We start from the raw sequence: 72,089 nt of genomic DNA on the forward strand, positions 1-72,089 counted from the left end.
CTTGCAATTTATAGATCAAGTCCTTAATACCCTCTACGAAAAGAAGTTCTTTTCATTTTTGGATGGATTTAGTGGCTACAATCAAATACATACTATCCTGGAAGATCAAGATAAAATGACCTTTACTTTTCCTTGGGGAACCTACGCATACAGAGTACTTCCTTTTGGACTATGTAATGTGACATCAACCTTTCAAAGGACAATATTGGGAATCTTTTCTGATTTGTTGAATGACCGCTTGGAAATCTTCATGAAAGATTTTACACCTTATGGAGATGCTTTTGAAAGAGCATTAGTCGATCTGGAAAAAGTGTTGGAACGATGTGTACAGACTAATATTTCTTTGAGCACTGAAAAAAGTTAGATGATGATCACTGAAGGGATTGTGTTTGGACACTAAATTTTTGCTAAAGGAATCAAGGTAGACCCTGCAAAAATAGAGGTAATCTTGAAAATCTTAACCCCCAAAATGCAAAAGGAGGTACGTAGTTTTTTGGGGCATGGAGGGTATTACAGTATATTTATAGAAAACTTTTCAAAAATTTCATCGCCATTATTTTCCTTGCTCATGAAGGATGTTGATTTTTTGTGGACAGGGAAGTGTGAGCAGGCCTTTTTAAAGCTGAAATGTTGTGTATCAGTAGCTCCGATCTTGCGAGGGCATAATTGGGAACTGTCATTTCAGATAGCTACGTATGCATCTGATATTGTTGTAGGTGTTGTTTTGGGCCAACTAGAGGATAAGAAACCTTATGCTATTTACTACATAAGCAAAAATCTAACCCCGGTTGAGCTCAACTAAACAGTGACCGAGAAGGAGTTCTTAGCAATCATGCATAACATCAATAAATTTTGACATTATATAACCAGGTATCAAGTATTTGGACACACTGACCACTCTAACATTCATTTTCTAACGAATAAGCCAATTACTAATGGTAGGATTACACACTGGTTATTATTGTTACAAGAATTTGTTATCACAATTGTTGTTAAACCTGGAAAAGATAATGTAGTGGTTGATTTTCCTTCTAGGTTAACTATTGATGAAAATTGCATTCCTACTGAGGATTCTTTCCCAGTTGAATATCTTTTTTCTATTTCTACTTACTCACCTTGGAATGCAGATATAGCCAATTATCTTGTTGCAGCAAAGTTTCCACAGTATTTGTCCTCCAAGGAGTAAAGAAACACCATACAACAAAGTGCTACATATACCTAGATAGTTGGGAACCTCTATCACACTGGACCAGATTTCCAGATCAGACGTTGTGTTAGAGAAGATGAGGCCTTTGACATTCTTAAAGTCTGTCATGAAGAACCTTGTGGATGGCACTTCGTAGACAAACGAATAGGATACGAAGTCCTTTCAACAGGGTATTGTTCGCCAACAATATTTCAAGATGCCAAGAAGTTTGTGAAGGGGTGTGATAGTTGTCAAAGGATGGGCCAACCACTGCAATCAGATGAGATGTCGTTACAACCCCAAATATTCTTAGAACCTTTTGAGAAGTGGGCTCTAGATTTTGTGGGAACAATTAATCCCTCATCTAGGTAGAAATCTTACATCTTGGTATGCACTAACTATGTCACAAGATGGGTTGAGGCAAAGGCACTAACCAGAGCCATGGAGTAGGTGGTCTCAAACTTTCTGTTTGAAGACATCTTTGTCTGGTTTGGCATACCCAGGGAGATAGTCACAGATGGAGGGCCCCAGTTCACATCTCATAAGATCCAGGAGTTGGTTGAAAAATATAAAATCCATCATAGAATCACAACACCTTATCATCCACAAGAAAATGGCCAAGTGGAAATCACCAACAAAGTCATTAAGGGGATCCTTATGAAGATTGTGGCCGGTCAATGAAGAAATTGCACTGATAAACTTCCAGAATTGTTGTGGGCATACAAGACTACATGGAGGAATACCACTGGATTCTCACCATATGAACTTGTGTATGGTAAAAACCCTTTATTCCCCATTGAATTTAAAATCAAGACACTAAGAATATCATTGCAGGTCAATTTGGATTTGCCTACATCACAAAAGCAGAGATTGAACCAACTCAATGAATTGGAGGAGAAACAATTAGCTGTTATCCAACAAACAAAGATTATCTAGCAGTAGAGAGATAAGTGGCATGATAGAATCATCAAGAAAAAGAAGTTCGAGAAAGGAGATTGACCTCTCTTATACGACACAAGATTTAGGTACTTCAAGGCTAAGCTCTGCACCAAATGGATAGGTCCCTATGAGGTAGATGCAGTCTTTGACAATGGGACTTTAAATTTGGTGACCATTGACAATGTGAGGACACCATTGCTTGCAAATGGACACCTTCTTTGGTTATACCACAAACCTTCTTCAAGGGATTCATTAATCAACACTCTCACAAATTCGGATCTTCATATTACAAGAACAGGGGAAAGCCCCCCTGTGCTGCAAAAATTATGATTTTTCCAATATGTGTAACAGCTAAAAATCAACTACGGTTGGTGGTTGTTACACCTCAACCCTTCAAAGACATATATATATATATGTATATGTATATGTATATGTATATGTATATGTATATGTATATATACATATATACATATATACATATATATATATATATATATATATATATATATATATAAAATAGCAATATGGCTGTGAAAACCTTTTTCGGGCACAGGCAGACACTTTTTGTAGTAGTTGAAAACCACCTCGTGGCAGCTGTTGCACACTTTGTAACAGCATTTGTTATTTCAAAGCCTACCTTATGATAAGTGTTGTTACATGATCTTTTCCTCTTTATTTTCTAGTATAAATCAAAATAATATATATATTAGTCATCTTAGTTGTTACACCTGTAATAGCAAACGACTGTTAAGAAGTGAATGAGATATTTTATTTGAAATAAATAATAGGCATCACTGTGATCCTCATCATCAGAACTAGATTCGCACGTATTGTTGTCGGCGCTTGGTTCGTGCATCGCGCCACCCATGAATTCTCCCCACGTCACCTAGGTACGTCATCAAAAGGTAATACTGAATTTGCTTTATTTGGTAATTATGGCAACCCAACATGACTTTTGATGGCTAAGGACGGTTGTCACATTTAAGCCAAGGGGAGTGAATCATATTGCAACATCACGGTTGCATGATTTGTGATTATTCAAAAAATCTTACAATTAAGGCATGATGACCTGGTAGTTCTTGTTACTTAATTCCCGATCATACCAAAAAGGGGAAGTGTACCTTCGACAAGACATCCCATGACTCACCATTAATAAGGAAAATTTACTATGCAAGTAAGAATCATGAATGCAAAATCACAATTCAAAATCCTTACCTGCACTGCCGTATCACCCTACCATTTGCCCCTACTAGAAGCACTTAATCCCCATTTAGAGTGCTCGGAGAAGTGGAAGATAATTGTGCAGTCTGACACAGCTAGGTTGTGTGTCAACTACCCCAGAGTGTCTAAAGGAAGGGGGAAGGAGGTGAAACAACACTGAATTTACATAAGAAATGGGTGGAGCAGCAATACATCATGACCTAGGGTCCACAGAAGCCTTGGAGGATTGCCCCAATGCATGTCGGATTTTCAAGGATGCAGGCTAGTTCAAATTCTTCCAGAGGTTGGAGGAATTAGACGGCGGTGTTGCCATGGAATTTGCAAAAAATTTGGAGAGAAACTAGATGGAGGTCAAAGGGTTAAAGCTGGAAGTCACGGAAGAAGTGATTGCTAGAGTGACAGGATTACCAATGGAAGAAAAGAGGTAGTTCAACAGGAATGTCAATGACCCCTCCCTGAAAGGGGATTTCCTCCAAGAAGAAGAGTCGCTGGTAAAGAAAGGAAGGGGAATTGATAGATTGTCACTTCCCCAACCATGGGATGGTTTTGCCCTCTACCTCATCAAGTACATTACTTGTGAGGGAAGGGAAACAATTGGTGTCTTCAATTACCACTTTCCATTGTTGAACCACCTTCGGCATCAGCAGCTAATTAATATTCCTTATTTCTTGTTGGGAAACATTAGGCATATGGCCACAACTGTGAAAATAGATGCACATCCAGAAACATGTGTCACCAACCATGGCCTTATCAAGCTCATTATGTTGGATTCCTTGAGTCGCTAGGGCAGGAATTAGGAAGAAGTCATGAGGAAGAAGGCTAGGACCACCCATAGGAGGCAAACCAGGATGACTGACGAGGCTCCAATGGTGACAAAGCAGAAACGCGAGCCCTCAATAGTACGGGTTGGTAAGAGGCCAGTTGACAAACCAATTGGTGACAAGTGACCAAAGCAAAAGATAAGGGTTAGCGGGCACCAAGAGTCCCCATCCATGTCAAGGGAGAACAAAGTAGTAGAGCATAAGGACGAGGAGCAGGCTCAGCCAAAGAAACCTTCTTCACCTGGTAAGAGCTTGTTAAGAATTGAAAATTTAGAAAATTAAAAAAGAGAGCTAAGGGAACAACTATCAGAGGAAAAGGCAGAGCCAAGAGCCCAAGGGCTAGATACTTTGGCTGAGGTTGTGGACAGAGCCAGAAAGGGAGATGCTTCGGGCACTGTGTGTGTAACCTGTGCTGAGAAGCTAGTGGCAACATGATTTAAAGTTTGTGTAGTAGACACCACCTCGAGGGAAACACAAACTAAAATCTGGGAAGCTGATACGCAAGAACTAGTTGAGTATGCTTCTGTTATATAAGAACCAGCAACCGAGATGGAACAATCCACATAAAGTGATCGGGTAATGGATATACAAGAACCCTTGGCTGACACTGTTGTTTCACTAGAACCAGCAATGGAGACAGAAGCCTACCCGGGGAAAAATGATATACAAAAGTTTGCGAATAACACTGTTGTTACATAGGTACCAGCAGCGGATATGGAAGTTGACCATGAAGAGAAGGAAACTATGACAAAATCCACTAACAAAGATGTTTTTACACAAGACCCAGCAGTCAAAGTGGAACAGTTTCACCCTCATGAGGTTTTTATACCTTTAATTGATAGTGCATGTGGGAGAACACTGGGTCCTGATGAAGGATGGTGTTCTGAGAAGATGTTGTTGTTACCAGAGATGCAAAAATGGAAGCAACAAGACCTCTCTCTACAAGAGGGGGTGATCTCACTCCAAGCTCACAAGAAGATGATGGATTCCCTTAGAGAGAAATGGGTAAAGGAAGAATGAGAAAGAGAGTGGGTAACAAGGAGGCACAAAGAAGTTATAAAGAAGAAGTATGAATAGTTGTATTAGCTAAATCGATATGTCTCGGAACCCATGAATGATAAGACTAAGCTCCAAGACCTTACCCTAAACCTGCTAGCATGCAAGCAGACGTCCCCATCATATCCAGTGTTCCTTTGGAAATGTTATTATTTATTTCAATCAAAAGCGGTTTTTTAGAATAGGTCCTATTTGAGTTCTCCAACCTGTACTTTTCTGGAGATTTTTTGTTGCTGCAACTTTGATGACCAGAGCTTGCTATGCTAGCTATTTTTCCATAATATCATGTGTGAATATGTCAGCATGAATATGGTAGCAACTGCCTTCTCCTATATGGGAGATTTGCAATTGCAGACCTTCCTTTCATTTATGAGGAATCACATTGAGTGGCATCTGGCCATGAAATCAGCAGAAGTTAATGAGGAGAGAACAACATTGTGGGCCAATGCCAAACTAGGGATGTTTTATGAACTCAGGTGTGAGTTTAAGCTATTCTTGGGCACTCCAAAAATGAGAGAACAGTCAGCCGTCTATAGGAAAAGGATCGTGAGGATCTGCCTCAACCTATATGCAAATATGAAAAGTTAAGCGCTAGCAGGATGTCTTAAGCGCATTGAACCATATAGCGTTGAGTTACAAGAAGGGGATCCTTTTCAGTACATGAACTTTTTGTCTTCTGTTACACGGGTGCCTGAGTATGCTTAGATTGTGGAGACACTGGGGGCATTCTAGATTGGCCTCATATTCAAATTTCCTTTGATTTGGTTATCAGTAGAGGAGTATCAGCCAGACTACCACTGATGTGGCTACAAAGACGAATCTTGGCCATGACAGTTGATGGCCATTCAAGGGTATAGAGCTTTGGGTGAAGACACTGCTGGCACCTACAATTTCACAGACTTGCATTAGGGGTACAATAAGAGGAGTTGAGAATCTGCATGGGGACATGTTGTTGCTTCAATCGGGGGAAGATGTTGGGTGTGGTTTTTTACCTATTTTCTACACATTCTTTCCCTAGATTTTACCCTTTTGTCCTCCAGGCCTATGACTTTACATGATCAATTTCGCTATTTTCTCACCTTTATAACCTATTCTACTGTCATGTTACTTTTCCATATTTTACTAAATAATATGATGCTTTATTCCTTTTTGTGGCTAACTGGGAGAGTATTGAAGAATTATTTTGGGAAGCTCTTATTCTTTTTAGGAGATGGCTCACGAGAGAAAAGCTACGAAGAAGACATGTAGCATGAATTAACTATAGAGAAGGGTAGAACAGTTTGATGTTACACCTTGGATGCTGTCACGGATTGCTGTTAAACATTGGATGTTGTTACAGGATGCTGCTACACTACGTGCTGATACAAGAGTCCGTTGTTTGACCAAAAGTGTTGTCACCAAAGATTCCATGACATCCCAAAGCATTATTCACTTAATGTTGTTGTGCTGAAGCTGACAAATGTGTGTACTATTCCACATAACAGATGTCAGCAGTAGGGATTGTTAATTTTGGAAGCAACAAACCCAAGTGGTTGCAATCCTAACTACTATATATTTGTATTTAGAAATAGGTTGTAACTACTTTTATTTTTTATCAGCATGAGAATCATGAGATTCTCATGAATCATGTGTTTCTAATTTCATAATGTAATAACTATAAAGGAACTCGATTTTTCATGTATAAGGACACGACATATAGAAAAGTATTGTTACTCTGCTTCTGTAATTCTAAGTTTATTTTTAATATTAATCAGTATAGTGATGTTGTTACTGCTCTGCTACTGATTCGTTCATTACGTTTGTCTTACTCCTTCACCCTGCTGAGGAGAAAGGGCCCTCCTCTTTGGCGGGGATTGCAATGATAGAAGTAGTGTACATTCTAGTTTAGTTAACTGATTTATGGTTTCTCGTTGTTGTTGTACAAATCGTGAATTACATTCGCTGTTGTTTCCATTTATATTATGTTGTTACACTAAGTTACTCAATGGAGTGGTAGTAACCAGCTGGAGTAGATATTAGTTCCTATGTGGCATGTCCTTACTTTGATAGTTATGAAGTGTGATTAATTATGTAGAGTGTTTTCATGTCTACATGAATGGTTTGATTCAGCAAATTGGTTCAACGACACCTTTTACTATTTTCTGCATTTTCTTATTCTTGTTTGTGGTGTATCAGCACAGACAGTGTGAACTCCATTGAAATAGCAAGACCTACCCTAGGTTGACAATTAAATGTTGCAGTCTCAGTCAATAAGGATTGACTGAAACAACAATACAATAAGAAATCTACAACTTATACAAAGACTATGTAGAAGGTGTGGAAGGAGATGGTAATTTTATTACATATCAATATTTTATAAAGTTATGGAGGAGAAAATTCAACAATGTTCATATTCCTAGGAAGACAGGGATGTGGGTTTGTAGTACATTTTCTTCTCTTAAATAAAAAATGGATAAATGTGAAGGGACAGAAATAGGTATGCATTCATAACATTATTTTTAAAAATTGTATAGTTATCCACTATCAAAATGTATTTATTAATAGTTTTTGTTTATGTTATGTGTAGATTCCATTGTGAAAGCACTTAAAGAGCATCACAATTAGCAAATAAGTGAAAGGAAAAAAAATACAAGCGTCAAAAAAAGTGTTATGAAAATCCAAATAAATATTTGGGTTTGATAATTGATGGTATGGACTAGAAGAAAACACTTTTACTACATTTTTCCGCACACCAAAATTTATAGGAGGAAAATTTTATTCAGTTTCACTTGGTTAGTTGTATGCTCTTTAATGGAAAAATGTCGCCAAGTCATTACTTCACAACTTCAAATATTCATAATGATGCAAATCTGACAATAACCATAATTCATGATGTTCTTTCTCATTGGTCTGGTAATCTTCCAGAAGTTTTTTATCTGCAGTTGGACAACACTTGTCATCAAAGTAAAAATTATATTGTTTTTGGATATCTAAACATGCTTGCTAAATTGAGAATTTTTCAGAAGGTAAAGGTTGGTTCCATCTTGTTGGGGACACGAATGACCATATTCATCAGATGTTCAGTCGTTTTTCAGTAACATTAAGGAGGAAGGATGTTGGGAGTCTTCCATCATTAATTGAATGTATTAAGAAATCATACATTCCAAAGCCTATTTTTCATGTGCTGGAATAAAATATTGAAATGCGAAGGCTTATTTTTGGATCGCATGGTGAGGAGAAATGCATTGAACAACTTAATGACATTAGCTTGTCATATAAAAAGAAATGGTGCGAAAACACTTATATGGGGCAAGAAGTATTCAAATACTGCAAAATGGGGGCAGTCATCAGGTTTGGCATTTTTGAAGTTCATTCCAAGTCATCCAATATTTGCTTCAAAAATATTGGTATTACAATCAGTTGCTGAAATTCATAATGCACGAAGGCAGAAGAGAGATATAAATTATTCTGAATGCCTGGAAATTGAAGAAACTATTAGATATACATATTAGTACTTTGATGTTGTTGATTCTGTTTTGTGGGAGTATTTTTTCAATAATCAAGGTGATATCGTTTCAAAATCAACAAATGAAGATATACTTGTGAAGACTCCAATTATTTGGCCACAAAATGTGTTAAATGAATAAGAGGAGAGAAACATTGTTAAACAACAACAATCTCATGGTATTATCAATTCTTCATAGGCAGAGGAAAGATAAATGTATATTGGTTCTATAATATCTTGTGCACAACGTGAAGTCGTGGGAGACCTTTACAAGGGGTTATGTACAAGATGTTAAGGATGGTTTCATGATCACATTGTTTGCAGATGGAGATTCTTATGGCTATCTATTCTCGATTTCATAGGTTATAAATTCCATTAAAGAAAATAGAAATGTTTTAGGTGTTGAAGTACATTTTTATGCCAAAAATACACACCAACTCAATGGTGTGTACATGCCAGAGATGTCAGTTGATAAAAATATTGGAAAAAAGAGAAAATGAAAGGGTATAAATATATATCGTCACTGTATAGACCTCTTAAAATTTGAGGATGTTGACATACTTGTTTATGACTTCAATTTAACAAAGAGAGGAACTCTTCATTTCATGAAGATAGAGATTCTGAGTAGGTTGCTACCAGAAGAAACAATATTGAGATGGGAGCCTCTTGAACCCAGTCGTACATCTAGAAGAGTTTTGGAATCTGAAATGTTAGGCATTCATGTTGACTGAGATGGGGCACTAGTTGATGAAAGAGAAAAATATGGGTGAACTTCATTTGTATCCAGTCATTCATCTAAAGATTTTGTAAATTCTAATGGTGTGCGAGAACATATGAGTGATTTTGAATAATTTGCTAAGACATTTAATGATGTTTGCATGGTAACTTAAAATAAATGTTTCAACTTCTATATGATCTTACATGAAGTTATGAGTCATTTATATGTTTGTTGGATTATGTGTTTTAATTATGATGAATTCATTTGTTTAGAATATCCACAATGCAACAATAACTTAGAAAAATAATTTATGTTTGATTCAAACTACAAGTATTGATATTTTGATTAAAAGTAAACAAAATATTAGAAATTCATGTTGACTTTTTAAATTATATAGTGATATTGCCATGATATTATTTATTGTTATCATTTCATTAATACTAGACTTAAAAAAAATGTTGCAATTTCAATAACTCATTAAAAGGGGATACTTCATTTGGATGGTTGATTTTTATGTTTTTGTTGCAATCAGATAAGTCGTTTTCGGCTAATATTTGGAAAAAACTATACTTTTAGCCTTTAAAATAAAAATTACTCTTGCAATAATGACTCTTTCATTCAGGTGTTCATTTTTAAAGTTTTTTTTAGTCATTTAATTTGTTCAAAATGTCATGGTTGAAATATGTTGAAAACTTAAGGTTTTTTAATTCCATGGTTGAAATTTTTTCAAAATTTTAAGGTTTTTCTAAGTTATGATATTTTTTCTTTAATGTTATGATTGAAAAAGCCTTGAATTTTACAGTTTTTTAGAGTTGTTATATTTAATCTTTAACGACGTGGGTGAAAATCGTTGGAATTTTAAGCTTTTTCGGGTCCCGTTATTTTTACTTTAACATCATTGTTAAAAAATGTTGAAATTGTACTCCAAAAAAAAAATGTTAGTCTTGAATCAACACTTTTCGTTTTCAGTGTGTTTTCTTCATCTCCTTTGCACAAAAAAAGGGTTTTTACTACCATTTTTATTTTTTTTTGAAAATTTACCCTTAGAAAAAACTTCGTTTCTAAATACATAGTTTTCGTTTTTGAGTTGTTTTTTGATGTTAATTGGGGTTTTTTTGGCTAGAGTTCTCATTTTCAATTTACAATTCTCGTTTCAAAGTTTACATTGTTAAAGATTGCTTAATATGAAAATCACCCATGTTTATTTTTGGGTTTATAATATTTATCTTAGGCTCTATATACCTTGGGTTTATAATATTTATCCCTTGGGTTTATTATCTCTTAGGTTTTTAGTATTAATCCCTTAGGTTTATTAATATAAGGTTTCATATTCCGAGGGTATAATATTATTCACGGGATTTATAATATTAATCATTGGATTTAATATAAATACCTAGGGTTCACAATCATAGTCAACCATGGTCCAGCATCACATTCTAAAAATTATCTTTTCAATATGAAAATCAATCATGTTGCAAGGTTGTATTGTTACAAAAATTGTCTCCGTATGAAAATCAATCATGGTCAACCATGGTCCAATGTCATATTGTGACAAAGATTGTCTCAATATGAAAATCATTCTTGGTAAACCATGGTGAATGATGATTATTTTAGGGTTAGCAATATTTATCTTTGAGTTTATAATATTAATATTTTGGGTTTAATATTATTCCATTAGGTTTATAATCCCTTAGGTTTATTAATCTAAGTGTTCATATTCCTAGGGTAAAATATTATAGTTAAATATTATAATATAAATCCTTGAGTTTAATATAAATCATTTTGGCTTAACTAATCTAAATTATCATATATATATATATATATATATATATATATATATATATATAGATATTTAATAACAATAATTATTAATTAACATTAAAAAATGATCACGGGGTATAATATTATTCTTAAAGTTTATAATATAAATCTTTGAGTCTAACACAAATCCTTTGGGTTTAATATATATGTATATATATATTGAAAAGTAAGAATAGTAACTAATTAACAATAAAAGTAATGATATAAATTAATAAAAGTAGTAATATCAGTTATTAATAATAATAATAATTAATTAGTAATAACAATATTAATTTTAAAATGACTAAAATAATAATGAGTTAACAATAATTAATATAAATTTATAAACGTTATTAATTAAAATTAACCACCTTATCACTCTTAGGACCATTTCTGAGGATTGTTGTAACCATAAGACGGATCTCTTTTGTTGTTTTGTTGACTTTAGAAAATCTTTCGAAATTGTTCCTGGAGAGAAGTTACGGCAAAGGCTTGATGAAATAATGGTTCCTCATGAATTAAGGGTCGTTGTTAGTAGATTATACGAGAATGTTATTTCCAAGGTGAAGCCCACCTCAATTTGGTCTACTAACATTAAATGAAACATTGGTGTTAAGCAAGGATGTCCCATATACCCTACCCTTTTTGGCATTTACATTGAGAAGCTTGAGGAATGCTTAGAAGTTGTTGATCATGAGGGGCCCAAACTTGCTTGTATAGTCATTACTCTTCTTCTTTACGTTAGTGATATCGTTCTTCTTTCTAGGAGTCCCAACAATCTCGACAAGAAGCTTAAAACCCTCCATGATTATTGTATCAAGATGGGTATGACTGTTAACACTGATAAGACTAAAGTTATGATTATTAAATCTAAGAAGATAACTTATGACAATTTCATCTATGATAACAATTACTTAGAGAATGTTTCTTCTTACAAATATTTAGGTATTGAGATTCACCATTAGCTCAACTGGAACTACATCATTGAGAAAAGGATTTTAGCAGGTTGGAAAACTTACTATGAGCTTGAAAACAATTGTAAGACAATTGATCTTTGGGTTTGGAGTAAAAAAAGGTTCATCTTCGAGACTCTCGACCCCCTTGTTATTTTATATGGATGTGAGGTGTGCGGGTGTAGTCTATCTAGAGATTCTTGGAAAAAGATTGAAATGATCCAAAAGCAATTCATAACTTACAACCTCAAGATTAAAGGTAATACTTCCTACCCTATTCTCTTTATTGAGGCTAACCTTTCCCCCATTGAATGCACAATTATATTTAGATATCTGATATATAAGAAGAAGTTGTATAACATGGAAGCCGAGAGACTCCCAAAAATTTCGTCTAACTCTATTCAAAACCACCTTCGCTGAAGCGAGGGTGGAATAAGGATGCCAAGTCCTAGCTCGACCATTGGGAGATAAGGGAGGACACCCTCTTGGGGAATAAGGATAATATTAAAAACATCATTACTTCCAAATTTAAGGATAAGTTGTGGAGTGATAAGGAGTTAGAGGGGAAAAAAAGTTAAGATACTATAAGAAGTTAATCAACCCAACACTCGCTAACCAGAACTACCTTAATGAATATTGCAAGAATCAAAACTAATTCTAATGAGCTCCAGAGTGAAACTCGACATTGGTCTATTCCCAAGGTTCCTTGGGATGAAAGAATATGTCTCCTTTGCGATACTAAGAAAGTTGAAGATGAAAAGTACTTTCTCTTGGATTGTCCAACCCTTACTCACGTCCCTTCTCATAACATTTTCCCCACTACCAATCTCCTTGACTTGTTGATACAAGAAAACTACAGTGACCTTGGAATGCCTCTTTCCCTCCTTTTTTATAACACAAATAAAATCTTAAATAATCTCAAGTAACCTCTTCTTCCTTAAGGTCCAATAAACTATATTGATCTCGATGGACTTTAATCATCATCAGTTTTAATTATAATAATTATTTTTATAACAATTTTATTATTTGTATTATTATTTATTTATTGTTTTTATTAATATTAGATATATACCATTAATGCCCCATCTATTAGTGTTTTTCAATTATAATTATTAATATAATGATTCATATAATTGATATACGTTTATTGACCTATATTAGTGTTTTTCAATTACAGTGTTAATATAATGGTTCATGCAATTGATATACGCTTATTGACCTATATGATTATGCCAGTATATAAATAAAATAATTTTAAAAATATTATTATATTTAAATTATACCATTTTAATTATTTTTAAAAAAATTAATCAAATTTAAAAATTAAAAAGACTAATCCGAAATTTTGAAATCTTATGTTTAAACTATAATACAATAAACCAATCATGACACTCAATAATTCCACTACGTAGGACCCCAAGCACAGTATGGGACCCGAACCTCCTGAGTTATTGTTTTGTTATAAGAGAAAGATACGGCAACAGATGATACTTATCTTCAGGAGCTGAGTCATCGATCCTGCAATTCCTGCACCGCCTTCAAAATGACAAATCAGCTCTACGTGTTCTAATGCCATATAGGTCCGGAGAATCCACGTTGTCAGCTTCAGGCAAAGCGGGGAAATTCAGACAGTGTCTATATTTTGATAACGTGGAATGCTTGTCGCGCCGTCGGATAAGAACAAATTGACGGAAAATGCAACTAACGGATAACCATAATAATTAAACGGTGTTTTAGCATCATGCGTCAATAACAGTCGTGAATGTTAATCATCATTTTTGTTTATGTTAAATAGTATAGTTTTTTAATTTTTTTAGTTTATGTTAAACAGTATAGCTTTTTAATTTTACTTTTATTTTAAGTAATTTAACTGAATCAACCTAATATGATATTATGTAACCTTTTACAACATTAATGCTATAATTCACTTAATATGTCTCATTTTCTTAGCCAGCCTTCCTTACTGTATTATCATTTTAAAAAATAAAATACACTAATCACACGATATGTCCCATTTTCTTGGCCAGCCTTCCTTACTGTATTATCATTTTAAAAAATAAAATACACTAATCACACGACTTTTTATGAATAGAGAAACTCGAACTATAATCATGAAAAAATATAATATGTAATGTTGTTACTCTATTATCAAATTTGAAATTTTCTCTAGAATATAAAAAATATATATATATATATAAATAAAAAATTAAAAAATCAAATTTGAAATTTTCTCCAAAATATAAAAAAAAATATATAAAAATAAAAAATAAAAAACTACACAATATATATATAAATAAAAAATAAAATAATCAAATTTGAAATTTTCTCCAAAATATAAAAATAAAAAATAAAAAACTACACAAAAATAAAAAATAAAAAACTACACAACATTGGAAAAAAAATTAAATATCTTTAAATTCATGATAAATCCTTATTTAAAACAAATGGCTAACTTTCAAAATGAGAAGGGTGACTCGCTATTCTATTCCTTTTCCCGACATAAGAAGGTGGTTGATTGGATTACTGAATTCTCACAAACATGGTGTTGACATGTTTCTATTTTGTCGAGGAACGACATCTGCTTTAACTATTTTAACTCTATACTCCATAACCGCTATGGAGTTTGTAGAGCCTTTTGTGAGTGCACGACACAGGACATGAGCTTCCTCTTTAAGTAACTTGTTCAAAGGAACGATATGTTTTTCAGTCTTCTTGGCAACTGTCATAAATTATGTGTCAAGCCGTGTGGAACTTTAATCTTGAGATTTGGAATTATTTCATTCAATGTCTGTAATTTTTAAGGCAAAAATTTAGATGGTTTATAATACAATATGGAAAAAGTTTAGGAGTATATATTTTTTAAATTTTTAAATGTATTATTTTCTTGAATATTTAAAAAAATTAAAGTAAACGTATAATAGTGAAAATATCAAAAACATTTCAAAAATTTAGAGAGAAATTTTTCGAATTAAGCAATTGATTTTATTTCACTAATGGCTAATTTTAAAAGGCTAACACTTGACAATGATGCACTCATGTTATTTATTCTTTCAGATCGATTGATTTCTCATGAACCACATTACTTGGTTCGAAACATCGACCCAATCTTTACAATGTGATTAAAAAATTCTCTCTAAATTGATGGATCACAAAAGTCTTAAATCTAACATTTCAAAAATTATTGGCAATTATATATATTACAAATTTATTTTTATATCATAATAATATATTATGAAAATTTATGTATTTTTTTTAAATCTAATTATATTATAAATTATAAGATGCTGGATATAAACTAAATTTCATATTAAAAAAAAGAAAAATTCCAATTCCACACTGTCACGCCCCTACACCTGCGGTAGTCTTCCAACCGCTTGTAGCGAGGTGCGGCACCACCGAACGCTTTCTTTTCAACAATACTAACATTCGTGGACTACGCCTATTTTCACATTAACATACTTAGCTTGTGTTTCACAACTAAGTAGAAGCAATTATCCTTTATACTTAATGAAGCCCATACTCATGTTCAACCGGCGCCCGCGCGCTCGTCCGCGTCCTTGTGCACGCCTTTGCCCAGCGCCCGTCGCCCTAGTATCTCGGAGGCCTTACACAAACTATAAAAAAAATCCAATTCCATATTATAGTGAGCAATATTGATTCAGATTACCAACTAATTTTATGTTTGAAATATGGTTATATATTAAATATTATTATATATATCAAACTTTACAATTTAATGCTTACTTAAATTTCTAATTAAAAATTTCACTAATATCATAACCTATCAATATTTAACCATAAACTATGTTTGAATTAATTAGCACCTTAAATAAGAAATTTACTTTGATAAAATAGATTATATAAAAATCAAAATACCTTTAGTTAATGGCTAACTAACCTATGCCATCCCATTATCCAAAACGATGTTGGAAACGGCCGGGAAGAGGCTCACTTATGCCATCTGATAAGGCAACAAATAACGAACTTGTGCATGTTTTATAAATGCATGCGGCTGTATATATTCGCCGCCGTTAGATCACTGATCGATCAAAATCCAACTGTGAACATATACATTTATACAGCTCTATACATTTATGGGATTTATGGGTTTATACATCTTTATACGTTTATGGGATTTATGAGTTTATGCGTCTTTATAAATTTTTGGGATTTATGCCTTATTAATAAGTTAGTTATTTTTTTATACATTTGGTTATTTTATACATTTATAATCTAATTGTGAACCTATACAGCTCTACACATTTATGGGATTTATGGATTTATAAATTTATAAATATTTATGGGATTATACATTTATAAATATTTATGGGTTTATAAAGCTTTATACATTTATGGGATTTATGGCTCATTAACAAGTTAGTTATTTTCAACTATTTCAAAATCTTAAACAAAAATTTATGGGTTTATACAGCTCACAAAAATTTTTGGGTTTATAAAGCTCTATACATTTATGGGTTTATTGGTTTATGACTCATTGACAAGTTAGTTATTTTCAACTATCTCAGGATCCGAAACAAAAATAATAGGACCCCGAAAAATTGATAATTTCGGTGTGAATCCTTGTCCCGAATTTCAAATTACCGTATTAAACCACGAACCGAATCGAATACCCGAATATTCAAATTTTTTTGTGAGTAGAACTGAATTTGTTAACTATGGTAAGTTATATTTTAGGTTTATAATTTTTAAATTTATAATAACGTTTTGTGGGTTGATTTTATGATACATATTTATTTTAAGAAAAAATTGATCTAATTCCATTGTTAGTCTAATTTTTAAAAATTTGGACAATGCATTGACACAAGTTTCCCATCGATTCGAACCACTTACGGCAAAATAAGCAGATCTGATTTTTTTAAGGTCATTGTATGCAATATGATCGGTATTACAATCTCTCATATTTTTACATTACGTCAGACAAGCTGTATGCCTTTGAAGAAAACTAAACTTCCAAGTTCCATAGTAGGTTTTCCAACCTGTCTGGAACAAGTTGGGATTTAGCAGAAAGGCTCTCCTTCATATCTGGTAACTGGTTCTGTTGCTCAACCTTTCTCCTGTTCAATCTTGCGAAATATGGCAAAGGGAGAGTTTTATTTCTTCAGCCGTTTTTATCAAGTCAGTTTTCCTGTAATTTCAATATCACTAGTACTGCAAAATATATCATATTTACAATGGTCTTGAGCCAGCCGATGATTGGACAAACCAAGTTGTCATGTTTAGTGGAATATATAGTTCGTTCTTTCTAGGTTATATCTAGAGAAGCGTGGAGCGTGGAGGAACATCAACAACAACCTTTCGAACCCATTCCAATAACCTACTCTTCATATAATTTGAATCTTCCATTCTAATGCCCACGTTGGGGTCGCCATCATGATACGAGAGACACATTTTTTCAAAATCAATTAATGCTGGGTAATCATTCGCATCTGCAACACAATAATTTGACCCCTCAGCTGATATGGTTGCAGTTTCTTCCACGGCCGTCGGCATGTTAACAGTTTCCTCTTCGACTGCCAGATGGCATGGCTTCTCACCCGCCAGAAGTTGTATAGTTCTGTTATCGAATCCCATGATGGCTAGGGCTTCAACAGACAACTGACATCTTTTATCCATTGGAAAACGAAAACCCAGTTGTCGTGTCGTAGTTTCTATTGTGCCTTCCTTTTGCAGTTTTCTTTCCTTAACTTACACCAATAAATCTGCCTTCCTTGGCTTGCCTTGCCTTCGATTCTTGGAGAAACTCGGTGCGATAAATTAGTTTCTTGATCTGTAATAACTTCCTGTACTGTTCTGCTGAATGATTCGAAAACCAGTCGTCCCAAACTCAATACAGCAAAACAAGAGATAACTAACCGAGCATCCGAATTCGCAGTATGAAATTATGAAATTGATGTTTGCTCGATGTATATATAGAAATTATGGCTTCTGAGAGACCGATTTTTTTCAGTCCATGCGGTGGAAGCTTCACTGGACAACCATGAAGGATTCCTTATTGTCGTGCATACTCGTGTCGTGTTCATTGACCATCCTGTGATGAAGCAAACGGAATGATCTGAAAATCACGCATAATATTGGGGACCTGCAAAATTCAACACGGCAGGAGTTGCCTCTGATCATCGAGTCATCGTACAGATGTAATGTAAGTTACCTAACAAAGTTATGGAAAATTTGTCCCTACACTTTGATTGAGTCCATACACGGAATTTTCAATGATTTAGTTATCCTCTAAAATGTGTTTCTACAATTTGATTGAGTCCATCCAAGGGTTGCCCACCGCCTATGGCAACGGCTGTAGGTGCCTTAGTTCCTGCCGCCACATCATGCTTAGCCGAAAACCGTAGACAGTGAGTGTCACGGACACGTATCTCTGACGCGATAGTACGTGTTAGCGCATTTAGGGCATCTGTTTTGCCATTCATGGCAATCGCTGTGCCGTCCTACCTGCCACCACGCCCTGCTTCGCTGGCAGCATACATACCTCCGACGATTTTAGACGTTTAAAATGCGATACCACTAGCAATTGTCCCAAAAGGTACAAAGAGAGGCCGATAGGATTATTAATTTGGAATTGTAAAATTTAGTAGCAAATATTGCAGAGGGAAATTCCATGATATTACAGAATGAAATCCCATCCTATTACAAGTAAAACTGAGAAATTTCATATACCACAATACAAGTAAAACTGAAACCAATCTTGTAGAGTGAAATCCCAGCATATTACAAAATGAAATCTCATTATATAGGATTTATTAGGGTCATTACAGAGAAAATTAACATAAGTGGAGAGCTGATTCAGAAGGTATGACATGGACTCTGTAGAGTGAATCCCCTAATCTTGTAGAGTGAATCCCATCATATTACAGAATGAAATAGAAGTCTAAAGAATTTATCAGAGACATTACAAAGAACGCTATCACAGTGGAGAGCTGCTTCACAAGGCAGGACATGGATTCTGCTTATTCACCACAGAAGCTCTTGTTGTTGAAGATGAGAAGCAGCACAAAAGTAAGTCATTCCACAACTACTACAAACTTACAACAATATTAACATCCCGCAAATATTCTCATCTATGAGGAGCTTTAGGGGCCTATAGATTACAAGAGAATAGCAGAAATTCTTCACTAAACATGTTAGTAGCGTACTGATCATCTTGGCGGTTGGAGACAGAACTGGTGTTGAAGCTCTCTTTCCTCACAAACCCAGCAGGGGCTTTCTTGTCATAATTCTGAGTACAAAATTTCACTGTCATTTTCTGCATCTTTCTATTTATATACATTGTTTGAACTCCTGTACAAAATTTCCCACAGAAGAGAAACAAAAGATATTACAATCATATTGTAAGAGAAACAAAAGATATTACAATCATATTGTAAGAGAAATGATCTGGCTACTAACAAATGAAAACCAACATGAAATGATGATTCAAGCACTACAAAGCTAAATCCTAGTTTTCAAAATACATTATGTATTAACTACATGTGGACATCAGACTGTCCTTGTATAGTGACTTAAGCTATTTGGCTAGCAAGAAATGAAAAGAATTCAAAACAAGGATGTTATTCCTAATCAAGTTTGACACAAGAATAGATATGCATATTTAGGGACACAGCCACCTTTAAAGGAAAAGAAACAAATAATACTAAGATCCCCAGATATATATATAACAATAGTGTGGAGTTATTTCAACGAGGCTTGTCAAGGTAATCCCAGCTATTGTGGATCATGAGGCATTACTTTAAGAGACAATTACGAGATCAGTTTCAAAGTAGAGCTGTAGGAGATGGATCAAACAACAGAGCAGAACTTTATGCTTTTTGGTAGATTCTGAAAATAGCAATAGAGAAAGGTCTAAATTGTCTACAGGTGATAAGAGATTCCAAACACATTGCAGAGAGGTCAAATGGAAATTTCAATCAGGGAAATTTGCAGCTGGCCCATCATTGGACGGAATCAGAGAAGCAAGGAAAAATTCGATGTCATTATCCTTTCAGCATGTCTGCAAGGGATAAATATGAAGGCTGATATATTGTTCAAGTAAGCACTGAGGATGCAGAACAGATGGATGGAGATGATTGAATACCCCATCTGGACCTTCTCATTCAATCTATTTCTAATCAAGCTATTATAGTAATGACCTTTTGGATGGCTGTTTTGGAAGCAGTGTCAAAACTTAAACATCATACTTACCCTAAAATTATTATTACTGTTTACATGCTTTCCAGGACTTTAATTGCATACCATAGTTACACATAAAAGCCACGACATTAATCACATAACAGTTTGAAATAGTTCAGCATGCCTTCATAACATTGGAGATATTCCAACTGTGTTCATATTTGTCACTAATCCTGGATGACTTTAATTACAGTTCTCAGACCCTCTCCTTTAAGCATGTGATCAAATGCCTTGTTGATGTCAGCAAAAGAAACCTTGTCTGTAACAAATTTATCCAGTTCAAGCTCCTGCGAATTTAACAATCAAGGAAGGAAAGATTAAAACCGTAATTATAACTCTAATTAGATATGATAAGCATAGATTGCTCCCGTCATGGTACGAACAAAAAAAAACAACTGGGAAATATGACCACACAGTATTATCTACAATTATGGTTTGAATAAGCTGTTACAACTATGTTATGAAGTCTTACCCCATTCAAATACATCTCTACAAGGCCTGGCAAATCAGTACGAGGCTTGTAATTTCCAAAGAAGGTTCCTTTCAACGTTTTCTCGCTCAGAAAGTTTACAGGATTCGTTTTAAAGACTGCGTCTGAATGAGGGACCCCTGTTAAAACGGCTACACCCCAACCCTGCAAAAACAGAACTCTGATATCAAACATATGCATTGCCTACATTTTCTTAATTAAATCGAAGCAATCAGTTTAAACTTTAAAGCTACAGCTTAGAATTGAAATGATTGATGTATCTTAAACCAAAGGAAACCAAGAGCTAGTACATCATGGCAGCATTCCAAAGCTTGAACCATGGCCTCAATACTCCCTGTGCATTCGACGTTGCAGTCCACCCCTCCATCAGTTTTTTCCGCAATTACCTGTAAACATTTTTTATAAGTGTTTGGAAATTAAGAGTCTACATTGCTTTGAATGGATGGTGAATGAGTGCACTCCATGCGAAAACTTAAAATCTCCCCCACCTAAGTACTAAAGTACCACACTAGTCAAAAGCAACCAATACTCTGACCTCGGAGAGAGTTTGATGATCATTTTGGGCAGCTCAATGTACCTGCTGAATAGGTTTTTCGTACTCTTTAGGGTTTATAAATTCCGTTACTCCAAATTGTTTTGCTGAGAAAGGAAAGATTACAAGAAAGGGTTAAAAAGGCAATTCTACAAGTCAACATATCAACATATGTACACAGATTTTCCAATAATGGAAGTGGGAAATATACAATTACCTCGTTCATATCTCTCATTATTGAAATCGATTCCAATTATTCGAGCAGCTCCTGCAATTCTTGCACCTTCACAAGCCTGCGTAGTTAAACTCTAGTCAGAAGGCTAACATATAATTAAACTCTACCGTCATCATATTGGTCCCAATGAAAATGCAGGTAGGGGAAGTGAACAGAATAGTCCCTAGAAAAAGGTTTAAAGACTTTAAAACTGCAACATATACTAATATGCATACAGTGGAACATAAAGAGGGCACTTGTTATTAGTACTTACAGCAAGCCCAACAGCCCCCAGGCCAAATACTGCTACTATCGAACCCTTCTTGGGTTTGCCTGCATTCAAAGTAGCACCCATCCCTGATTCCACAATAGAGAAGAATTTTACACAACAATTCCAGTCAAAGAAACCATTATGAATGATTTTATAATTATTAACAGTACAGCGAGCAAAAGTCCTCGCAATTGACATGCCCACTTTGTAAAACACTATAGATTTTATAATTATTAACAGTACAGCGAGCAAAAGTCCTCGCAATTGACATGCCCACTCTGTAAAACACTATACATTGTCAACGAGGTCAATTATTTCATTTCTTCAGTCAAACTTAATATATTATCATCTCAAAATTACTTATAAAATCTTCTACAATTCAGGAAAGTAGTTTTTGCATAAATGGCAGGCTGCATCCAGACTTGGAGTCGCTCTGCATTGAGTAAATTCTGTTTTGATAGGAGATCCAAGGGCAATATGGCCTTGCGGGGCAGGGGGTGTTTAGAGATGAGCATGGTAACATTCCAGGGAGGTTAGACAAGTTTAAAATAATCAAAATTTAATTTAGAAACACTTGAAAGTAAGTTGAAACCTTTAAAACTTAATGCATTTAACTCACAGTTTAGTTAGTGTATCTGATGCAACAATAACCCTTTACTAACCCTCCAGTTCAATTGATTTATAGTTAATTTTGCAGAACCACAATGTTAAGCTTACTAATCTCTTTCGCTAACAATTAAACACTAGATTACAGAAGTGCACTTCAGCATAGCAGATCCAGTTTAGTGAGAAAAAGAAAAAGGAAATGAAATAACCGCCACATTTAGCGGATTAGTAAAATCACCCAATCATATTAAACAAGAATGGAGCAAAAGCAGTCCATATTTTAGTGTAATAAAAGAAATTACAATACATTCCATATTTTAGTGTAATAAAAGAAATTACAATACATTCCATATTTTAGTGTAATAAAAGAAATTACAATACTTGAGACACTGCACACAAGCAGCTGGTAACTTGAAACTCCAAGATAATGTAAAATTTATCCATCTATGGGCTGGTTCATCATCATGGATAACATGAGAATGAGGAACTTGTCCATTTATGGCACCTCAGTCTAACACAAGCTGGGTTTCTCATCTAATACTGTAGGATGAAGAATAATAGAAAATTTTGTTTAGTATTAATGCCCATTGTGTTTAACAAATTCTTCTTAGTCAAAGCTTTGAACGCCTAAATTACAATTATATTCACGCTGATACAATTGTTATCGATGTCTGAAAATGATGTCCATTCGATATATAATACTGTGATTTACGAAAGCCTACACAGTGAATACCATCAATTGTTCAAACAGTAAACCTCGAGAAGGAAATTCCTCTGAAATACATTTGAACACTGTAAAATAAAATATATGAATATGTATCTTCCATTATTATATGTTTAATCAACGGTTACTGAAGTGAGTATCTTTCAGCGGCTCCTATGGTACCACTCTTTGTGTATCCTTGTCTGCGTGGAAGCTCTCCCCAATTCCGATATCCTTTCCAAAAACTTTATATACTGTGTCTTCGCATATTCCTCTGGTAAGCTGAAGTCCATAATTTTAAGAGCAGGAGTGCTCTGAAGCAAGCAACCTACCACGGCGATTTCCCTATCATCTAATTGAACTAAATCTACCCCTAAGAATTGAAGATTAATCAACGGAATGCTTAAGCGTGCTGGTACTGGATCTCTGGCTAGCTCCTGCATTAAATTAGAAAGCATATCAGTCAACTCTGCCCTAGATGAGATTTTAGCCCTAGCCTTTGCTGATGCACACCAACGATGCACATAAATAAAGAGCGGGTCAATTTGCCCACGATGCACATAAATACACAACACAGCTTTGGACTCCATATTGTCATCATACCATGGGAAGCAAGGCTTTAACATTATACATGCATAATGAGAATAAGAGTAAGAAGAAATTAGCATAAAAATGAATTCCTTACCCGAATAGACATGCAACGAACCTCCAAACGCTCGAGATTTGGAAGTCTCTCGAGTAGCTTGTAGAAAGGAACCAACATCTTTTCAAGCGATGGCCAAAGTCCAATGTCAAGTTCCTTCAAAGTTTCGAAACTCCCCACTATCCCAAGAAACCTCTCTGCCGATAAATTGTTTGCTTCCTCTTGCCACAAAAACATTGACAATTTGATCAAATTAGTGCCAAGCTGCATTTTAAGTTGAGATACCGCATAGGAAAACTCATGAAGCAACACCCCGTAAATAACCGCCACATTTAGCGGATTAGTAAAATCACCCAATCATATTAAACAAGAATGGAGCAAAAGCAGTCCGAAAGACTTAGTATAGCATTCACAGAGCCAAAAAATTGTGAAGATTACAGAGTGTCTGTCAAAAATCAGAAAGATTGCCAAATACCTAAAACAAATAGTAATAGAAAAATCAAATAGCAGCCAAAAATAAACCCTTCGGATCTGCCAGGCACGACATCGTCATCTAACGTAAATCCGATGCTCAAATTCCATCTATTATACAAATCCAGGCCCTTTCTTGAAATTAAGAGTGAAATGAAAATTTTATCTCACTCCTATCCATATTATTCCAAAAAATTCTTGGAAATAGACTATCAAAATAAGGATGGCTATTTTTACCTCGGAATTGAACACCCGCTGGGCTGCCATCTCCATTTCTCATAATCGGAATCCAGTCTTCCATTACCCTTGCAGTTATATCTGTCATCATCATAAGGGCACTGGCCAGCCTGAAAAAGAGGATAGGAGTCATCTCGAACCCATGTCCCTATGAACAGATCACATGTCGTTGCACTTGTTTCGAGATTGAGGGGACACTGTCAATCATCTCTGCAGCTATTTCTCCATGTGGAGTATCTTCAACGCTTGACAGTTTCCATAACGTTTCCTCTTATGTCCTCATCATTAACATTGGTATTAGGCATATCCATATTTTCGTCTAAAGTAGAGTAGGCATATCCATATTTTCGTCTAAAGTAGAGTAGGCATATCCATTTTTTACTGCAAGTAGGAGGCCTGCAATACTGCTGAATATAAGTATGAAGCTGAAAGAAGAGGCCATGACCCAAATGGTCTCTTAAATCCACAACGGCAGGCAAAAACTACACCTTTTTTGTTCATGCCAAAATTGCCAACAACTACTTTTCTACTTGAATAATGCCCAAATTTAGTCTAACCACCTTTGCCATGTCAATGATGTTCATGGAAGAATTGACAAACAAGCATTAAAAACAACCAGAAAACATACCGAAATTCATGTTGATCTTCGCATCAACGCCACAATCGTGCATATCAGTAACAGTTCATCAGCCTATTTTTAGCTGCAAGTTTAGCCGTGACAGAGGTGATCGCTCCAGGCAAGTTTTCAAACCTCTTCACCTCATAGCATTTCATATTCAGACGAACATGTCTTTTATGCCGGCCGACTAGAATTTGAATGGATTCTTGATATGAAGAAAAGGGTCGGGTAATTCTGCGAGTGTAGAATGTAATTTCTTCCACAAATCTCTTTTAATTTAGCAATGCCAGTTCACATTATAAGAATCAAGGGTTTCTGTAGTAGGATTTCTATAGTTTTATGCTTAATACATGTATAAATTATATAACTTCTAGAAGAGTTACATTCGCATGCATTATTTGTTTATTGTTCATGGCTTATGATTGGACTATTCAGTCCTTGCTTATAACTCTTTCTTAGTCTTTGGATGTTTATTTATATATGAAAATTTTTGGTTCCACAAGCTCCAGCCAGCTGCTTAAGGAACTGCACCCCACCCGGACCTCTATAGAAGGCTCCCTTCGAATTTGTGACTGGTAAGAAGAGTGAACATAGAGCAGGCTCTGCGAAAAGACCAGTTAGTGCGCCACCCAATACTCCCGCAACAGCATGAGTATGGAATACACCGAGCGTGTCATCAACCTTCTGTAATAAGGTTGATCTCTTATGCAAAACCATCATTGTAAACCACGGGATAATTCCAGACAACACACCCATTGCAATTGCTGCCCATCCTTGCACAACACCTGAAGCACAAGGAACATAGACAATGGACATCAAGACATCTTCTTGGGTAACTTGCAAATGCCTCAATATAAAGCAATATTGAATGGAGGTGAAAATGGACATTTTTTTTTGGGATATATGCACACACATTTTTTAAATCAAAGTTTAGGTTTCAATACCAAAAAGAAGAAATGTCCTCTAATACCAAGGATGATCAGATTGCTCTTTGTTTTGAACTAGGAAGTTCAGTTCCACAGTGTTTTAATTAGGTCCAAGTCTCTTCCAATTTCATCTTAATTCAGTTCCACAGTATTTTAAATTAGGTCCAAGTCTCTTCCAATTTCATCTGAATTTCATCTTATTTTGAGTTCACAGAGGACAGAGCCACGCATCAGTCATCTAAAATTGCTAATTAGATTCCTTAAAGCTGTCATAAACCCCTTCCTACAATTTAATTGTGAACTCTTTAGGCATTTGATTTTATTTTCATAGTGAATGAATTATTGGTATTAATTAAAAAAGATAAGCATTAAAACAGTACCTGCAGCAGGAGTAATGCAGACAAGTCCTGTTATCATTCCCTGGACAGCTCCAATGACAGAGGGTTTTCCAAAAAATATGACATCCAAGCAAGTCCATACCAGGAGACTGGTGGCTGCACAAATGTTGGTATTTAATACTGCCATTGACGAATCAATGTTGGCAGAGTAAGGATCCCCTCCATTAAATCCAGACCACCCCATCCATAAAAGACCTGCTCCAGCCAGCATTAGCAGGACGTTATTTGGAGGAAATCTTTCGCGATCCTTTGTTAACCGAGGTCCAACCTGGAGAAGTAGAAATATATATATACTGTAAACCCCTTCCACAGAAAGCAAAATACATTATATTTTTCTCAAGGAAAACCTAGGAGTCGAACCTAGAAATGCTTCCCCATAATCATGGATGGCATTCTTTGTAAACTCATTAACATTGACATAGATTAATGTGCTTAACCTAGGGATTTGAATCACACATTGATGGCAGGGAAGTAGCCACATGTCTTGAAACACTGATCTAGCAATGCATATCATATGTTGAATGAGCGAGTTCAATTAATATGAAATTAAACATACCCAATAAGCTGCAGTGAAACCTGAAATGCCTGAAGAGACGTGGATGACATATCCTCCTGAATAGTCAATCACACCCCATTGGAAAAGGAATCCTCCTCCCCATAAGCTGAAAGCTCCTACTGTATATGAGAAGGTGAGCCATAATGGCACAAATGCCATCCAGGCCTTGATATTCATTCTTCCTAGCACCGAACCAGCCAATAAAATCAATGTTATTGCTGCAAAAGAAAACTGGAAAAACACCATGGTAGCCATAGGAAAGAAAGGTGCGATCATAGCGGTCTCCAAGGTGCCATTATGGTGGTTGTGCTGTGATGCAGGAAGGTCGGCAGCTCCGATGAGGTACTTTTGGCCTAGTGCTGGACCTGCCTTGCCCCACAAAGGAAGCAATTTATGCCCAAATGCCATTTTATATGCCCATGTAACCCAGCAGATCATAACAGCAGAAAATGCATAGAGTGCCATGAAAGCAGAATTTACAGCCCACTTCTTTTTAACTATGCTGCCATGTAGGATGACTAGGCCCGGCATGCTCTGCATACCCACAAGCGTGGCCGCTACCATTTGCCATGCATTGTCTCCTTTGTTAAGCCAATCAGGAGATGTAGTCCCATTCTGATAGGCAGTTGGCACATAAGTTGCCATGGCTGAAGCAATAATCAGCAGAATTCAATACTGGACACCGAGACAAGACCTTGCCTGAGCAGCGCTCGGGACCAAGGCCTTACCTGCCTATGCGGAGCTCGAGTCAGACTGTAGACCCTCTCTTCATCCGGCTACAATTCAAACCTCTGTTCTGCAATAAAACACATAAGATAAGCTGTGTCAGAAACCGAAGTCCTAACCATGTTGCTCCAAAGTTGAAGATATTCATGAAGCAAATATTGGGTGAAAAAAAAGCCACGAGAGAGTAGGATGCTAATGGTCTGAATAAATCAAGGTTTTATGTAACTTCAACAGCTAAGGCTTTGGCAACCAAATTTTTATCATATACGAATAAACTTGGTAAAAACCATAAACCATGAAGCCAAATGTTAACACCAAAACCTTAAATACAGGACTCAGAGACCAGCAAAAACTTCCCAAAACAAAATCAAACTATGGTTATCAAAAACCATTCATAGCAGGAAGTCAGCTGCCAAAAGCTTGAACCTTCAATTCAAGAGCTATACATTTCTTGTGGGCTTTCCATCTGTAAGTGATATATGCTCATATATTAAAACATGCAGAAGCAAACACACACGAGAGACGAGAAAAATTATGTGCGTGCTTCCTTGCTTTTGTATCTTGTGGGTATTTAATCTTGTTTTTGCTTCTGTGTTCATTTAGCACACATCAACTGCCATCAAAGATTACAGACCACTTGGTATCAGATCTTTCATTGAGCATACAATTTCCGATCCTTATATTCTTTGTTGAATCCCATATTCAAATCCCAAGGGATAAACTCAGGATATAATCAATGTAGCCCCCTAAATGGTTAACTTCCAGTCACAGTTACTGAGGGTAAACTCTGATCTGTCTAATAAAATAGCAGGTACCAGTTCACATGATGCCAAAAAAGCAGAAAAAAAGAAAGAATAAAAGGCCGAGATCTTACCGTCGGACGAGGGAGCAGGAGCGGGAGCCTCTGCATTGGCGGAAGGTGCGAAGAGATTAATCAACAGGAAGGCGACAGAGAGCATCAGCACCGTCACGGAGACAGACGAGAAGGCCATCTCTGCTGAAGAATAACAAGAAATGTCGATGTCGGCAAACAAGAAAATCAAGAGAGGAAGAAAAGAGGAGCTGCGGCAACGAACCTCAGAGAAAGCAGGAAGTTCTCGGCGCGAATAAACAGAAACCCGCCGAATAAACGGAAACCCGGAAGTTCTCGGCACGGAGAATAAACAGAAGCCCGCCGAATATGGATGCCAGGTGTCAACCTGAGATTGAAAGGGACGACGAAAGTCTCTTTCAAAGGGAAGGCCTATCGGCCTAAATATATCCGAGGATGATGATCCGTTAAATAGCCAACCCATCATTATTCATTTATTTTAATTTAATCAAAATTCAATTAAAAACATTTGAATTTTGGAAATTAATGGGATTGAATATTTGGCACATGATTCAGCATCCATTAGTGTCTACCATTGTTGTGTTTGTAGGTATATAGTCGAGTTTCCCAAAATAATATGAAAAGAGTTAATATTTTATAGTTATATTTTTATAGTTTTTTTTTCAGAGGAAAAAAGCAGCATAGATTATATTAAGGAGATATAATGATCAATATACATGGGAGTCCAGGAACCTCAGTCGAAATAAAAAGATCATATAGATAGGGAAAAACACAGTTCCCCAAATGAGCAGATGAGATCAGATGTAACCATAAAAAAGAAGCAGATGGTCTATAACATATGACTTTAAATATCACAAAGTATTGGACCCAGGCGGGCCGCAAAAAAAAGCTATGGATCTGCTTGATCTGATTGGTCTATCAGTGAGACAAATGCTGCCAAAAAATATTATCCAGCTAGTCCAAGGAAGGCATGGACCCCGATATTGAGATCAAAATGGAATCAAGGGACTGACAGGTATTCTGGAAGATACGTCCATTCCTCCATTTCCAGATGTACCAGCAAGTGAGGATGAAAAGAGCACGCCAGGAGGGGCGCTGGGCACTCCACCAGAAGAAACCATCCTGTACAGAGTGAAAAAACCGGTGAGAAAAACCATAAATCAGAGAAAGCTCGTACCAGATTGAAGAGGAAGCAGCACACTCGAAGAACATGTGAGAGTTTGATTCAGCTTCAGATAAGCACAGTTGACACCTGCCAGGGCCCTGCCATCCTTTTTTTGGAGAACCTCCCAGGTGAGGTTCTTATTAGAGAAGAGAAGCCATGAGAAGAGGATCGACTTGAGAGGGCAGGGAGCTTTCCGGAGTTTAGTGGGGAAGGTAGGGGAAGATAGTGGAAGGTCGGATGAGAGGAGAGAGTAGAGATTTCTGACTGTAACAGGTTGGGAGGGTTTCTCAAAAGGCCAAATCAGTTCGTCCTTTGCACCAGATTGTACGATTCCTTTGTTTGAGAAAACATTGGTAGCAGAAAGCCATAAGGGGCAGAGGGGAGGGGGTAAAGCTAACTGAATTTCATTTTTCCAGATTGGCTTCTGTGAGGACCACGAGTCTATAAGTTTATTCCAGGTAAAAAGGCCCTTTGAGTGAAAGAAAGTAAGCAAAGCAGGGGAGATCATGGATTCAAGCTTGTGCAGTGTGGGGTCGATACCAATGAGAACACCCTCACCAGAAAAGATTGACCATCTTAAATTCTCCATGAAAAAAGACTGTAATTTCCTGAAGCTCAGCCAGATTGAGGAACCTGTTCTGATGCCTAAAGTTGACCTCCTGTACCAGTATGATATATTCCGGCCTTTGAGATATTTTTGATTGATGAGAGTGCTCCATGGATTTTTGCCATAAATGCCTCTGCGGAGAGACTTGCAGAGGAGCGCTTTACCGAAATACTTCATGTGCAGGAGGCCCCAACCGCCGGTCTTCCTCGGTCTTGTGATGGTGTCCATCTTCACAAGGTGGAACTTGGACTGGTATGTACGACCGCCCCACATGAAGTTTGCAGCCAAGGACTTCATTTTTTTGGTGACGGTTGCTGGCAGAAGATAAAGGTGACTCCAATAAACCGCAAGCTGGGAAAGCACTGCCTGTACCAAAATAAATCTGCCTGCCAGGGAAAGAAATCACAATTCCCAGCATGAAATTTTGTTGTAGAAGCGGTCGATTAGCCAATTCCAGTCTCGAATGCAGTATCCTTTTGCCTTTAAGCGGAATCCCAAATATGTGAAGCCCTCCCTTATCAGTGTGAGATTTATACCAAAACGATCAACTATCCATTGTGCCATTGCAAGATTGGTTTCATTATGATATAGCACTGATTTCCCTGTATTAATGGTCAAGCCCGTGGCAGATTGAAATTTCTGAAAAATCACATATAAACAGGCCCATGTAGATTTGCACAGCATTGCAAAAATTAAAATATCATCTACAAAAAGATTGTGTGATAGAGTAATGTCCTTGCACATCTTAATCGGTCTAACCCTTCCCTCAGTGACAACTAAGTTAATATGGGCACTGAGGGAATTCATCACCAGGATGAAAAGAAGAGGGGAAAGAGGGCATCCTTGGCGGAGCCCCCTCTCCGCTTTGAAGAAAGATGATGGGGCGCCATTTATGATGACTGAGAAATTTACACTTTCAACGCACGCCATAATCCAACTTATACCTTGTGGCTTTAAACCAATTCTTGCAAGAAGGATTCTGAGAAAGCCCCAATCCACACAGTCGAAAGCCTTTTTTAGGTCGATCTTGAGAGCAGCAACATCAATATTTTTGGAGCAGATTGTGAAGAGACATTCCTGAGCCATAGCTACGGCATCCAGGATTAGTCTGTCCTTTAGGAAAGCATGTTGTTCCTTGGTAATGAAAGAATTTAGAACTTTCTTCATTCTTTCCGCGATTATCTTAGAAATAATCTTGTAGAGAGAATTGCATAAGGCAATCGGCCTGAAATCCCCAAAGGATGTTGATTTGTCTTTTTTGGGAATAAGGGCAATGAAGGTGGCAGATAAAGCTCCATTTATGTTCCCCGAGCTCCATTTATAGTTAATAGAGCTCAATTCTTGAGTTAAAATTATGAATTTATAAAAGTAATTTACTTATAGTTGATTTAAGCTCTTTTCATATAGACCCATTTTTTTATTTACAAAGTTTTTTTCACTTACAACAATCCCAATCCGTAGCACAATTCCAATTTGTAGCACTTTTTTATATTAATGCATTTTTTTTCAAGTCAACAATTTTCATGGTTAGAATTCCAAATATTTTTTGTAGATAACTTTTATAATGATAGCAATTATCATTAGAAATAGTTTTCATTACATTCATAAATATTGCACTATAGCTCAACATAATTTCTACATCAATTATATGGATGTTTATATAGGAATTTGTTGTGTCTTTAAGTGAATATACTCATTATAGTATCTATAATGACATTAGGCTACCAAAAAAACTAGTTTCTTTAGCCAAACAATTCTATGAACCTAAAATTTCCTTTTAAATATATTCATTCATGTTTATAATTTAAATATTCAATTAAATCACATAACATATCACGTCTTCTTACTTTTTATGCTATTCTTTCTTATGCTACAGCCTTAGGCTGTTTCCTTTGCAACATTTGGTGCAATTGTTAGTTATATAATATTGCTAATTATATAATACTTATGTAAAATTAAATATTCCATTTATGAATTTTTTTGTTCTTATTTTTTTATTTGTTAATGTAATAATTATTTTATATTGTTTAATATATAATTATATCACAACTTCTATTATTCATATTTTTATTAATGTAATAAAAAATTTTAATGTATAATTACATAAAAACAACTCCCTCATACTTAATTATAAAAGAAATTATAAATAATCATTTTTAAATTAAATTCAACAAATTTTTCAATTAAAATCTAACTATAATTTTAAATTTCATATATATTAGAACTCCATTATAAAAAAAAAAAAATTATTCATTCTAAAACAACCTAAATATTAAAATTCTAATATAGACTAATTTTTTTATTTACAAAGTTTTTTTCACTTGCAACAACCCCAATCCATAGCACAATTCTAATCCCAATCCGTAGCACTTTTTTATATTGGTGCATTTTTTTTCAAGACACCAACATATGATGGTCAACAATTTTCACTATTAGAATTCCAAATATTTTTATTTGTAGATAACTTTCACAATGATAGAAATTATCATTATAAATAGTTTTCATTACATTCATAAATATTGCACTATAACTCAACATAATTTCTACATCAATTATATGGATGGTTATATAGGAATTTGTTGTGTCCTTAAGTGAATATACTCTGTAGTATCTATAATGACTTTAGGCTACCAAAAAAACCAATTTCCTTATCCAAACAATTCTATGAACATAAAATTTCCTTTTAAATATATTCATTCATATTTATAATTTAAATATTCAATTAAATCCCATAACATATCACATCTTCTTACTTTTATGCTACTTTTTCTTATGCTTCTTACTTTTATGCTACTCTTTCTTATGCTACAGCCTTAGGGTGTTTCCTTTGCAACATTTGGTGCAATTGTTAGTTATATAATATTGCTAATTATATAATATTGTTGTAAAATTAAAATAAAAATTAAAGTATTTCATTTATGATTTTTTTTTATTTGTTAATGTAATAATTATTTTTTATTTTTTAATATATAATTATATCACAACTTCTATTATTCATATTTTTATTAATGCAATAAATTTTTTTAATGTATAATTAGATAAAAACAACTCCCTCATACTTAATTATAAAAGAAATTATAAATAATAATTTTTAAATAATTTCAACAAATTTCTCAATTAAAATCTAACTATAATTTAAATTTCATATATATTAAAACTCTATTATAAAATAAAATTATACATTCTAAAACAACCTAAATATTAAAATTCTAATAAAGCTAAATTTCTTCCTTACTATTACATAGTTAAATCCATAATTTAAATATTTTTTATAACTTAAAACTTTTGAAGCATTATGCTCTTTCTATAAAGTTAAACCCAAAAATTCAACCCTTTATAACAAATGAATGTAATGCGAGGGTTACCCCATAATTATTAGAAGAGAGATATAATAAATATTAATTCCTCTAACAATTATCATGCTATGGAGCTTTTTTAAATTGTTTTAATATGAATGTATAATTATTTGAAATGCATATAATAGATATAAATTCCATGGTATCACAAAAAGTTATTTAATACCTCCTATTTTCGAAGTATTAATTACACTAAATCAAGCCGAAGGCAAAAGTGAAAATGAAATGGTATCTCTGAAATTTTAAACTTATTATCTGTTATAAGTAATTTTATTAAATTATATATTTTATATTATCTCTGAATTTTTAAACTTATTATCTGTTATAAATAATTAATTCAAATTATATATTTTATATTATAAAAATTAATATATAAGTAAAATACTTTTAAAGGTGCTATTATTATATTTAAATTAATATATTTTTAATTAATTTTAATCAAATATTTTTAAAAAATGCCAATCCAAAATAAAATTTTGAAATCTAATGTCTAGACTACACTCAAAACTATAATACAATAAACCAATCGTGTCACTCAATAACTCCAATGGCTAGGACTCAAAGCACCATTATGGGACCCCACAACCTCTGAGTTATTATTTTGCTCTAAAAGTAGGATCCGGCAACGGACGATACTTATCTCCATAGTAGGAGCTGAGTCATCGACCCTCTAATCCCTGCACCGCCTTCAAAAGGACGAATCAGCTCTACATGTTCGAATGCCGTATGAGTTGGAGAATCCACATGGTCAGCATTGGTCAAAGCACTGAAATTCAGACGGCAAGAGATAACGGGCCTGCCATTGGGCATTAAATGCCCGGTTACTTGCGCTTCCGATAGCTTTTTAACATACACGGCATTATTTTTTATTTATCTATCACCGCGGGCACGTGTTATAAAAAGCTATCGGGGGCGCATGTAGACAGGCATTTAATGTCCAATGGCAAGCCCATTAGCTCTTGCCAAATTCAGATAGGGTCTCTATTTTGATGACGTGGAATTCTTGTGCCACCACTAGATTATAACAACTAGCTTTATCTACTTATAACTTTTTGTCGAATTTGGTGAATTTTTTTTTCCGCTAAACTTTTCTTTTCTTTTTTTTTGTTAAATAGGCTTTTGACTACATATATAAATTTAGTACCCAGAAAAACCTTTTGGGCACTCATATTGTGGAGAGGTTCAACTCAAACTTGTGATTCAAAGAAATTTCTACTAGATTTTTAACCTAATTACTGTAAAATACACCGAAAAACCCTCCAAAACATAACACAGATAGTCTCAGGGCCTCGAGTTAGAACTACGGCCAATGGGCGCCCATGACTAGCCATGAACACGGATAGAGGTGAAAAGCCAAAGTTGAACAGAGTTTGGCGAGGAGTGCACGATGGGTGCGCCCGCACGAAGGTAGGGCACCCACCTATGCGACAAAGGGACTTAGTGACACGGGCATTGGAAGGTGAGTTTGGAAGGCACGCACCCACACGAAGGCGTGGTACCTGACCACACAAACCGAAGAAGCAAATGCAACAAGGGAAAGAGCACCCACACATAGGACGAGCGCCCTGGGGAGGAGCACACCCACTACCCATAGTGCACGTTGTAGTGGCCCGCACCGTGAGGCACATAGGCAAGGGCAGCACCACCGAGTCGAGGTGAGCGTGCGAGGCAGCGACATAGCATGTAGGCAAAACAAGGAGTAGAAAAGGAGTGAGTAGCGATGGGTGGTTAGTCTATGCGTCAAGGAAAATGCAACACCAAGTGGAGGCGTACCTACCTACCCAACGGCAAGTCAACCCAGGGGCGTCCTTGCCCACGAAGGGGCATTCACCCACCGAACAATAGGGCGGCCAGGATGATTGGCGAACGTGTTAAGTCCGATCGAACCAAAAGACATGTCGACTCAAACAAATAAGAAGGGAACAAACGTGTATATATTGGTGAAGGGCCATTCGACCAAGGGGCAATTTGGCCAAGCACAAGTCAATCAAACATCGCAAAAGAAACCTGCAATATAGCAGAAATAGGAATTTCGCACTAAGGCAGAGAAGGATGCAAAAACAGGGCTACAAGCAGAGTGGGGATCGCCTAGCGAGCATAAGGATCAGGTTGAGCTAGTCTCTGTTTCTGGGCATAAAATTTGGGGTTTCTAGTTGGTCATTTTGTTGGGCAGAAGTCACATGACTTGGGCACGAGTGATGACAGGATGTACGCATTGGGAAAAACTAGGTGGACGAGTTGATGCGCAACTAGGCAACTGCCACACACTTGTATATTGTAATTTTACTTGTAAAATATATGTCCAAGAGTTTGATATAAGAATTGGGGCAAACTATTAGAGAGTTTCCCCCTCCCATTATAGCTATGTATTCTTTACGATATCACATTACTATTCACTGTTTTATATATGTATGGATATCGCATAAATGAAGTTAATGTTAATTCCACTGCATAAGTAATTGGACAAACACCTAAAAACAAAACTAAGTGTTGATAGTAGGCCATGATAGTGGTATCAGATCTTGGTTCAAGAAGGATCGAGCTGATTTAAAGGAAATTTTGGCAACGGTAGGGGCACGTTGGGGTCAGGGCCGAGCTAGAGGATTGACTTGAAGGCACGCATGTCGTAAGAAATTTATTGATTGGTTACAGTGCAACATAGTTTGGCAGGGGAAACACAACAAAGACTAGGCCAAGCTAAATGAAGAATAGTTTATGGTCGTGACAAGTTCTCAAAGGAAAATGATGGCGAACGTTAGTGAGGAACCACCAATGATAGGTGAATCCAGCATGAACGCTGAGGCAGTTTTCATGAACAAAATGTTGGACCTGATGGATGTGTTGAACACAAAGATGGATGCACTTGAGGTAAAGAATGTTGAACTTAGGGAGAATTTCACCGACAAGAAAGCACGTTATGACGAATTCAAGGTGCGATATGAGTATCTTAAATGGAGATATGATCAAACCGTGAATAAAGTCAAATAACTTGAAGCTGCTAAGGGCCAAGGCATGGCTCAGATTGCAAAATTGCAATAGAGCCTTTTTGAAGCTTTGAATGAGATTGCAATTTTAAAGAAGGCAGTGGCATAGGGATGAATTGACAGAGCTATCCACATCAAGATTAAGGAACCACATTCATACAACAGAATGAAAAGCGCGAAAACACTTGGAAACTTTATATGGGATATGGAACAATGCCTTGAACGGTTGGGGCTTACATCAGAGGAGGCCAAGGTGAAGGTTGTTGCCCAATTCCTTATGAAGGATGCCAATATGTGGTGGAGGTAGAGAATGGATCAAATTTCCCATGGTGATGTTGAGGACATCTCGACTTAGGAAGAAATGAAGGAAGCATTGTTGGCTCATTTCAGCCCACAAGATGAGACATGGGATGCATGAATGAAGATTAAGCAGATAAAAAAACTGGAATTTTGCAAGCTTATCAACATGAATTTACAAGTGTGATCTTGGAGTTACCCGACATGGCAGAGAAAGACAAGGTTTTCAACTTCATCATTAGATTGAAACCTTGGGTACACAATGAGGTGAAGTGACAAAATATCAAAACACTTGCTACGATTGGTAGATTGGTAGAGCATTGCGACAAAACGATCGAAGAAAGAAGGAGAGGACTGGTAAACCAAGGGAGAAATCTTTAGAGGAGGATGAGGCAAGAATAGGTGGTAAACCAACGGCAAAGAAACCTTTGAAGTGTTGGTTTTGCAAAGGTGACCATACATTGAAGAATTGTCCTTCAAGACTAGGAGTTGTAGTTGTTACGCAGGAAGATGGAAAAAGAAAAGAGGAACCAGAGGTTGGGATGATGCATATTTTGGGTGTTGCAACAGCAACAGAGGCTATCCCAAAGTGTGATCCTGAGAGAAACAAATTGGAGTATGTTGAGATGAAGGTTGGGCAGGGCACGTTGCTCACCATGGTGGAAAATGGTGCAACTCATAACTTCATGAGAGAGGAGGCAACAAGGAAAGTTGGACTGAAGTTCATTCCAACTCAAGCTCATCTCAAAGCAGTGAACTCTCCACCAGACCAAGTGATTGGAGTGGCAGAGGTAGTGGAAGTGAATATTGGTGAATGGATAGGAAAAGTTGACTTCACAATCATGCGAATGGATGATTATGAAGCAGTTTTGGGGATAGAATTCATGAAGCAGTTTGAAGCAATGATCATGCCACATTTGAGGAAGATGTATATTTACGATGGAAGGGAGGGCGTAAGATTGAGTGTACAACCCATGAATGTTATGAAGGGAGAATGTAAGATAACAACTATGGGTGTGGAAGAATATCAAAAAAACAAAGAAGTTTGTGAGAGGTTGAACCGATCGGAGCCAAAACTCATGGAGAAAGCAGAGGTCATAAGAGCATTTTACGATAGTGTTTTGGACTTGATAGACAGGCTAGAGGCAATGGAAGAATGGAAGGATGTGAAATCAAAAATCCATGGAAAGAGGGGCCAAGAAGCATATATGTAGAGATAAGAGGAGGAGGATGTTGATACTTGGATTGAGATGTTGGAGAAAAATGAAGATGGAGATGGAAGGCCATCAACCTTCCCATCCCCACCATCTTTCTAAACTTAGAATGGAGGATGGGCTCATTGTCATCTGCTCAGGGAAATGAGACCCCTTGAAGTGATGAGAAGACCATGAGGTGAAATGGATGGAAGGATCATATGACAACAGGATGCGATGATAGTTGTGATGATTCTAGATGCATGTGTTCTTGTGAAGGAGGCGTTATGGTCAGATTAGATACCTAACTAGTCACCATCACAAGGGGTACCAACACATGATGATCTTACAAAGTTGCGACGAGATATGGGCATGGAGAAGGTCATAGGAAGAGCTATCTGCTTGTCGTAATGGAGATGATGTACTTGGAAAAAGGAATTTTCGGGGATCGTGTTGTCAAGGGCGACAACCTTTTAAAGTGGGGGAGGATGTTGTTACAGCCCTGGTGAAAATTCCATGTGATAAAAGTAAATAAATGAAAAATAATAACCACGGTTGATGGCACACTTATTCCATGTGATATTGGCCATAATCCTAGTGATGGAGATCATTTGTGATTGTTTATGGCTAAGGAAATTGGCAAAGGCAATGACTAGGGCTTTGGAAAGCAAAATGGCATTTTGGCACAATTATTTATGAAATAATTGAAATTAGGAGAAAGGGGAGGTCAAAGGTCATAGGTTTCATGTGAGAAATACAATGAAGGAAAATAATGGAAGATGAATAAAATGGAGGCCTCACTCATAAAAAGACTTATGAAGACTAGTCGGTAACCTTTTGTCAGTTCAATTTTGGAGCTATCTCATTATTCTCTCTCTCTCTCATACTCTTGGAGCCCTCTTGGTGGGTGTGGCCTACTTGGATTCTTGGAGGAAGAAGGAAAAGGAAGAGAGGGAAAGTGCAAGAAGGAATCGAGATCAGCAACTACATCAGATTTTTCTTGTAGGTATCGAGTTGCATGTATGTTTCCTTCACTAGTTTTGACATGCATGGCACATGCATGTGGTTTTTTGGTTGTGATCTGTCATGGACATGGAGGATTTCCGAGATTGAAAGTGGATTTCCTAGCCTTATCACTTCCTAGATAGCCATGGTAATTGTGGGTTTACTTTCATTGTTTGTTTTTGGTTGGTTCTCATGTTTCTTTAGCTTGGGGTGAGTTACTAGTCCTCGAGCCTCAGTTGGAAAAACACTCTGGAGCCCGACGACAACTATGGGTTGAGTTACTAGTCCTAGAGGCTTGGTTGCAACAAATTCTCTAGAGCCCTGGATGGCTGGGATAGAGACCGATCCGATGATGGTTTTGTGATGTCTGACCGTGAGGTGGAATCATTATTTGATGGGTGAGTTGGATGGCCTCTAGAAGCCATGGATGGTTTTGGATTAATGTTTTCTATGAGATCCCACATTCATGCTTGGAATATAGCAGGCTGAATGGTTGAAGAGAGATTTGGCTCAACCATTCTACGCTTGGGTGGAACGTGGAAGACCCATCCCAGGTTTGGATTTTGCATCATTAATAAAAAGTTAATTCTCCTGGTATTTATATGAGTATTATGGTGGATTATATGTGGTGTATATGGTCATGGTTTCATTGATATTTCTATCCTTATTATGCTAGTTATGTATATGTTTATGACAAAAACCATGTGTGGCTCTCATCATGTCTTAACTTGTAATTGAATGATCAATGTATCTATGACCCAATGGATTGAATGGAAATTGATGTGTTGAGTCATCAATGGTTCTTAGAGATTCTTAGCTAAGTATGAGACACCTATGCTTAAAACTATTAATTACACCTATCGATTACACATTTGAAATATGTTTGACGAAATTCATGTTGTGGCTAGTTGGGATCCAGTCAAGGTCTTGAACAAGTATCTTCTTTAGTATTGTCATTTCCATGTTATTTTACTGATCTGAAGAGATGGTTCAACTTTGGGCAGTGACCTGGGCTTTCGGTTTGAAAAAAGTGGCCCAAATCCCAAAGTCGCTAGCATAGCACTGGCAGTTTTGGTCTCTGGTCACTGGAAGGCAAGCCTGTGAGAGTGAATTTGCATTTTTGGTCACCCTCATGCCTATAGCATGGGAGCGATTGAGGCTTAAGTTGTCAAAAAGTTCAGTGGGACCCCAAGGTAAGTTGTCTAAAGTATTGGATTGGTTCCTCAGGGTCTTGTAGTTGATCATTAATGTTTGTATGGTGTGTTTCCGTCGGTTTCACTTCCTTAATGTGACTTAGGAGGTTGAAACATATTATATTGGCCTCTCGTGGCATGTTTACCCTGGCCGACTAGTTGCTTGGGTAGATGTAGGAGGAGGGTTACAGAATGGTATCAGAGCATGGTTCACCCCTCGGACTAGATGGGCTATGTTTTGTTCATGCATGCATTTCAGTTGCATGTGTGTCTCTCACCCTTGCACTCCATGTGCTTATTGCATTTGCATGATGTTGTTGATGCTTTTAGTGATGTTGTGAGATGAAACTTGATGTTTTGTTGAGGAATGCATCACCGTGAGTATATGACTGGTTACATGTAGATTTATGTCATTTACATGTATTGTTGTAGTATTCTTGGTTATATTGTTGCTTGCTTGGCTACATTATTGTGTTCTTGGTTGCATGTATCATTCTTGTAGGTTTGATTTCAAGTATTGTTCATTCATGCTTGATCATACGTTTTTATGCATATGTGTAGATGGTTATGCATCACTTATGCATGTTCATGTTTGTATGTGGTCAAGTGTACAGTGATGCAGTGGTGGTTGTCATGCATAAGGTTGTGGTGTGTTGTTGTTGAGGTCATGCATTGATGACTAGACCCTAGCTAGAATGACGGTTGGATGTTCATATGCTTATGTTTTATATTTTGATATGTTGTCATGGTTATGTTATACATGTATCACGTTGATTTATTGACCTTGCAGACAAGGTATCCTCCTCGAGCTATACTATGTTACATTGGTTCAATGTGATTTGGTTTAGCTAACATGATATTCTTTGTAGGAAGAAATAGCAAATGGTTAGCAAGATGGTTGACTACAAAGACTCTCCCTATGAATCTGAAGAGAAGTATGGTGTTGGGAACTCTTCTAATTTGGAAGTTACACTGAGAATTTAAAAGGAAGAGATAATGAGTTGTAAGGTAGATAATGATAGAATCATGTAGGCACAAGAGAAGAAAACAAAGTTAAATGCAGTAATACTTCATAATTTGTCAGATTTGCAGCGATAGAGACCGCATCGGATAAACTATGAGAAGGATGATAGAACTAATGGGGCATATGGTAGTCGGTCGCATGGTGGTCGCAAATTAGATAGAGATGACACAATTAGAGATGACAGATTGTTGGACACTTCAGATGGGAGAAGAGATAGAAATAGGTATGATTCTAGTTCTAATTGAGATAAGCACTATGATCGTCATTGGTATCATCCATACAGGAGGAGTGATAGGGGATACTTGTCGGATGATTTTAAGAAAGTGAATCCACCTACATTTGATGGAGAGGTGAAGAAACCACAGGATACATAGGTATGGTTGCTTGGCATGAGGAACTTCTTCAGGTTGCATGACTATTCAGAGAACATGAAAGCTAGAGTGGCTACATTCAGTCTCAAAGGTAAAGTAGACATTTGGTGGGAAGATGTGAAGAATGTTAGAAATATTCATGAGGAAGATTTGACTTGGAGTGAGTTTGAGCAACTATTAAAGAAGAAGTATTTGTCAGAAAGATACTTTGATCAGAGGGAGAAGTAATGTTATGAGCTAAAGATGGGATCTATGAAGGATGATGAGTACACTAGCAGGTTCTTAAAGTTACTGAGGTATGTGCCTTATCTCAAAGAGGAAAATGCCAAGATTCAGAGGTTCATTAGTGGGTTACAAGTTTCATTTAATGACATGATTGAGTTTGATGAGCCTAGATCATTGGAGGAGGCCATTCGGAAGCTACGGAATTGCGATGGACAATCAAAGTGCAGAAACAAGACTAAGCCGAATTGGAGAGGTAATGCAAAGAATAAAAGAAAATGGGACAGAAAGAGAGAAATACCTCAGGATAAAGCTAATAAGGATAATTTAGCACCACCTAAGAGGTTCAATGAATGGGATAGTGGACCGAGACACCGATCTGAAGAGCACAATAAGGAGCCCGTGCAGTGTTGGACTTGTGTAGGAGATCATCATAGGAGAGCCTATCCACAGTACCAGAGTGGTAGGGCTAAGATATATAGTGCAGAGTAGGCACATACTGTTGGAGATGTTGGTTAGAGTATTCCACGTATCTATGCAACATTGGATAAAAAATAGGTAGAGCATCAAGCATATATCATTGAAATGGATAGTAAGATTTGTGATCAAGTTATTTCTATTTTGATTGACCCTGGATCTAATTATAGGTATGTTATTCCTGACTTAGTGGATAAGTGTGGTTTGAGTAAGGAATTTCATGCAAAGTCTTGGTTAGTGTAGCTGGCTAAAAGTACGAAGAAGCGAGTTCGCCATTGGGTAAGAGCTTGTGCATTTGATTTGAATGGTATGCCTTCCATAACACATTTGAATGTATTACTGTTGGGTTCATACAGTATGTTGTTGGCCATGGACTGCTTGTATCTTCATAGAACGAGGGTGGATTGTTATGTAAATCCATTGAGTGTGTTGATAATAATGGGGAACAAAGAGCCTTACAGGGTAAGAAGAAAGCTACATCATTTAGGATGGTGACAGATATGCAAGTAAACCGTAGCCATAGGAAAGGGTGTAAGTTATTCATAGTGCACATTTCTAGTGATAAGGGTAAGGAAGTTTAGGATATGCATGTGTTGAGAAGGTACCCAGTTTTATAGTAGTTCAAGGATGTATTTCTTGAGGACATTACAGATTTTCCACCTCACAGGGAGGTAGAATTTTCTATTGAGTTAGTGCTAGGGGAAGCTCCAGCATTAAAAGCACCTTACAGGATAAGCACACCTAAGTTGGTTCAGTTAAAGTTGCAGCAAAAGGAAATGTTTGACAAGGGGTACATTAGGCCAAGTGTATCACCATGGGGTGAACTGTTATTTTTTGTGAAGAAGAAAGATGGAACACTCAGCTTATGAATTGAATATAGATAGTTGAACAAAGTGATCATCAAGAATAGGTATCTGTTACCAAGGATTGATGACTTGTTCAATTAGCTGAAGGGAGTAGCAGTTTTCTTGAACATTGATATGAGATCTAGATATCATCAGGTATGCATAAAAGAGGAAGACATTTACAAGACCGTTTTCTGGACCAAGTATGGGCATTATGAATTTTTCATTGTTCCATTTGTCTTAACTAATGCTCCAGCTACATTTATGTGTTTGATGAATAATGTGTTGCATCCATATTTGGATAAGTTTTTTCTTGTGTACATTGATGATATACTCGTACATTCTAAAAATGATTAAGAGCATGTCAAACATTTAGCAGCAGTGTTGAGGTTGTTGAGAGAGCATAGTTGTATGCTAAGCTGAACAAGTATGGTTTCTTTTAGACTGAGGTACACTAATTGGGGCATGTTTTCTCAAAGGAGAGCATTGTAGTATATACAGAGATGATAAGAGCCATCATGGAGTGGGTAGCTCCTAAGAATGTAGATGAGCTGAGATCTTTCATGGGCTTGGCAGGCTACTATAGGAGGTTCAGTAGGAACTTCTCACAAATTGCTTATCCTATCACATCATTGCAGATGAAAGGTAATAAGTTCGAATGGACTAAGGAGTGTGAGGCTAGCTTTGAGAAAGTTAAGCAGTTGTTGATACGTGCACCAGTGCTATAGATTGTTGATCTAGGCAAAGAGTTTGTAGTGTGCATAGATGCTTGCAATGGTGGATTCCTTATGCGGGATGGATTGGTGGTATGTTATGAGTCCCAGAAAATAAACGAGCACGAGAAAAACTATCCCACACATGATTTGGACTTAGCAGTGATCATATATGCATTGAAGATGTGGAGACACTATGTTCTTCACAGGAGATTTGAACTTATGAGTGATCATATTGGATTGAGGTATTTGTTTGACCAATCGAATCTGAATGCCATGTAGGCTAGATGGTTGGCCACAATCAGTGAGTTTGATTTTGGGATCCAATATATCAAAGGTAAAGAGAATAAAGTGGTTGATGATCTTAGCAGGTGGACACAAGTAAATCACTTAGCAGCTATGAGCTCCTATGGGATAGATTTACAGGATACGACCTTGTGGGAAAGTCAGCAAGATGTTAGATATATGGACATTGTGCACAGGTTGCAAAAGAGCATAGGTATAGGTACAAGGGATAGTACAGGTACAGGTGCAGGTGCATAGGATATGGATTATTGTCTTATGGCAGTTAGATTGGTCAGGTTCTAAGATTTGATATATGTGTCAAATAGAAGTGATCTTAAGAAGTTGATCTTGAGGGAGTTTCATGCAAAACCATATTTGAGTCACCCAGTTTATCAAAAGACATTAACAGTAGTGAAGAAATGTTATTATTAGCCAAATTTGAAGAGGGATGTAGCAGATTTTGTGGCTAGATGTTTTGATTGTCAACGAGTGAATGCAAAATGTAAGCATCCAGGTGGACTGGTATAGCTGATTGTGATTCCAGAATGGACATGGGGGGTCATTGCCATGGACTTCATCACATGGTTGCCAAAGATAGTGAGACAAGATGGTTCCATCATGGTTATTGTGGATAGATTGACAAAGCTTGCACACTTCATTTCAGTTAAGTCTACATTCTCAGCTAGTGATGTAGCATAGGTATTCATCAGAGATGTGGTCACATTGCATGGTGTTCTAAAGAAGATTGTGTCAGACAGGCATGCAAAGTTCACATCCAAGTTTTGGAAGGAATTGTTTGGAGGTTTGGGCACGGAGTTGGCCTTCAATACGACTTATCACCAACAAAGATATGGATAGACAAAAAGGGTCAATAGGATATTGGAGGACATGTTGAGGATGTACATGATGCATCAACAACGGAAATGGGAAGAGTATCTCCCATTGGTAGAGTTCATGTACAACAATGGGTATCAAGAATCATTGAGAATGAGTCCTTTTGAGGCATTTTACGGGCAGATTTGTAACACTCCCATTAGTTGGAGTGATCCGGTTAGCAGGGTGTTGATTGGACCAAATATGTTGGCAAACATGGAACAAGAAATGTAGGTTATAAAGAGGAATCTAAAGGAAACACAAGATAGGCAGAAGAGCTATGCAGATCAAAAAAAGTTGTTTAAGGAGTTCCAGGTTGGGGAACAAGTGTACTTTCTCATCAAACCGAAGAAGAGATCCTTGCGGATTAGATCATGTGTCAACTGGCACCATGATTTTGTGGACCCTTGAGTATCATTGGGAGGATTGGGCTAGTAGCCTATCGGCTTGTATTGCCTCCAACAATGAAATTCTGGGACGTATACCAGTAACGTTTCTTAAGAAGTATGTTAAGGATGTTCATCATGTGATTGACTAGTTTGTATTGCAGGTGGAACAATATGGAGAATTCTAGCCGTAGCCTTAGTGTATATTGTACAAAAATGTGTTCATGTTCGAGAACTAATAAATCAAGCAAGTTAAAGTGTAATCGAAGCACTTTAGGCCTAATGAAGCTACATGAGAGATGGCAGATCAGATGCAAGCTATGTATCCTTGTTTCCGAGTTTAGGCAAAGCAGTTTTGGCTTGGTTTTCTTGTATATGATTTGGTATATGTTTTGATGATGTTGGTTTATGTACATATGTATATGGATGTAAATACCGCCACGAGTTGTGTTATAAAGCTCCAATATGTGGTAGGTTGTTATGATGTCATGTTATCATGTTGTTATGTTGGTTTTCTTTCAATAGGGTGATCATTTGTAAATACTACATAGAGCTAAGATATAAATCTCCATCGGCAGTATATATTTTTCTTACAACAATTTTGTGGTGATAGGTGTTGTTGAACACCAAGGACGGTGTCCCCCAAGGGGGAGCGTTTTGTGAAACCCTGGTGAAAATTCCATGTAATACAAGTAAATAAAGGAAAAATAATAACCATGGATGATCGGACACTTATTCCAAGCTGAATAATGGGTAGAATCCTAGTGATGGAAATCACCTGTGATTGTTTATGTCTAAGGAAATTGGCAAAGACAATGGTTAAGGCTTTGCAAAGGAAAAATGGCATTTTTGGCACAATTATTTATAAAATAATGGGAATAAATAGAGACCTCATTCATAAAAAGGCTTTTGAGGATCAGTTGGTAACCTTTTGTCAGTTCAGTTTTGGAGCACTCTCATTCTCCTCTCTCTCTCTCTCATACTCTTGGAGACTTAGAGTTTTCTTGGAGCACTCTTGGTGGGCATGGCATTTTTGGATTCTTAGTGAAAGAAGGAAAAGTAAGAGTAGGAATATGTAAGAAGGAATCGGGATCAATAATTACATCATACTTGCTTGTAGGTATCGAGTTGCATGTATGTTTCCTTCACTAGTCTTTGCATGCATAACACATGCATGTGGTTTCTTTATTATGGTATGTCATTGGCATGGAGGATTGTTTGGATTGACAGTGGATTGCCTAGCCTTGCCATTTATTAGATAGCCATGGTGATTGTGGGTTTACTTTGATTTTTTTTTTTGTTGGTTCTCATGTTTCCTTAGCTTGGGTTGAGTTACTAGTCCTGGAGCCTTGGTTGGACAAAAACTCTGGAGCCCGGGAGTAGCTATGGGTTGAGTTACTAGTCCTGGAGCCTTGGTTGGAACAAATGATATGGAGTTGTGGATGGCTGGGATAGAGACTGGTCCAATGATGGTTTTTTGATGTCCATCCATGAGGTGGAATCACTGTTTGATGGGTTGAGGTGGATGGCCTCTAGAAGCCCTTGATGGTTTTCGATTGATGTGTTCTATGAGATCCCATATTTATTCTTGGAATATGACATGTGGGTGAATGGATGAAGAGATATTTGGCTCAGCCATTCTACAGTCGGGTGGAACGTGGAAGTCCCATCCCGAGTTTGGATTTTTCATAATTAATGAAAGGATATTTCTCCTAGTATTTCTATGAGTATTACGGTAGATTATATGTGGTGTATATGGTTGTGGATATGGTTTTGGTTTCATTGATATTTTTGTCCCTATTATGTTGTTTTTGTATATGTTTTATGACAACAACCATGTGTGGTTGTCATCATGTTTTTACTTATAATTGAATGATCAATGTATGTATGACCTAATGAATGGAATGACAATCGATGTGTCGAGGCATTAATGGTTCTTAGTGATTCTCAGCTAAGTATGAGACCCCTATGCTCATAATTGTTAATTACACCTGTAGATTACACATTTGCAATATGATTGATGAAATTCCTGTCGTGGCTAGTAGGGGTCCAGTCAAGGTATTGAATAAGTATTTTATTTAGTATTTTCATTTCCATGTTATTTTACTGATCTGAAGAGATGGATCAACTCTGGATAGTGACCTAGGCTTTGAGCTTGAAAAGGTGGCCCAAATCCCAGAGTCGCTGGCATTACAGTGACATTTTTGGTCTCTAATTGCTGGCAAGCAAGCCTATGAGAGTGACTTTGTATTTTTGGAGCATCGGAGCGATTGAGGCTTAAGTTGTCAAAAAAGTTTAGTGGGACCCTAAGGTAAGTTGTCTAAAGTATTGGATTAGTTCATGATGGTCTTATAGATGATGATTAGTGTATGTATGGTGTGTTCCTGCTGGTTCCACTTCCTTAACGTAACTTATGTGGTCGAATCATATTATAGTGGCCTCTCGTTGCATGTTTACCTTGACTGACTGGTTGCTTAGGTAGATGTGGGAGGAGGGCGTTACAATTGTCAGGACCTTGACTTGGCACTATTACAAATGGGTGCCCATGATTGCCCATGAACACGAAGAGGGGAGAAAAGTTGAAGTTGAACCAAGTTAGATGAGCACATGATGGGCGCGTCCACACGAAGGCAGGGCGCCCACCTATGTGACGAAGAAACATGGTGACACAAGCATTGGAAGGCGAGTTGGGAAGGTGTACACTCACTTGAAGATGGGGCACGTGACCACACAAATCGAAGAAGCAAACATGATAAGTGTGAGATCACCTGCACATAGGGTAAGTGCACTGCGGAGGAGCATGGCCATCTACCCACTGTGCACATTGTAGTGGCTCCTTGAGGCACCTGGGCAAGGGTGACATGACCAAGTGGAGGTGAGCATGTGTGGTAGCAACAAAGGAGTGACGTGTAGACCAAGCAAGGAGTGAGGTGAAGTTAACATATTTGTCAAGGCAAAGGCAGGACAAAGCGAAGAGGCACTCCCACCCACAAGGGGCGCCCGCCTTCCAATTGGCAGGTCAACCCAGGGCCATGCCCACCCACAAACGGGTGTTCACCCACTGAATGGTAGGTCGGCTAGGATGATCGGTGAAAATGTTAAGTCGGATAAAACCAAAATATATGTCAACTCAAAGAAATAAGAAGGCTCCAAATGTGTAGATATTGGTGAAGGGACATTCGACCAAGGGGAAATTCGTCCAAACACAAGTAACTTGATCAAACATCGCAGAAGCAACCTGCGATATCGTAGAAAAATGAATTTCTCACTAAGGCAGAGAAGGATGCAGTAACAGGGTGACAGGAAGAGTGGAGCTTGCCTAGCGAGCCAAAGGATGATGCTATGCTAGTTTTTGTTTCGAGGCAGAAAATTTGGGGTTTTTGGTTGGTCGCTTTTTTGGGAAAAAGTCACACAACTTGGGCAGGAGTGATGACAGGCTCTACGCAATTGGCATAATTAGGTGGACGAATTGTTGGGAAAGTAGGAAACTACCACACACTTGTATATTGTAATTTTTCTTATAAAATATATGTGCCAAAGTTTGATATAAGAATTGAGACAAATTGTTGGGAAGATTCCCCATCCCATTATAACTGTGTCTACTTTATGATATCACATTATTGTTCATTATTTTATATATGTATGGATATCATATAAATTAAGTTAATGTTAATTCCACTGCATAAGTAATCGAAGAAATAATTAGAAATAAAATTAAGTGTTGATAGTAGGTGTAGTCTGAGTGGAATAACCGAGAAAGGTGAAAACTTGTCAGTGTTGCACAATGCTCACAAGTGGAATTAAAGTCGGGACAACGTGGGGTTATGATAGGTAGACTACCATGATAATATTAATAATTAAATAATGTTTTAACATTATGCCTTAATAACGTTCATCTATGTTAATAATTAATTTTGTTTATAAATATTATAACTATATAAATTATTAGTTTTTAATCTTAACTTTATTTTATTGACCGAGCTGAAATTATACAACCCAATATGATGTGTAAGGATGTTTGTCCATCATCAAAATTGAAAATTTTCTCATGTCGGCCAAGATAACAAATTTAAAAAATCTATAAAAAAAATGTTTTGTATAATTATTTAAATTTTTATTCAAATTCAACGTATATGATAAAATAACTATTAAACACATAAGAAAATTGTATTGTAGTTTTTTTTATCTGAGAAACCAATGAAAAAAAGTACAATACAATTATCTTATGCGTTTAAACATCTTTACTCTTTACTAAAGTCAATACCATTTCTTACAATACAGTAAAAAGGTTAATTCAACACAAAGAATCGAAAACCTTGCTCCAAAATCTTTTAATATTTATTTTCATTAAATATTTTTAAAATGAATCTATAAAAGGAAAACCATATCCTATTGGATATATTAAAATATCGAAAGACATAAACATTTACACGTAAAAGTTGTAATATTTGAAAATTTTGTTATCATGCCATGTAAAAAATATCATTATATCTAATATTAATATTAATATATTATAATATTAATATTGTAAATTTAATAACTTAGTATTAATTCAATATTAAATTTATTATATTATAATATATATTAATATATCATGATATATATTAATTCAAGATATATATGGAAGGGAAGAACAAAGATATAGAGTGATAGAGGTGGAGAGATATAGGGAGTGAGAGGAAGGGAGAGAAAGGGAGAGAGAGGAAGGATAAGAGAGGAATTGAGAGAGAAGAGGAGAAAGGGAGGGATAGAGAAATGGAGTTGGAAGGAAAGAGAGGGAGGGAAGAAGAAACACATAGAGAGATGAAATTGGAGAGAGAGAGAGGGAGTGACAAGGGAGATACGGAAAGAGAGTGTATATGTTTAGTGGTGAGATAGAGAGATAAATAAGGAGATATAGAGAGAAGAGGGGGAGATAATGAGAGATAGTGACAAAGTTGGAGGGGACACAGAGAGAGAGAGAGAGAGAGAGAGAGAGAGAGAGAGAGAGAGAGATGAGATGAGGGGGAGAGACAGAGGGAGGTGGGAGAGAAAGGAAGAGAGAGGAAAGAAGATAGAGAGAGAGAGAGAGAGATGAGATGAGGGGGAGAGACAGAGGGAGGTGGGAGAGAAAGGAAGCGAGAGGAAAGAAGAGACCAAGGATGTGAGAGAGAGAAGGAGGGAGGTAAGAAGAAAGACACTGATAGAGAAAGGTGGAGAGAGAGAGGGAGTGATAAGGGAGATGGAGAGAGAGGGAGAGAGGAGAGTAGGAGGGAAGATATATAAATGGGAGGAGAGAGGGAGAGAAGGGGAAGATAAAGAGAGAGAGATGGAGAGGAAGAGGGAGCGAGAGATAGATAAATATGGAGAAAGAGTGTGTATGTTTTTGGGGTGATATAGAGAGACAAAAGAGGGACAAAGATTGATAGATATATAGATGGAAGGTGAAGAAAGGGAAGAAGAGAGAGAAAGAGATATGGAGAGAGAAATCATGTGTGTTTGGGGGGGTGAGATAGAGATACAAATAAGGAGAGATGGAGGGGGAGAGAGGGGAAAATAATTATTGCACTAGATGCATTGATTTTATTGTAGATGGTGATTTCTAATCCTATTTTGTTGCTTGCACTGAAGGAGATAAATTGAAGGAGTGGGAAGATGAGGAATGAAGAGAGCAAGAAGGAGAGGAGTGAAAGAGGAAAAGAAGAGTAAGAGAGAGAGACAAAGACACAAAGATGGATGGGGGAGATATGGGGAGAGAGAGAAGGAGAGAGGGAGGGAGATAGTGATAGGGTTGGAGGAAAAATAGAGAGAGAGAGAGAGAGAGAGAGAGAGAGAGAGAGAGATGGGGGGGAGAGAGAGGGAGGGAGAAGAGAAAGGGAGAGAGAGGAATTGAGAGAGATGATGAGAGAGGGAGGGAAAGAGAAGAGGAGAGAGGGAGGACAAAGAAATGTATTTGGACGGGGAGAGGAAGGACAAAGAAATGTATTTAGAAGGGGAGAGGGAGGGAAGAAGAAAAATAAAGAGGGAAAAGTGGTGTGAGAGAGAGAGAGAGAGAGAGAGAGAGAGTATGTGTATGTTTGGGTGTGAGATAAAGAGACAAAGAAGGAGAGATGGAGGGAGATATAGATATAGATGGAGGGGTGACAAGGGGGAGAATATTTCTTGCACTAAATTCATTGAGTTCATGGTAGATGGTGGTTTCTAAGCCTATTTGATTGCTTACACTAGATTCATTGATTTCAATGTAGATGATGATTTCTAATGATATTTGACTACTTGCACTAGATGCATTGATTTTAGTGTAGATGTTGATTTCTAATCTTATTTAATTGCTTGCACTAGATGGATTGGTTTCAATGTAGATGTTGATTTCTAATTCTATTTGATTGCTTACACTAGATGCATTGATTTCGGTGTAATTGGTTATTCCTAATTCTATTTGATTCTTTCACTGGATGCTTCGATTTCGGTGTAGATGGTGATTTATAATCCTATTGGGTTTCTTTCACTAGATGCATTGATTTCAGTGTAGATGGTGATTTTTAATTCGATTTAGTTTCTTGCACTAAATGCATTGATTTCAGTGTGGATGTTGATTTCTAATCTTATTTGATTACTTTCACTAAATGCATTGATTTTAGTGTAGATGTTGATTTCTAATCTAATTTGATTGCTTGCATTAAATTTGTTGATTTCAGGGTAGATGTTTTCTAAGCTTATTTGATTGCATGCATTAGATGCATTGATTTCAATGTAATGGTGATTTCTGATTTGATGTAACTCAATGTATGATGATACATTAACTTATTGTTATTAAATTAACAATTCACATTGATTTTAGTGTAAGCACAAATAGTAATTCAACCCATTAATAGTGGAGAGAAAGAGAGACAAGGTATGATATTTACTTCAATAGTTTGAGTTAAAGAATTGAATGGTTTAGGATCTCCGCTATCCTTTTCATATAATTGATATGAAAAGATGGAAAAACTAACAAGTAATGTAAAGATTTTGTCACTCTGACCGCTCATTAAAAAAATCCAAAATTACGTTATTTATTGACTTTTGCAAAACAAACTACAGATAAAAAAAAACCATCAAAATATCTTGAAGTAAATAAGTTATTTCAAACATTAGTAATGAAACAAATTATTTCAAGAGTAATATTGATGCAATAAATTGTTAGAACTACTCTTCAAGATATATTTAGTAATACCTCGAGTGACAGTATTAAGAATTAATTAATTGTCAAAAGTTGTGATATCTAAAATTAAATGAAATAAACATGTAGTAGCAATCATCTTGCAAACTATTGACAAGACTGCCTCACTTCTTCATCACCAACTAATTACTAACATACAATTACATAAACATATAGAAATATAACACAACAATTGTAACATTCACAAACATTACCATTCAAATCCAAACACATAAACACACAAACCACTCAAAGCATCCAAGCCCATAAGTACAAACCATTCAAGGAGAACAACAAAAAAATAATTAAACAAGAGAATGATATAGTCATGTTAAACAAAGAAAACATAATGTATATTTCAAAGTATGAAGTTTATCTCAAACATATACATAATAATGATAATCTAAAAATGTGCCATTGTTGGTACCCTAGATCCATCTAACTCTGGATTTATCATGCGCTAAGAGGGATCAAATCCTTCGAAGTACAAACCTTTCCTCAAATTCTACACTGTAAAAAGAAAGTTTGTGCCTCAAAAAATTTAATCCCTCTCAACACATAATAAATCCAAAATTAGATAAATATACACTATTTATATTACATAATCTTTACTACCACACTAAATTGTTTCTAACCTTTCAATTCACTTAATACGTCTCATTTTTTTTGCAACCGTCCTTATTGTATAATCATTCTTAAACAACAAAACACGCTAACACTGTCGCGACAAGACCTTTTTTCCATTTACATGGGATAGAGAAACTCGAACTATGATCCGGAAAAAATTGTGATGCCATATTTGACATAAGGAATTAAAAAAATTTGTCACCCCATAACTCGTTTTAAAGCATACGTGTCTGATAACTGGCAGCCCTTCAAAAAGGAGTTGTCTTTAGTGCGACTTTTTGGAAGCTTTTCCGGTGGGTTTTTCCGGTCAAATTTCTCTAAAATCCGGCAGCAATTTATTGAAATCACAAGTTTCGTAGCTAATTTTTGCACAATCAAAGCGTCCTAAAGGTTTTTCAGGGTGCTGAATCCAAATATGCAGTTAAAAAACCATTTTAAATAATACAAATCAAGATTTAACCTCAATTTTTTCCGCCAGATTCCATCACCGGAATCACCAAAAAGTCTCACTAAAGACAACTCCCTTCAAAAATAGAAGAGCGGCTCGCTATTCTTTTTCACCCCATAAAAAGGTGGTTGATTGGATTACGGAATTCTCACAAACATGGTGTTGAGATGTTTCTATTTTTTCGTTGCTCTTTACCTATTATAACTCCATACTCCGTACTCGCTATGGAGTTTCTACAGCCTTTTGTGAGTGCACGACAAAGGACATAAGTTGCCTCTTTAATTAACTTGTTTAAGAGGAATTTTGTTTTAGTCTTCTTGGCATGGCATGTTAATGCAATTGACTTGTCATAAATTATGTCACTAGGCTTGTTAACTTTAATCTTGATAATTAGAATTATATGAATCTGCAAAAAAATTCCTTTGAATATCATAATTATTAACCAAGTCTGAAATTCATGTTATTATTTTATGCTACCATTTAAGTTTATAATTTATTTTTATTTTTATTTTTATAATTTATAATAAAAAAATTATAGATATATTTTATAAATTTTAAATCTATAATAATATCTTCTTCTAGATTTATTTTAAAATATTTTTTATTTTAAAAAATTATATTTATATATAAAATATGAAATCCACCTCATTCAAATTTTTAAAATTTCAACCAAACCAAAACCATGTGACTTAATTATAATTGCAAACATGGTAATACCATTAAAGCTCCTCTGAAATGTATCATTTAATAATAATAGATTATAAGTGCAAGAAAAAACCCAATAATCTCATTCATGCTCCGCCACAATGTATATATATATATATATATATATATATATATATATATATATATATATATATATATATTAAAAGAGAGAAGAAACCAAGACAGATAGACTTCATAACTACCCTACTCTACAATTTATCCCGTGAAACTTATAAGTAAATAGCCTGATTTATAGACTATGCATGGACACAAGTTTCCCATAGTATTCAAACCATGTGTGGCAAGAACTGCAAATCTGATTTTTGTATTGTCAGTGTATGAAATATTATCGGTATTATAACCTCTCATATTTTTACATTGCAGACAAGATATATGGCTTTGAAGAAAACTAAACTTCCAAGTCGCACAGGAGATAGGAGATATTATCATGATATCAGGATACCATCAAGTATGCATCAACGAAGAGGACATATATAAGACTTCCTTCAAGACTAGGTATGGGAATTATGAGTTTTTTGTAGTTCCATTTGGTTTTAATAATGCTACAGTTGCTTTTACGTGCTTGATGAATAATGTGTTGCGTCCTTATCTAGACAAGTTTGTTATTGTATTCATTGATGACATCCTGATATATTATAAAAATGAGGAAAAGAATGTCGAGCATTTAGAAGTAATGTTGAGGTTGCTAAGAGAACATCAATTGTACATCAACCTTATGAAGTGCAGTTTCTTTCAGAAAATAAGTGCACTACTTGGGACATGTTGTCTCTAAGGAAGGCATAGAGTAGATCCAAAAAAGGTAAGAGTTATCATGGAGTGGAAAATTCCTAGATGAAGTCAGATCATTCATGGGGTTAGAAGGTTACTATAGGAGGTTCATCAGGAACTTCTCATGCATCTCCTACCCTATTACATCATTGCAGAGGAAAGAAAAGAAATTTGAATGGACAAAGGAATTTGCAGCATGTTTTTAACAATTAAAGTAGTTGTTGATGGATGCTCCAATGTTAAAGATTGCAGATCCAGATAAAATAGTTTGTAGTGTGTACAAATGCTTGTAAGAGAGGGTTTGGTGGAGTCCTTATGTAGGAGGGACAAGTGATATGTTATGAGTCCAGGAAACTAAATGAGCAGGAGAAAAATATCTGACTCATGATATTAAGTTGGCAACTATTATTCATGCCTTGAATATGTGGAGACATTATCTTATTGCTCGGAGGTTTGTGTTGATGAGAGATCATAGTGGGTTGAGATATATGTTTGACCAACCAAATATGATTATGAGGCAAGCTGGATGGTTGGCCACAATAAGCGAGTTCAACCTTGAGATTAGATGTCTTAAGGGTAAGGAGAAAATGGTTGCAGATGCTCTCAGCAAGAAAGTGAATTTGAACCATGTTGCAACAGTGAGCGCATATGGGACATATTTACATGATCAGATTCTAGAGGTAGGAAAAAAGGATGACAGGTGCATGGAGCTTATGCACATGCTACAACAGGGTACATGTGACCAGGATATAGACTATCATCTCACGATAGATGGCTTGGTGAGATTTAGGGACAATATCTATATGTCGGATGACAAGGAACTCAGGAAGATTATCTTGAGGGAGTTTCATGTAAATCCATATTTAGGTCACCCAGGATATTAAAAGATGTTGACAATAGTGAAGAATTTATACTATTGGCCGAATCTAAAGAAGTGGTAGAATTCGTGGATAGATGTTTGGATTGTTAACAAATGAATTTGGATTGTAAGCATCCAGGGGGGTTTCTTCAGGATATTTCGATTCCATAATGGAAATGGGAGGTCATTTGCATGGATTTCATCATAGGTCTTCCGAGGACATTGAGGCAACATGATTCTATCATGGTTTTGTTAGATAGTTTAAGCAAGGTAGCTCACTTCATTCCAATAAATACTACATATTCATCTACTAAGGTAGCACAAGTCTTCATCAGGGATGTTGTGAGATTTCATGGTGTTCCAAAGAATATTGTGTCAGACAAGGATGCCAAATTCACTTCCAAGTTTTTGAATGAGTTGTTTGCAAGCTTGGGGACAAAGTTGGCCTTCAATACAACTTATCATTCACAGGTAGATGGAAAGATAGAGAGGGTCAATAGGATACCGGAGGATATGTTGAGGATGTATGTGATGCACCAGCAGAGGAGATGAGAGGAGTACCTTCCATTGGTTGAGTTTTCTTATAAAAACAATTATTAGGTGTCACAGAGGAGGATTATGTTTGAAGCATTGTATGGGTGGAGTTGTAACACTCCCATCAGTTGGAGTAATCTAGTGAATAAGATACTTATTGGACCAGACATGTCGGTAGACATGGAATAGGAAATGCAGGTTATAAAGAAGAATCTAAAGGTAGCATAGGATAGGAAAAAGAGTTATGCAGACCAACATAGGAAATTTAAGGAGTTTTAGGTTGGGGAGCATGTGTATTCGCACATAAATCTAAAGAAGATCTCCTTGAGAATTGGATCATGTGCCAACTTAGCACCATGGTATTGCAGTCCTTTTGAGATCCTTGAGAGGATTGGACTAGTGGCCTATGGACTTACATTGCCTTCGACAATCAAAGTCCTGATGTTTTTCATGTTTCATTGCTTAAAATATATGTAAAGGATTTTGATCACGTTATTGATTGGTTTGTATTGCAGGTCAAGCAAGAAGGAGAATTATAGCTGGAACCTCAATGCATATTATAGCAAAAACATCTCGCACTCTGGAAGAGAGCACTCGAGCAGGTTAAACTGCAGTGTAAGCACTTTGGGCCCGATGAAGGTACATGGGAGATGGTTGATTAGATGTTGGCTATGTATCCTTCATTGTTTTCTTGTGGAGTGAGTTTTGGTATTTGTACATATTTATGTATGGTTTTTATTGTAAATACTGCAATGAGCTATGTTATAAAGATCAAATAAGTGGTATGGTGGTCATATTATCATGTTTTTAATGATGGGTTTTCTTTTGAGAAAGAAGTTATTGTAAATTCTGCAATGAGATAGTTTATAAAGCTATAGAGGCAGAATGTTTTTTGTTTTTAGTGGTTTTGCTGGGTATAAGTGTGGTTTAACACTGAGGACAGTTTTTCCCTAAAGGGGAGGGGTCTGTAATAGCCTGGAATAAAAAGTTCATGTAATAAAAGTTAATAAAACCAGAATAAGACCATGGTCAAGGGACACTTATTCCAATCTGAATGTTAGGAAAAATATATTATTGGGCATCACTTGATGTGTTTATGGATAAGGGGAAATTCGCAAAGGCAATGGCTAAGGCTTTGAAAAGTTTGGCATTTTATTTATGAAAATAAAGGAAATTAGGAGAAACCAAAGGTGAAAGGTCGCAAGTTGCATGTGAGGAGGAAAATGATGAGCAATAATGGAAAATTAAAGAAATTATAGGTATAAATAATAAAGATAGATAAGAACATAAGTTCGTAGATTTTTTTTAGTTTAGTTTTGGAATTAGTCTCGGAGAGGAGAAGAGCACCAAGAGGAGAAGGAAAGAAAGCAAGCAAAGGAGGGACAAGGAAAGTAAAGGAAGGACAAGGAAAGCCAAGGAAGGATAAGAAAATCAAAGGAAAGCAAGGATCAAGCAAGGAAAAGTTGGATCAAGCAGCTTCAGCAGGAATACTTGTAGGTAACAGGTTGAATTATGATTTCCTAACTGGTTTTGACATGCATGGTATGTGCATGTTGGTTTTTTCTTCTTTTATTGTCATTGGCATGGATTTTTCCAGGTTTAAAAATGGATTTTAGCCTATCCTTGCCACTTCTAGATAGTCATTGTGTGATTGGCCTTTTCTCGGCCTTGAGCTTTGGATTTCCAAAAGGTTTTGGATCCAAGTGAGGTGGTCTCATGAAAATTCCCAAAAGCCTAGGAATACCTTTACCGATAATGTCAGGATACATGGTAAAGCCTCAGGGTGGAGACGAGAAAATTTCTTAATGTATTGGAGAGATATTCTGAGGCATCCAAGCTTGGTTTGGTTTTGTGATATCGACACTAGTTTAGGTGAGGTCATGGTATGGTGCGGGTGGAGGTTTTTTAAGTTATGGATTCCCTTGCTTTTTTATGGATTTGTTTGTCTCATGAGATCCCACATTCATGCTTGGAATATGGCACAGGGGTGATTGGCTGAAAGAAAGAGTTGGTTTAGCCGATCTATGATCGAGTGATACATGGAAGTCCCGAACCTAGTTGGTTTTTATATATGTTTAATAAGAGATAAGCTTCCCTTGCTTTGATGAGTAAATGCATTTGTTATTATGTGGCTTTAATGGTTGTTCTCCCATTTTTATTTATCTGGTTATATGTTGGTTATAAGCATGGTTACATGAAATTTTTTAGACATTGCTATTTTGATGTTTTTATTTGTAACTGAATAACTAATGAATGCAAGACCAAATTAGTGTTATAACAACTAAAGTGAGAAGGAAAAGACCCTTATTTTCAAACCTTAGATAAGTTTTCAGTTGCTTATGTTCAAACTTGCATTCATGACCTGCAGGTTGGATATTTACCAAGTGTTTGACAAAATGTCATTCATGATTAGACCAGGGTAGCTCAATTATTTGATCAAGTTTGTTATCCAAAGCATTGTTTTCATGTTTGTTATGAGCTCTTAAAGTTTCATACAGTTCTGGGAAGAGGCTAAGCCCCAGCCCTGGAAAATAGCCTTAAATCTCGTAGTTGTGGCATAACACTGGTAGAAAAAGGCCACAGTCACACTCAAAAAGGATCATGAGAGCGACTCGAGGCTATCAGTCGCTTGGACGCATTGGCAAGGGAGCGATTGGGGCTCTAAGTCATCAAAAAGGAGAGTTATTTCTGGGGTGGACACTTCAAGAGGTTGGGCTGCTCTTGGAGGTCTTGTAGCACCTGAAAAAAGTCAATAAGGTCTTATGTTTTTGACTCCATCTCCTTAAGGTCATATAAGAGGTTGAGTCATATCATAGTAGCCCCTCAACTCATGTTTTCCTGAGCAAGCCAGTGAAATTGGGTAGATATGAAAGGAGGTGTTGTTACAACTACACAATAATCAACCTTTTCTCAAAAAGTTGTATTGTACTCCGCACATAAAATTTTGTTTACAATTGAAAATGAGACCTATTCCATGTGAATTCAAAGTATCTTAGACTTGTACTAGAATTTTCAATTACTTATAAAATGTAATTTTTAGTGACATTTAATGTCCATATTGTAATGCCCTAATTTTTGTCTTAATTTTTAAAGAAATATTTTAATACTTATAATAACTAATATTTTAATAATATTCTATTTTTCTTTGAATATGAAACCTTGGTTCATCTATAATGTATAATAAAAGTAATACTTCTTCTACTCTAAATATTAACATCTTTTGATTGGTATTCTTTACCATCTACAATTATATTACAATGACATATATGAATTAACATTTTTCCACTTCTATTTTTCATTATTTAAAAATATATATTAATAAATAAATAAAATTAAGTATTTATTTAAAAAATAATTATTCTCATACTAGTAGTGAATTGCATCCTCCTAATGCTATAAATATTGTTTTTATAGATTTTTGTAACTACAAAGTAAAACTTACTACAAATCACATAAAAAATATAATAGATTTTTTTCCTATCCCAATTCACAAATTTCTATTGCAAAACTCTCCAAATATGATACAGAAACAACACATATTTTTTATTCTTATTCATTCGTGCATTATTCATGAGAGCATCCAAAGTTTGCTTATTTCCCTGCATGATCTTAGACTCTCATTCTCTCTCTTATTTATTGGTATGATTTCCATTCTCTTGAAGTGGGCTAGAGTGAAACAAATATTCTTTTAGTATCTTTACAAAATAAAGGAAGTCAGAGTTGTTTTCTTTTCCCTTATCTTTTATTTCTTATAATTCCATCTTAACTACTTCTAAACTACTTCTAGACTATTCTTCTAAGAAGGTGCATGAACACTAATGAAGATATGTATGAATTGTTTGATATTTGAATATATGATGTTCTGATTGAAGAAAATTATTGAGTCTTTAGAATTTTCTTTATTATTTTGTCTCGATCGCCGAGAGCTTAAGATTTGATTAGTCTTTTTCTTTAGGTAGATTAATTTTATTTGTTTCTCTCATTTATTCTTCCTCATCTCATTCATTAATAACATCAAGTTTTTTATTGCTTGGGATAGAAGCTCCTATATAAGATACTTGTATAAACTAATATCCCCCGGGATATAGCTTCTTATGCATTTTGGATACCTCTTTAAATGGTTATTCTTCTTTGTTCTTGGAAATTGGTTCATGCTTGGAAAGGTCTTGTATTCCTTTTGTTTTTAGAAAACTTTTGCAAAGTAACCATAGTCATAGTAAGACTTAAACATGAAGAGTATATGTTCTTAATCGAGATGAAGCCAAAAGAGAAAATAAAATATTATGAGATGTCTTTAAATTTTTTCAATTGGAATTTGATTATATAATTTTTTATTAAATTGTACAATTTTTTCTATAAAATTTAATATACAAATCCAATATTTTAAAAATGTTATTATATTTAAATGATATATTTTTAATTATTTTAAAAAAAATTAATTAAATTTAAAAGAAAAACAAATTCGAAATTTTGAAATATGACATTTAGACTGCAATCAAAACTATAGTACAATAAACCAATTATGTAACTCGATAATTCCATTGGATAGGACCCAAAGCACCATTTTGTGACCCCCCAACCTCCTGAGTTATTCTTTTGTTATAAAAGTAGGATCTGGAAATATATGATAGTTTTCTCCGGAATAGGAGTTGAGTCATCAACCCTCCAATTCTGGCACCAACTTCAAAATGAGAAAGAAGGGAAATTCAAATAGTGTCTCTATTTTGATAACGTGGAATGCTCATCGCATCATCGAATATGAACAAATGATCAGAAAATGCATGTAACGAATAAGACTAGCAGAATCATATTAGTAAATGTGGTTGATATATGTTTAAGGTGTATATTAATCACATGCATAACCGCATTATTATTGTAATTAATATTATGATTAATTAATAATAATAATAATGAATATTACTATTATTATTTAATGCTATTTTTATAAATTAAATTTAATAGCATTATTAATTAATAAATAATAATAATAATTGATTCATTAATTTTAAATCCAAGGGATTAATATTATAAACCAAAGTTATATACACCCTAATATAAATATTATAACCCTAAAGGAATACTATTAAATCCAAGGGATAAATATTTTTAACCCAAGGTATGTGAACCGTAAGATAAAAAATTTAAACACTAAAATAAACATGATTGACCATGGTCGACCATGGTTGATTATCATATTGACACGATCTTTGTCATAAAGTGACATTGGACTATGATTGAGCATGATTGATTTTCATATTGAAATAACCTTTTTCACAATGTGACATTGGACAATGGTAGATCATGATTGACCATGGTTGATTTTCATAGTGAGACAATCTTTGACACAATGTGACATTGGACTATCATAGACCATGGATCATCATGGTTGTCACAATGTGATGTTGAACCAACAAACAATCTTTGTCATAATGTGACCATAGTTGACCATGTTTAACCATGACTGACCATGGTTGATTTTCATATTGAGAACATCTTTGTCACAATATGACATTGGAACATGATTAACCATGTTGATTTTTCATATTGAAAAGATACACCTTTGCATATATTAACCACATTTATTATTGTAATTGTGTTAATTATTAACTTAAATCACATACATTTCATTTACTCACCTAAACTCCATAGTTAATGAGTTTAAGACTTTCAACATATTTAGAGTTTCTATTCTCATTTTACTTAGAAACCTTAAGGGTTTCCAACACTTTTCCTAAGTTTTAAGTTTAAGCAACAATAATAATACATTTTTATTCTAAACAACGAGAAAGATATATTACTTATTAATAAATATTAATCTTTATATTTTCCTTCACTACTTATATATAATATAATTTTAATCCCCTGTATGTTAATACCAAACATTATCTTTTTACCAAAAATTAAGGTAGTAGTAAGACCTTAATATCATTAGTAAAAATTGCAAAATATTTAAACATACTAAACAACAATAAGCATACATTTTTGTTCTAAACAACAAGAAATATATATTATTCATTAATAAGTATTAAGCTTTATATTTTCGCTCACTACTTATATATAATATAATTTTAATCCCCTGTATGTTAATACCAAACTTCATCTTTTTACCACAAATTAAGGTAGTAGTAAGACCTTAATATCATTACTAAAGATTGCAAAATATTTATACATACTAAGCAACCATAAGAATACATTTTTGTTCTAAACAACCAAAAAGATATATTACTCATTAATAAGTATTAAGCTTTATGTTTTCCCTTACTACTTATATATAATATAATTTTAATCCCCTATATACTAATACCAAACATTATCTTTTTACCACAAATTAAAGTAGTAGTAATACCTCACTAGCATTACTAAAAATGGCAAAAGATTTAAACATAAAAACAAGAATAGGTTTCACCCTTGATTAATGAGGAGGAGGATGGTTCGTATGGGGCTAGGGTAATACCCTAGGGTTTTACAGTTTACTGCAGACAAACGTCTCTGTTCCGGCGCCGCGCTCTACCTGCCTTGCCGTTTCCGTCCACACCCGTCGCTTTCTGTTATAGACCTCTGGCTAAAAATGGGGGACAATATGGAGGTTGAGGCGGTGGATTATTCCGAGGAGCCTTTTCCTGATCAAGTTATCTTTGGAAACCCTAGCTTCTCCCGCTCTCAGCCGCTTGACTCCGCTATCTCGCTATCTTTCCCGGATCCGCCTTTGTCCTCGCCTGTCGTCTCCTTTCCTCGGCATAGCTCGGATCCCCTTCCCTCCGGGTCGCATTCAGTGGACTCTCCGGGGTTTGAAGTTCCACCATTGTCACTGGGTACCCTCCACATCCTATCCTCGCACACTCCCCCCTCGCCCTCCTTTGACCCGCATTCTTCTATCTTCACTATTCCCTCTGTGGATATTCCGGTGACCACAGCCACCCCTCACCCTTCCTGCTCGGGTGCTCGACCATCTGGCTGTTTTGAGACCCCTGCGGTTAAGGTTAGGCCGGCAAAACAAACCCCTCCGGAAGGCATCCCAAACCCTCTGGTGGACCACCCATCGGCTCCTCGCACCAGCAAAAAGAAGACTAAGTGCGTCAAGGCGACATCAAAAGATATCACCATCAGATTTGGAGAGACCTCGGCTATCGGTGAATTTTCTATCATGGCTCGCACGGTGCTGGTCGGACATGTACGTGGTCGGGCGTATTCAGCAAACAGGCTATCACAGTGGGTTAAGGAGATTTGGGGTGGTATCCTGATGGAATTACCAGAGGTCCATGTCTTGCCCAGGGGTTGGTTCTCCCTGCACTTCTCAAAGGAAGATTACACGGACCTGGTACTGGCCAAGTACTGGCACATTGAGATGGCCCCGGTCCTTCTTAAACGATGGAGCCCATTATTCGATCCTGAACATGAACAAATTGGGGCAGGGCCACTATGGGTTCGCCTGCCAGGGCTACCACTACAGTTCTGGAATGAGGAGGTCTTTATCAGGATTGGCAATGCTTTGGGTACTTATTTAGATCATGACCGTACCTTTGTGGAATCCAAAAACAGAACACTTGCTCGCATCTTGGTCCATTTGGATACACGTGAGGGCTTGGAGGAAAATATTACCCTGCAGTGGGGGAAATACATCAGAGTCCAGATCTTAGACTACGAAGGGGTGCCATTTCGCTGCAGACGATGTCACAAGGTCAGACATCTCTTCAAAGAATGCCCACTCAATCGGAGAACTGAGGTTTCACCTAAAATCACGCCTGCACCATCCAGGGCAAATTCCCCTGTCGGTTCGCACCCCTCGCCTTCAGGTCTGGCTCCAGCGGTCATCCCTCCTCCATCAACGACAGTAGACAGTGGCTCCAGACTGTCTTCGCCTCCGATGACCAGGGCCCGATCTGCTGCGGAGGCCACGATTGCTTCGGGTATCTCTCTGAACCCTCCTCTCTCATCTTTTGATTTTACCTCGCATATGGAAGCCTCTCCGATTCACTCTTCATTTGCTCATTGCATCATGTCCACTCCTCCGCCCATTGTCACTACTGCCCCCACTAATTCTACTCTCCCTACATCCGCTGCATCGTCGTCATCCTCAGGGTTGTCACCCCCTCACCAATATTTCCTCCGCTCCAGGTCACACACCAAGGAACCCCCGGTCGGTCAGACTGGTCTAGGTCTTATGATGCCTGGTGTCATACCCCTATCATCCAGGGGTCGAAAGTCAGATCTCTCCAAGGCTATCAGGAGGGCTGGGGCGGAGGTCGCTTCTGGTCGCCAATCCACTATTGATGGGGTCCTTAGAGCAGGGCATACCCCGAGAGGTGTCCCTCCATGAAGTGCTTGTCATTTAATTGCAGGGGTTTAGCTAGTGCCCCAAAGAAACTAGCCTTGAAGAGACTACTTGAGACCGAACCGATTGACATTATCCTACTTCAGGAGACTCTGGGTATGGCTGAACAAATCTCCCACTCTCTCCTTTCATTGATTCCGAGTTGGTCTTTCGTAGCCCTAGATGTTGTGGGGAGGTCTGGGGGCCTGGCTATAGGATACAACCCCCGAACTATCAGGGTTGATGCATCTTGGGGGGGATCGGGATACTTGGGCCTGGATCTTTTCTCTGCGGACCTAGGTATGACCCTTAGAATTGTGTATGGACCCTGTCATCAAAGGGAACAGTTCTGGCAGCATTTTCTAAACCTATCCCTTATGAATTTTGAGCATACTGTTATTGGAGGGGATCTAAATTTTTCTCTAGGTTTCAGAGAATCATGGGGATCTGCAGCCCAAATTGATGCCATCTCGGACCATATGACTAATCTACTGGAGCAGACCGACTTCATTGATGTCCCCATGCAGAAACCGCTTCCCACCTGGAGGAACAGAAGAGTGGGTGATGCTGCTTTAGCCCGCAGACTTGACAGATTCTTAATGAAAGGACCTCTCCTCCAACAGCTGCATCACTACAGACAATGGGTGGGATCGGGGGGTATATCAGATCACTCACCCATCTATCTGGAATTTCAGGGGCCTTTCAAAAAGCCGAAAGCCCCTTTCAAATTCAACCATGTATGGTTGAGCGACCCTTCATACATCAAGCTGGTTTCCGACTTCTGGAATGCAAACCCGATTAACCGAGATGAGTCCTTTGCAAAAGGATTCTGCAACAATCTCTCAGAGATCAAACATCTCTCGATTAAATGGGCTAGGGAGAAACTTGCCCGGGAAACCACACAGCTATCTAATATTGAAGCAGAGCTGAGCACTTTACTTGATGATCGAAGCCTGGGATTCATATCTGCAGAGGAGAAGATCCGACTGATTGAGCTTGAAAAACAGAAGGCCACCATCCTAAAGGAACGCGAGGAATCACATAGGCTGAGGAGTAGAGCTATTTGGTTAAAAGCTGGGGATGACAACACGAGGTTCTTTCAAAATTTTTCCAAGGGCCGTAAGGTATCTAACACCATTTGGAATCTTCCCATGCCAGAGGGGGGAACTGCAGATACCTTCGCAAAGCTAGCCCACCTTGGTACTACACACTTCAGGAACCTCTACAAATGCCCTCGCGAAGCAAACCTACCTGACATCATTAATGTGGCAAGACACTTTCCAAGGTTTGTCAATGAGGAGGAAGCAGAAGAGCTCTTTGCACCAGTCAGCCCTGGTGAACTTGAAGGCACGTTAAAATGGTTCAAGAAAGATAAGAGCCCTGGCCCGGATGGCTGGACCATCGAATTCTACCTGGCTTTTTATGAGTTACTGGGGCAGGACTTATTGCAAGTTGTGGAGGAAAGCAGAATATCTGGTTCCCTATACCATGCCATCAACTCGACCTTCATCGCTCTCATACCTAAGTCTGACGCCCCATCCTCATTTGATGATTACAGGCCTATCTCCTTATGCAACTGCCTATATAAGATTATTTCAAAGATTATCGCCAATCGACTCAGGCCGATCCTCTCCAAGCATATTGCTCCTCAACAATTTGCCTTCCTTGAGTCCAGACAGATCCACGAAGCCATAGGTTCTGCTCAGGAAGCCATTCACTCCATCTGGACCAAACACCTGAAAAGCATCATCCTCAAGATTGACTTATCCAAAGCTTTTGACCGGGTCAGCTGGCTGTATATTAAGATGATGCTGATTCATCTGGGCTTCCCTCACAATTATATCTCTTGGATCATGGCCTGCATCACCACCCCCTCCTTCAGTGTCCTCATTAATGGCTCGGCCTCTCACTTCTTCCACTCTGAAAGGGGGCTTCGGCAGGGCTGCCCATTATCCCCACTTCTTTTTCTTATTGTCATGGAGGGGCTGAGCCGTTTGATTGCATCTGCCAAAAGGGATGGAGATATCTGTGGACTCAAGATCACTGAGGACTGCTACATCACTCATCTCCTTTTTGTAGATGATGTGCTCATCCTACTTGATGGCAGCATCCGAGATTCCAGAACTTTTTCCAAGATCCTCCTTCTCTTCTCATCAGCCACTGGAATGCTTGCCAACCAGTCCAAATCCACCATAACCTTCACCCGCACCTCTGTACAGGAATCCCAATTTGCGCTCCAGGTCTTCCCCTATAGTACACATCCCATGGATAGAGGTCTTAAATACCTGGGTTATTGGCTCAAGCCCACTTGCCACAAAATTGCAGATTGGGTCTGGCTGGTGGCAAAATTGGAGAAGAGACTATCCATTTGGAGCCATAGATATCTGTCCAGAATGGGTAGACTAGTGCTTATCAAATCGGTTCTGGAAGCTACTCCAGTTTACTGGATGGCTCTTGCATGGATTCCCAGGAATATTTTATCCAGACTGAAGCAATTATGTAACAGATACCTATGGAACGGGAATCAAGACAAAAGATTATTTGCATGGATCAGTTGGAAAAAAATTGCACTACCAAAGAAATGGGGAGGATGGGGGCTGAAGGATCTCCCCCAATTTGCCCAAGCCCTAGCTGCAAAAATGGGTTGGACTTTGTTGACAGGTCAGAATCTATGGACTCACATCACATATCATAAATATATCTGGCCACAAAACCTGCTGGACTGGGCTCGACTTCCATCTTGGTCGTCGATGGGTTGTTCATCTGTATGGAAGGCATTGATCCACTCCCTCCCCCTTATTAGAGACAACCTGGCATGGAGAATTAATGATGGATCCTTGGGCAGGATAGGGCTGGATCCGTGGATCGGATGTGGAGGAAGACATATCCTATCTAGAGATCTCATTGTATATTTACATGCACATGGGATCATGTATTTCTCACACATAGCAGACCCACAAAATTCGAATTTATTTTCACAAGCCTGGAAATCGGCACAGCAGATCGACCTTCCTCCTCGATGGCACCAAGAATGGCAAGATTATGTACAAGCTCTCCTGGAATCCCACATCAGATTAAAAGAGGGGCCTGATGAATTAGTTTGGAGCCTGGCAGATTATGGTATATACTCCCCAAAGGCTGGTTATTGCGCACTGATACAGCATAAACAACCAGATCCGATTATGAATTGGTGGTGTCACATCTGGAAGCTTACTGCACCCCCGCGCACTAGACTTTTTTTCTGGTGCATCCTGAAAGACATAGTGCCCACGGGGGAGCATCTGACACACAGAGCTATCTTTGGACCAACATGGTGCATACTGTGTAAGCAAGAATCGGAATCCACGGAACACATCTTCCTACTCTATGCGGCAACACAAACACTCTGGCGGAACTTATCCACATCTATCGGTTTCACGGGTGTATGGTCTGGCAATGATATTCTTAAAGCATGGGAGGACTGGTCTGGAAGGAACAATGGGAAAAAACTACTGTGTCTACCCTTGATTTCCAGCTGGTCTATCTGGCAAGCACGAAACCGGTACATATTCGATAATAAACCTGTGAGCTGGCCTCACATTGAAGCTCGAATTATCTCTGCATATCATGAATTGCCGGAACCTACTCCCCCTAAAGACCGCCGCACACACCCACCTCCCAGCATTGATAAAGCTACCCCCTGGGCCTTTTTTGATGGTGCCGCAAATCAACAGGGCTGTGGTGGGGGCTTCATTCTTTACATCAATGAACACCATTTCTACAAAGTAAAGATGGGATTAGGAGTGGGCACCAACAATTTTGCTGAACTCATTTCCCTCCGTCACCTATTGTATTTCTCATTGAGACAACAGTGCTTCAATTTGAACATTTTTGGGGACTCAAAGATTATCATTAATTGGTTCAATAGCATATCAGTTTGCCACATTCACACACTCAGCATTATTCTAAATGAGGTGAATACATTCAAGGCGGAATTTAACAATATCTCTTGTAATCACATTTACAGGGAACATAACAGCAGCGCTGACCAACTATCCAAGGAGGCCGCGTCACTACCCAGAGGTGAATGGATAATACAAGAGCAGAGGGGGGCTGATGAATTTCGTTATTACCATCGGCCGTATATGGATCAGCAGCAACAGGGGGCTCCCAGCCCCTGACTTACAAATATAATTGAAAAGAACTTTCAAATGTAATTTTTTGAACTTTTTTGATAGTATATATATAAGATATCAACTGAAAGGGGTCCTGCGAGGCCTATGTACAGGCGAAAACTGATATATAACAGTGTATAAACAGCAAATTTTGTTTTATAAAGCAGAACACCCTGCGTGGTGTATCTTAACAGCACAGAGTCTCCTACAGACTCAGAATACAGCATATGCAAACGCATCTACAATATGTAATTTTCTCTATCTAATGAAAATTACGGATTTTTCCAGTGGAAAAAAAAAATAAGAATACAATTTTGTTCTAAACAACTAGGAAAATATACTACTCATTAATAAATATTAAGTTTTATATTTCCTTCCCTACTTATATATAACATAATTTTAATCCCCGTATATTAATACCAAACATTATCTTTTTACCACAAATTAAGGTATTATGGTAGTAATAAGAACTTAATATCATTACTAAAAATTGCAAAAGATTTAAACATTACTCAATAAATATGTGGTATATTGGGATTTCACCCAATTCTATAATACGATATGATAGTTCCAGTTCTATGATATTGGGTCCATACCTATCATTTCCACCCCATCTTATTTTCTTAGACAATCTCATATTTTTTTGAAAAAGTAACCCAATAAATAATGTGCTATTCGACGGAGTGGAATGAGGACATCTAACTTTATTCACAACTATTTGACGGATAATAATGTACTCAAATTGAACGGATTCAATTTTCCTTTAATTATGGAAATACTTATTAAAAAATAGATAAAGTTAAAAATGTTCTTATAAGAATCTTTATCAATCAACACTTCCAAACCAAAATATCATTATTAAAATCCTTAAGGATAACTTTAAAGAAAACCAATTTATATGTTAAAAATTAATCAAAATCTATTTCATAGCATTTTTAAGCCATCTAAAAGTTTATTTATGGAAATTTTTATCAAACATGGATAAAATCCAAAGTGTCATTAACTAGTTTTAAAACGAAAGTAAAACTATTTTTAACAACATTAAGTAACTTACACAGTGCAAACGCCATTCGGACGAGTAATAAAACAATTAGTTTCTATATTATATTTACTTGTAAAATTAAGAAAAGCAAACAGATATTCGTTACCTAAATGAGAAGGTGAAAGAGATAATAAAAGGTAAAGAACTAAAAAAATATTTACGTGAACAGAGTAAAGATAAAGAGGTAAATAAAGAGTTGAAAGTATTTACATACATAATTTTGCAATTAAAAAAATTGATTGTTAGATACAGAATTTTGAATCCAAAATCTCATAATTAGCAATTAATGATAGCATTATGCTTTTATCCCTTTTATTTGAAAATAAATGTATAAATACTAAAGTTATTAATGTGTTACTCCATGTTATAATAATTCAATTTAATTTACCTTTGGTTAAATTTTTTCCATTGAGATCGCATCTGAGCCGTATTCTATTGACCTAGTTATTGATTTAGTTAGGATAATTAGTATGAAATTTCGGGCAAGGGCTTATCGTTCAGTTCCTTGCGATCTGGCCATTCTTTAACCACGATTTTAGCTGAGTGCCGTAGTTGCTATAGTGGTAAACAGAATTCGGCCATGGCGAAAGGAGCTAGGATCGATCCCCACCGACCATCGATTCCTTCCTTCTTCCATCCTCTCCCAAAAACGCCCTCGCGCTTTCTGCTCACTTCAATACGGCCTCACTTATCTTAAAACCCTAAATCTCGAACCCCTCACTTATCTTGAAACCCCAAATCTCGGCCCTGCATTTTGACGAGCAGATCCATGTAATTTGCTTCGAACCCCACGACCTTTGGGTTAGAACAAATCTCTCCCTGGACGTCACACCTGCCGAAGACCGCCTCGCCCATCTGCTCTTCTAGTCCGGACGAAACGAAACGATCCATTACCCGATTAAGTCCGCTGCATTTTTTTTATGCGTTGTAAAAATTCTAGCCATAAGCATTCCCAAGACATTAAATCTTGACCCTCTAGTTAAAACGTCAACGGACCTTCATCCAATATATAAACACCTTTGGCGTAATTAAACGGTGTTGAGCGCCCACGGGGTTTTGGATTGACGGTGAATGGGTGCACTGTTAAGGCACTCCTTGCGATAGGTCACTGGTTCAAATCCCCATGGGTACTTAGGTTAGTCTTAACTAGAAAAAAAAAAAATTAAACGGTGTTGAGCATTATGCCCCAATATTAATAATGATTATTTTCGTTTATAAATAAGAGAATTAAAAGACTTCGTATTACACAAGAAAAAGTTGAATTACATAGATATTAGTTTTCATATAGAAAGGAAAATCTCTAGAACCTCTCCCTTTGTAGCCGAGATGAACCCAAGTAATATTTAAAGCAAAATATATGTAAAACAAGGTTAGATATGCCCTAGATACCTCCTCACACATTTAGACATAGAGATATATGTAATTGTCCACAAAGGGATAACTGGCTCTCTCACCCACACAAGCATCCATAAGAGAACATAAGAATTGGCAATTATGTTGTGTTTGGAGTGTTGCAGGGCACTTGGAGACTACCAAGACATGATCCTCCCAAAACTCTACATCAATGACTACCGATCGATATGACGAGAACCTAATAGAGTTGGCTCAGATACAAACAGGCCTTACACAAATTCCATGTAAGCCGCATACCATCATTAACATATAACAAAAGATATGAATGTGAACAATAGAGATTGATAAAACGTGTTAGAGACATCCCATAGAAACACACAACTACAACCAAACTATGTCATTGTAATCTGAATACCAAGAGGCCAACAAGGAATGTACATAGTACAAAACTAAAAGCTTCAGGAAAACCCTAGACTATTCCCCCCAACAACCA

At 36.7% G+C, this 72,089-nt stretch overlaps 3 protein-coding genes across 5 annotated transcripts; all 3 read right to left on the minus strand.

The window, feature by feature from the left end:
- Positions 1–20,234: 20,234 nt before the first annotated feature.
- On the minus strand, positions 20,235–22,079 carry LOC149261905 (alcohol dehydrogenase 3-like). Its single transcript, XM_089372022.1, has 6 exons — positions 21,885–22,079; positions 21,614–21,689; positions 21,442–21,503; positions 21,155–21,250; positions 20,847–21,008; positions 20,235–20,661 (listed from the first exon to the last, which is right to left on the minus strand). The coding sequence occupies exons 1-6, from the start codon at positions 22,077–22,079 to the stop codon at positions 20,542–20,544; spliced, it is 711 nt and encodes a 236-aa protein (XP_089228148.1). The 3' UTR covers positions 20,235–20,541.
- A 998-nt stretch (positions 22,080–23,077) lies between these two features.
- Positions 23,078–24,786, minus strand: LOC149261906 (uncharacterized). The gene is made up of 2 exons (XM_089423041.1): positions 23,876–24,786; positions 23,078–23,627 (listed from the first exon to the last, which is right to left on the minus strand). The coding sequence occupies exons 1-2, from the start codon at positions 24,101–24,103 to the stop codon at positions 23,355–23,357; spliced, it is 501 nt and encodes a 166-aa protein (XP_089279167.1). The 5' UTR covers positions 24,104–24,786; the 3' UTR covers positions 23,078–23,354.
- A 17-nt stretch (positions 24,787–24,803) lies between these two features.
- Positions 24,804–28,351, minus strand: LOC149261907 (ammonium transporter 3 member 1-like). 3 transcript variants are annotated; one of them, XR_016258617.1, is made up of 5 exons: positions 28,213–28,351; positions 27,041–27,836; positions 26,467–26,752; positions 25,170–25,945; positions 24,817–24,937 (listed from the first exon to the last, which is right to left on the minus strand). XR_016258617.1 is itself a non-coding variant. In XM_089423026.1 (4 exons), the coding sequence occupies exons 2-4, from the start codon at positions 27,683–27,685 to the stop codon at positions 25,635–25,637; spliced, it is 1,242 nt and encodes a 413-aa protein (XP_089279152.1). In that variant the 5' UTR covers positions 27,686–27,836; positions 28,213–28,351; the 3' UTR covers positions 24,805–25,634. The 3 variants fall into 3 exon arrangements, 2 of the variants coding, with proteins under 2 accessions (XP_089279160.1, XP_089279152.1); XM_089423026.1 differs by having other exon boundaries at positions 24,805–25,945; XM_089423034.1 differs by lacking the exon at positions 28,213–28,351 and having other exon boundaries at positions 24,804–25,945; positions 27,041–27,704.
- Between the last annotated feature and the right edge of the window lie 43,738 nt (positions 28,352–72,089).

The sequence above is a fragment of the Pinus tabuliformis genome, chromosome 6 (assembly GCF_031772625.1).
Source record: "Pinus tabuliformis cultivar Carrire ecotype Pingquan chromosome 6, CPIR1, whole genome shotgun sequence".
In the NCBI taxonomy this organism is placed as follows: domain Eukaryota; kingdom Viridiplantae; phylum Streptophyta; class Pinopsida; order Pinales; family Pinaceae; genus Pinus; species Pinus tabuliformis.

What these genes read in the sequence shown, in the direction of transcription:
- LOC149261905 (XM_089372022.1), bottom strand. Translation starts at nt 22,079, where the DNA reads ATGTCAATTGCGAGGACTTTTGCTCGCTGTACTGTTAATAATTATAAA. An exon ending in CTTTGGAATGCTGCCATGAT is followed by an intron (nt 21,009 to 21,154) that starts GTACTAGCTCTT and finishes CTGTTTTTGCAG; the next exon opens with GGTTGGGGTGTAGCCGTTTT. An exon ending in TAGAGATGTATTTGAATGGG is followed by an intron (nt 20,662 to 20,846) that starts GTAAGACTTCAT and finishes TTAAATTCGCAG; the next exon opens with GAGCTTGAACTGGATAAATT.
- LOC149261906 (XM_089423041.1), bottom strand. Translation starts at nt 24,103, where the DNA reads ATGCAGCTTGGCACTAATTTGATCAAATTGTCAATGTTTTTGTGGCAA. An exon ending in TTCGTTGCATGTCTATTCGG is followed by an intron (nt 23,628 to 23,875) that starts GTAAGGAATTCA and finishes AATTTAATGCAG; the next exon opens with GAGCTAGCCAGAGATCCAGT.
- LOC149261907 (XM_089423034.1), bottom strand. Translation starts at nt 27,685, where the DNA reads ATGGCAACTTATGTGCCAACTGCCTATCAGAATGGGACTACATCTCCT. An exon ending in GTTTCACTGCAGCTTATTGG is followed by an intron (nt 26,753 to 27,040) that starts GTATGTTTAATT and finishes CTACTTCTCCAG; the next exon opens with GTTGGACCTCGGTTAACAAA. An exon ending in CTGCATTACTCCTGCTGCAG is followed by an intron (nt 25,946 to 26,466) that starts GTACTGTTTTAA and finishes CTTGTGCTTCAG; the next exon opens with GTGTTGTGCAAGGATGGGCA.